Source organism: Vicia villosa, linkage group LG1 (assembly GCF_029867415.1).
Source record: "Vicia villosa cultivar HV-30 ecotype Madison, WI linkage group LG1, Vvil1.0, whole genome shotgun sequence".
Classification (NCBI taxonomy): Eukaryota; Viridiplantae; Streptophyta; class Magnoliopsida; order Fabales; family Fabaceae; genus Vicia; species Vicia villosa.
The window spans coordinates 145,045,590-145,117,678 of NC_081180.1; the positions used below are offsets into that span (position 1 = coordinate 145,045,590).

At 36.7% G+C, this 72,089-nt stretch overlaps 3 protein-coding genes and 2 long non-coding RNA genes across 7 annotated transcripts; 2 read left to right on the forward strand and 3 right to left on the reverse strand.

The window, feature by feature from the left end:
* Positions 1-5,438: 5,438 nt before the first annotated feature.
* On the reverse strand, positions 5,439-6,443 carry LOC131644418 (late embryogenesis abundant protein 3-like). Of its 3 annotated transcripts, none has more exons than XM_058914912.1 (3): positions 5,945-6,443; positions 5,700-5,854; positions 5,439-5,624 (listed from the first exon to the last, which is right to left on the reverse strand). In XM_058914912.1, exons 1-3 carry the CDS (start codon positions 6,299-6,301, stop codon positions 5,540-5,542), a joined length of 597 nt encoding a protein of 198 aa, XP_058770895.1. In that variant the 5' UTR covers positions 6,302-6,443; the 3' UTR covers positions 5,439-5,539. The 3 variants fall into 3 exon arrangements, with proteins under 3 accessions (XP_058770895.1, XP_058770897.1, XP_058770896.1); XM_058914914.1 differs by having other exon boundaries at positions 5,439-5,628; positions 5,945-6,442; XM_058914913.1 differs by having other exon boundaries at positions 5,439-5,611; positions 5,945-6,441.
* Positions 6,444-8,010: 1,567 nt separating this feature from the next.
* Positions 8,011-9,092, reverse strand: LOC131656576 (uncharacterized). The gene is made up of 4 exons (XM_058926269.1): positions 9,019-9,092; positions 8,554-8,924; positions 8,383-8,445; positions 8,011-8,279 (listed from the first exon to the last, which is right to left on the reverse strand). The coding sequence occupies exons 1-4, from the start codon at positions 9,090-9,092 to the stop codon at positions 8,011-8,013; spliced, it is 777 nt and encodes a 258-aa protein (XP_058782252.1).
* LOC131644416 (uncharacterized) lies at positions 8,691-10,487 on the reverse strand. The gene is made up of 2 exons (XM_058914911.1): positions 9,019-10,487; positions 8,691-8,924 (listed from the first exon to the last, which is right to left on the reverse strand). Exon 1 carries the CDS (start codon positions 10,188-10,190, stop codon positions 9,342-9,344), a length of 849 nt encoding a protein of 282 aa, XP_058770894.1. The 5' UTR covers positions 10,191-10,487; the 3' UTR covers positions 8,691-8,924; positions 9,019-9,341.
* A 21,578-nt stretch (positions 10,488-32,065) lies between these two features.
* Positions 32,066-34,581, forward strand: LOC131644420 (uncharacterized). The gene is made up of 2 exons (XR_009296445.1): positions 32,066-32,334; positions 34,282-34,581. It is a non-coding gene; the product is annotated as an uncharacterized LOC131644420 (long non-coding RNA).
* A 2,877-nt stretch (positions 34,582-37,458) lies between these two features.
* Positions 37,459-39,847, forward strand: LOC131644421 (uncharacterized). Its single transcript, XR_009296446.1, has 2 exons — positions 37,459-37,600; positions 39,548-39,847. It is a non-coding gene; the product is annotated as an uncharacterized LOC131644421 (long non-coding RNA).
* The last annotated feature ends 32,242 nt before the right edge of the window (positions 39,848-72,089 follow it).

A 72,089-nucleotide genomic window follows, 5' to 3' on the forward strand; every position in this document is an offset into this window, starting at 1 on the left:
ACTACGGGTACAGAGAGCATGTTTCAAAAAAATTAACAAATGTATATTGATAAACCTCCTCTTCTTATAAAGCCCCTTGAAAATTAGGATCTATTGATAAACCTCCTCTTCTTATAAAGCCCCTTGAAAATTAGGATCTATCAAGAAAGTTTGAAACCGGTCTTAGATTAGTTTAAAATTGGTTATGAATTTCAAACTAATTTTTGTTTATATGGTTTTGGTTTAACTCAACAGTTAAACTTTCAAACTAATTTCTCCATAGACTTTGCAATTAATTCAACAATTACTTACTCTCTCCTCATTAGCTAGCGAATATGGTCACCACAAAAAGTTGACCCAATGAGAAGTTTGTGGTGAACTTTACTATTTATGGTCACCTATTTATGGTCACCACAAACTTCACTACAAACAAAAAGTTCACAACAATTACTTACAAATATGGTCACCACCAAAAATTTCTTTCTACCCAACTCAAAAAAAAAATTTGTTAAAATTAAATAAAATTTTCTAATTGATTGAAGGTACATTATCCAACTTTTGGTAACCCAACTTTTAGTGATGGATAGAGAAATTATCCCCTTTTAAAATAGAGAATATGAGAAGTTCCCTTGTGCATTTAAATTAAGAAATTTGACCCAAGTAAACACAGGCTAAATATGTACATAGAATATAAACTATGTGAATAGGAATTAGTTTAAATGTAATTATTTAGTGTAATTACCGATATAGCCCTGTAACCTTTATATATACGAGAAATAATAATGAGAAAAGTATCAAGCCAAGAATTATTGACATGGTATCAGTAGGTTTTCGATCAAACCTGTGAGTTTTAGGTTAATCTTGGCTTTATTCAGCGACACCCCACTGGGTCGCTCTTGAAATCGTCTCGGTAGATCTCGTTTCTCGGTAATTGAAATCATCTCGGTTCTCGGTAATCTCTTCCAAGATTGCGATTCTAATCTCGGGTGCTTACAAATCGTGTTTGCTTTGATCGTGTTATCGTATCGGTGTCGGCAAGTATTCTGAATTAGGGTTTTGACTCGGTGTCGGCAAGTATTCTGAATTAGAGTTTTGACTCGGTGTCGGCAAGTATTCTGAATTAGGGTTTTGACTTGGTGTCGGCGAGTATCCTGAATTGGGGTGTTGATTTGGTGTCGGCAAGTATTTTCTTCAGTGTTCCGTTGGTGTTTCTTGTTTCACGTTAACAAAATTGTTACGTTAACAGAATTGTTCTTAAGTCATCTCTGATATTATGGCTTCCGAAGAAGAGATAGATCATATTTGTGTTCGTTTTACCGGAAAGAATTATCTTGTTTGGGAATTTCAATTTCGGATGTATGTCAAAGGGAAAGGATTATGGAGTCACTTGGACGATGTCTCTTTGGCACCGTCAGAGACAACTGACTTAGATGCATGGGAAATAGAAGATGCTCAGATTATCACTTGGATTCTCGGTACTATTGATCCTCACATGATTAATAATTTGCGATCTTTTTCCACTGCCCAAGAAATGTGGAACTACTTGAAGCGTATCTATAACCTAGACAACGCGGCCAAACGTTTTCAATTGGAGCTAGACATTGCCAATTACAAACAAGGCAATCTGTCCGTTCAAGAATATTATTCTGGTTTTTTGAATTTGTGGACAGAACACTCTGCGATTATACATGTTGATGTTCCCAAGAGTTCTCTCGCGGATGCCCAAGAGGTCTACAATACTAGTAGGCGAGATCAATTTCTCATGAAGCTTCGTGCAGAATTTGAGGTTGTCAGAGGTGCTCTGCTGAATAGGAATCCTGTTCCTTCTTTAGATACATGTGTTGGTGAACTTCTCAGAGAGGAACAACGTCTTGCTACTCAAGGATCCATGTCTCACGATGTTGTCATTTCTGAGTCTGCTATGTTTGCATATGCTCCTCAGAGTAGAGGTAAAGGTCGTGATATTCGACATGTCCAATGTTTCTCTTGCAAACAATTTGGACATTTTGCTCAGAGTTGCAGTAAGAAGTTTTGTAATTATTGCAAGCAGCGGGGCCATATTATCTCTGATTATCCCACCCGTCCTCCACGATCAACACAACGTTCGGTGCAAGCATTTCCCGCTAGTACAAGCTCTGCAGTTGGTCCTTCCATCACCAATCCATCTAATGGTGGTGCTCTCCAACCTGAAATAATCCAACAGATGGTACTTTCCGCTCTTTCAACCTTGGGAATTCAGGGTAAGTCTTCGAATGTTTCCTGCCCGTGGTTTCTTGATTCTGGTGCATCCAATCACATGACAGCCTCTTCTGAATACTTGCACAATTTACATTCTTACCATGGTAATCAGCAAATTCAAATTGCAGATGGTAATGCTCTCTCTATCACGAATGTTGGTGACCTCAACTCTGATTTTCGGGATGTGTTTGTAGCACCTGGACTTGCTTCCAATTTATTATCTGTTGGTCAATTGGTTGATAATAATTGTAATGTAAATTTTTCTCGTGATGGTTGCCTTGTGCAGGAACAGGTGTCGGGGAAGGTGGTTGCGAAGGGGCCTAAAGTGGGAAGACTGTTTCCACTTCAGTTTATTTCTAGTCATTTATCTCTTGTTTGTAATAATGTCTTGAATTCTTATGAGGATTGGCATAGAAAATTGGGTCATCCTAACTCTGCTGTTTTATCTCATTTATTTAAAAATGGTTTATTGGGAAATAAAAATGTTGTTTCTAATGCCTCTCTTTCATGTTCTGTTTGCAAATTAGCTAAAAGTAAAACACTTCCTTTTCCGTCTGGTGCTTATCGGGCTTCCTCTTGTTTTGAAATGATTCATAGTGATGTATGGGGTATGTCTCCTGTAGTTTCTCATGCTCGCTATAAATATTTTGTCACATTTATTGATGATTATAGTCGTTTTACTTGGATATATTTTCTTCGGTCTAAATCTGAAGTGTTTTCTATGTTTAAGAAATTTCTGACATATGTTGAAACTCAATTTCATGAAAATGTTAAAAAATTTCGCTCTGATTCTGGTGGTGAGTACATGTCTCGTGAGTTTCAAGAAATTCTTCAACAAAAAGGCATTTTGTCTCAACGATCTTGTCCCAATACCCCCCAACAAAATGGGATGGCAGAACGCAAGAATCGTCATTTGCTTGATGTGATCCGCACTTTACTTCTTCAAGCTTCTGTACCACCCCGATTTTGGGTGGAGGCTCTTTCCACAGCTGTCTTCTTGATCAATCGTCTTCCTTCTACGATTATTGATCTCGATTCTCCTTTTTTTCGTCTTTTTAAAATTCAGCCTAATTATAATGATTTACATACTTTTGGATGTGTTTGTTTTGTTCACTTACCTCCATTTGACAGACATAAGCTTGGAGCGCAGTCTGTTCAATGTGCGTTTATGGGGTATAGTCACTCTCATAAGGGATTTGTGTGTTATGATGTCACTAACCATCGTTTTCGCATTTCTAGGAATGTGACATTTTTTGATAATCAGTTTATGTTTCCATGTGTTTCTCCTGTCATGAATGATATTGTTACTCTTCCTAAGTTTTCTATTATGCCTCAATCTATAGAACGCTATAAACCAGGTCATGTATATGTCAGAAAACACAAACAGCAGGTTCCCTCACCCCTTCCCGACGCTGAACCGCCACCTGATCCTGTAACGGTTGAACCACGACGTTCTGGTCGAATATCTCGAGCACCAGATAGATATTCACCAGACAGGTATGATTCCTCACATACTTCTCTGACTGCCACACTCTCTAGCATATCTATTCCTACTTGCTATTCACAGGCTGTTAAAGATGTACGTTGGATAAAAGCAATGAATGAGGAACTTCAAGCTCTTCAAGAGAATTTCACATGGGATATTGTCTCTTGTCCTCCTGATGTTAAACCCATTGGCTGCAAATGGGTGTATTCTGTGAAATTGAATTCTGATGGGTCCCTCAACCGTTTCAAGGCTCGCTTGGTTGCCTTAGGAAACAAGCAGGAATATGGAATTGATTATGATGAGACATTTGCACCGGTTGCCAAAATGACATCTGTTCGTACGGTACTCTCTATAGCTGCTTCTAACGGGTGGGCTCTTCATCAATTAGATGTGAAAAATGCTTTTCTTCATTGTGACCTGGCGGAAGATATTTATATGACTCCTCCTCAAGGTTTATTTCCGTCATCTAAGGGTGTGTGCAAGCTCAAACGCTCCTTATATGGTTTGAAACAAGCGCCTAGAGCATGGTATGAAAAATTTCGCTCCACTCTATTTGGGTTTTCCTTTACTCAGAGTCAATACGATTCTTCTCTATTTATTCATAGAACATCTACTGGAATTGTCCTACTTCTTCTGTATGTTGATGATATGATTATTACTGGTTCTGATCATGCTTCCATTCAAAGCCTTAAACAGCAGTTACAAGCAGCGTTTCATATGAAAGATCTTGGTAATTTTGCATTATTTTCTTGGTCTTGAGGTTCATTCTACATCCAAGGGCATATTCCTCCATCAACACAAGTATGCCACAGATTTAATTTCTATGGCTGGTCTGCAATCGGCTAATCCAGTGGATACTCCTCTTGAGGTTAATGTTAAATATCATCGTGATGATGGTGATTTGTTGCATGATCCCTTATTGTATCGTCAACTCGTGGGTAGCCTTAATTACTTGACTATTACTCGCCCTGACATATCATTTGCTGTTCAACAAGTAAGTCAATTCATGCACTCTCCTCGCCACCTTCACTTGGCAGCAGTTCGTCGTATAATTCGTTACTTGAAGGGAAGCTCTCATCGTGGTTTATTCTTTCCTACTGGAGTTCCTCCTAAATTGAGTGCTTATAGTGATGCCGATTGGACAGGGTGCCCTGATACTCGACGATCTGTCACTGGTTGGTGCATGTTTCTTGGCTCTTCATTGATCTCATGGAAAAGTAAGAAACAAGCGAGAGTCTCTAAATCTTCTACTGAATCTGAGTATCGTGCCATGTCTGCTGCTTGTTCTGAAATAATTTGGCTTCGTGGTCTTTTGGCTGAACTTGGATTTCCTCAAATAGAGCCAACTTCACTTTATGCTGACAATACAAGTGCCATCCAAATTGTTGCGAATCCTGTTTTTCATGAACGCACCAAACATATTGAAGTTGATTGTCACTCAATCCGTGACGCTTATGATGACAGAATAATATCACTTCCTCATGTCAGTACTCAGTTGCAGATTGCAGATATTCTTACCAAGGCTGTTCCGCGTCCACGTCATCAGTTTCTTGTTAGCAAATTGATGCTCATTGACAAGCAGCATCAATTTGAGGGGGGATGTGAATAGGAATTAGTTTAAATGTAATTATTTAGTGTAATTACCGATATAGCCCTGTAACCTTTATATATACAAGAAATAATAATGAGAAAAGTATCAAGCCAAGAATTATTGACAAACTATTCTTAAAAAAAATTTAAAAGGAAAGGTAAACTGTCTTTTCCATAGTTGCAGTAAGTAAAATGTAGTTTTACAAAAAACACTTGGACTCTAAAACTCAGTCTTCATTGATTTATTTAGACACCAAGATTGATCTGCGAGCTCAACAACTTCGAATCTCCAACTGCACAACATATTACCTGCTCTTCCTGCACATATTTGCTATCTTAAGCCAGTACAAAAATTGAACAAATTCAAATATAATATTATGAATAATATTATAGAAACTCTAATAACCTGTATTGATTGAGCGTGGCCGCTGCTGCCATCGACCCAGCCACACCTACCGGTGTAGTTTTCATGTCATCTTTGTTTCTAAGTTCAGCTCCGATCACTCTTTCCGCATCCTCTCGTGTTACCGCCTTGTCTGCTCCCAGCTTCTCCCTTGCCCCCTCCATTCAAATCATTAAACATAACCCTATGTCAGTCATATAGCATAATCTACGGCATTATACTAACTAATAGTTCTAAATTGAAGTTACCGTTACGACATCGGCCAGTGTTGTTTTCTGCAGAGGCATAGTACGAGAATTCCGAGTTGCTGCTGATTGAGCTATGGCTCCCAACCCACCTGGCTCAGTTTCATTTTTTCCGGTGGCTCTCATTTCCGCAGCTTGTATAGCAGCGGCATCGCTCTGATCCAACGGCTTATCACCAGCTGGAGTTAAAGGAGAAGCTTCCAGCGCCTCTCCAATGGTTATAGCATTCTTGTAAAAAACCAAATCAGGATCTAAGGCTTGATTCTCTGTTGCCTGCATGAGAGCTGCGTCTCTTGGTTTGATTGTTTGTTGCTCGGGAAACTGATTTGCTTGTGATCTTTGTGGCTGTTCTTGACTCATGATTCTACACTTTGGTTTAGATTGATTTATTCACAACCTTAGTCTTAATATGTGTTGCTTATAACTGAGTGAGTCTATATAGAAGAAATTAGTGGATACAAAAAGATGAATATTGGAGATTTTACAAATCTGTGTTGCTTATAAGGCCATCTCCAATGGTGCAACCCATTTTTGAGTTCTTTATGGGTCCCACTAGCCATATCATCTCAAAATAATTTATTTAATATTTATTTTATTGGTGTAATTCAAATGGGTCCCACAACTTTACCTCATAAAGTAATTTGATTGGGTACCACAATTTTTTAATAGTTGTATTGCAATGCAACTCTACTATGACATGGCAAATTGATTCAATATTTAATTATTATATTGATGTCTAGTTGGAGAACTCATTGAAAAATACTACCATTGGAAATGCTCTAACTGACTGAGTTTATGTATAGGATATTATATTGAATGGAGATTTTACACGTGTCTGGAAAGATGGTCGTTCCATGTTTAGAGGTACAGGTGGCATTGGAAGCAGCAACATGCATGCAACATGACACGTGTGAAAGGAATTTTATAAAAAAAAGACAAAACATGTTCTCTAGAACTAAATTAAGCAACTACTTTCTTTTCTTTTCTACATCTCCACCGACTGTGGCATGGAGTAAATGAACCTCAAGCATTGTAATTGAATAGAGTCTGATTCGACTTACCTCAACTCAGACAACAATGAGTTCAACTTAAAATTCAGTTTGTGTGTGCAAATTATATATCCTCTATCGCTAACTTTTTTTATCTAGGAGCAGTATCTCGATTCTTAGAACATGTAAGAAGGGGTGTTCAAAAAACTGATTTTCCTTAACTGATCCATATACAAACTGTACCATTTTTAAAAAGCATAGTCTATTTGTAAAATGTTAAATTTAAATTAAATGAAATCCAAAACCAATAAATCGGATACCATTTTTGTGAATTGGTTTATAAACCGGTTTACTTTCTCTTTCATTGAAGCAAAGCCACACTCGTTTCTCATTTTCAATAACTAAAAATAACTAATTATTTGAGTTTCTCAATCTTTTTTATTTTGAGAATATTTTTGCTTTTCTCGCTAATGTTCACAAAACCGACAACACTGACGGCGTTAGCGAAATCGACGACATTCACAGAAAGAATGGTTTGTGGTGTTGGCAGAACTGACGATCTTCACGGAAACCATGGCATGCAGTTTGCGGAATGGCAGAACCAATGTTATTTACAGAAACAATGGCGTGCGGCGTTTGTAGAACATACAACATTCACATAAATGATGGTTATCGTTGAATGGAACTATCACATTGTTCATTATCACTTGAGATCCTTGCTAGAAATGTGTGTTTTAATTAAAACCAATGTTGCCAGAATTGAGATCTTACATAAAATCGAGAGGGGACATTTAGATCGTAAAATATAAAATCGTAATTAAGATCGGAAGATCTTACACAATTAATTTTATAAGATCGATAGATGCTAACAAAATCGTTAAATATAATTGTAACTAAAATCGTAAGATTTTACCAAAAAATAATACTTAAAATGTTTTATATTATATATTTAATAGTGCATAAGTTTGAATATTAAATATAAATCCATAAAGTCTAAATCGAAAACATAAAATTAAAAGTCTCAAATCTTAAACCTAAAATAACAAAGTCTATAAAACAAAATACTCAAAATTATAAAGGCTAGTACAAATCACAAATACGCCGATAATTTGGATTATCTCCCATGATGTCATCTCCTTCATCTTCACTAATCTCATCATCTCCTCCACCATCATCATCATCATCATTATCATCTTCATCACCTTCGTCTGCATTTTCTTCTTCATTGTCACTTTCTATAATTTCAAGGACATCAAATTCATCTACATGTGCAGTTGATTTAACACCAGTACTTTGCATCAAATCTTCATCTAAATCAGCCACATTTACATGATTACCACCTGCATTTTCTTCCACAGCAACACACCATCAATCATCATCATCTTGGAAATCATCGATTGTTATATCTCGCTTTTTCCTTTCAGCCTTATTCTTGGTCAATCATGTATTTACCATCACATACACCAGATCGTTCATAGTCTTTTGTTTCAACCTGTTTCTTTTCTTCGTATGAACCTTAAAAGGGGAAATATTAAATTAAAATGCATAACATATAGTAACTATAAAAAATATATATGATAATTTGAAAACATATCATCTCAAAAGCACTCCAGTTTCTCTCACATCCAGAAGAACTGCAGGTCAAACTTAACACACGAATAGCAAAGTTTTGCAACTCTGGGTGTGTATCACCGTAAGATTCCCACCATTGAGTTGGTGTCTTGTTTTCTAGTCCACGTTGATCTATTTCACTCCCAAAGAACCGTTTTTTACTCTTAAAATTCTCAAGCTGACCATCAATTTTATTCACCATACCCATGTCTCCTCCCATCATCCTTTCTAAACATGCATACATCACTTGTTTAACTTCATTATCTGCTTTGAAATTAGGTTTGTAATGCAACATTGGATTAAGATAGTAACCCGCAACATGCAAAGGCCTATGCAACTGTTTGTCCCATATGTTATCTATAATCTTCCATAAAGGTTGGTAGCTTAAGAAAGAAAAGATTAAATTAGTTCATAAATAAATACTTATGTATTGTTTATATGAAGTAAATCAATCTAAGATATTTTATAAAATTATACCTTTTTTTCTTAATATTGTAGCTAGTTTGAATTTGCTCTTTTGCTTGATCCATTGCTTCATAGATATAGCCCATGGTTGGCTTCTCATCAGAATCCACCATACGTGAGACTTTAAGTAATGGAAAAGCACCCTTAAGTCAAATAACCAAATTCTTCCAAAAATACATATCTGTGACTATATTTTTAACCAATTTCCCATCTTTTGTCTTGGCAAATTTACTATCCTTCCATTCCTTAGAAGTGAACATCCTATACAATTCTCCCTTCTTATCATTCAAGCAACCCAAACACAAATATGATGTTGCAAAGCGAGTGACACCAGGTCATATCAATTCACCTCCTGCAGTATAATGATGCAACAAAGTTATAAGACCCGTCCTAGCATAAATGTAAGTTGTGATCTTTTTACCCGAAGCAATAATCTCCTTATGCATAGGTATATTGCTCTCAAAATCCTCTAACATTATATCAATAAAATGAGCTACATAAGGTGTCCAATAAAGCATATTCCTCTTTTCCATCAACATTTGTCCAGCCAACTTGTAGTTTGCAGCATTGTCTGTTATAATTTGAACAACATTTTCTACCCCCTCTTCCTTAACGATGTCATCCAGCATTTTGAAAACTTTATCAGATGTCTTTGAAATGCCAGATGCATCATTTGATTTTAAAAAGAAAGTTCCCATAGAACTATTGACTAAAAAGTTTATGATAGTTCTCCTCTTTTGATCAGTCCATCCATCATTCATTATTGTACATCCAAATTTTTTCCAAGCAACTTTATGCTCCACCAATATGCTATTTATTGACTCAATTTTTGTCTTTAAATGTTTACCTCGAATGTCATGATAAGATGGTGGCTTATATCCTTTACCATATCGGGCAATCATTTCACACATCTTTATAAATTCTTCATCTTTTACAACGTTAAAGGAGATAGAATTGTTGTAAAAATAAGTTGAAACTTGTAGGTCAGTATCCTCTTTTTCTTTTTTCTTAAAAGCATCATTGATAGTTGACTGAGAAGTTATCCTCCTTTTGAAAATAATTGCAAGACTTGAAGAGTCAGATTTTTTTCTTTTACCATCTTCTACATCAACCTCTACTACATCTTCATTTAGAGTTCTCTTCTTGATGAGTTGAGTTTGCAATTTATGAACAATGGTCCACATTTCATTGCGAACTTCATCAGGAACAGATATGCAGGGTTCAACATTACTATTTGTCCCTACTAAATGATGCTTAAATCGAAAAAAACACCGCCGTTATACTCATTATGACAATAGTTGCACTTGATCTTTCTTGATCCATCGTTTACGGGAGTGCTATATTGCCATCCCACATCTTGTCTTTGACCAGCAACATTTTTTGCAACTTTCTTGTTTCTCACAAGAACCGGCATACTACTACTACTACCACAAGCCATCTGTCCAATTAACAAAAAAAAGTTAAATCAAATAATTTGTATATAAAAAACTTAATAATACAAATATTTTTTTTTTAAATTAAAACATGTAGTAATAAAAAACAAATAAAGAAGTAAAATTAAAAACATTATATTTGAGTGTAAAATAATATCTTATAAATATATATAAATAAATAAGTAAAATTAAAAACATAATTTTTATAAAAAAACAAATAAATCTAATTAAAAAAGATAAATAACTTTTCTTTAAACATATAATCATGTGTTTGTAATATAATTTTAGCTTATTGTATTGAAAAAAGTATTCTTATATATATATATATATATATATATATATATATATATATATATATATATATATATATATATATATATATATATATATATATATATATATATATATATATATATATATATATATATATATATATATATAAAAGAAATAAAAACTATAACATATTTTTATTGTCACCGTTAGTCATGTGAAGAAGAAAAAGTTAAGAATTTGTAATATTTTTGCTACTTTAATTTTTCCATAGTAATGATAGGACACATTCGAAAACATTTTATATTATAAAGTTTTTTAATATTATTTTAAAGGTTTATCATATTATAAACATCTAAACTTTGGAAGTTGGAATTTGGAACAGCTAACAATAAAGTCTGACGGTGACGGTGACTGTGACGTTATATATTTCCAAGGACCATCATTTATTTTGAAAGCTAATACATTTAATAGAATAGAGTCACGTGAAATTTCAAGAGCCAAAATCAAAAGATAGGCAATATTAAAATAAGACACATTTTGTAGAAGATGAAACGCATAAGGAAAAACAAAAAAAAAATGTGGATTTTGTAAAATATTTTAAGGATAGATATTTGGGTTAAATAAGTTTTTGGTCCCTCCAAATATCTCTAACTTCGTTTTTAGCTCCTCAAAAAATTTTCTTCAAAGAATCGTCCTCATAAATTTTTTCGTCCACACTTTTGGTCCCTCATGTCTAACGTCATTTACAGAAGCTGACGTGGCATGCCACATGGCCGAGGTCAACATTACACTTGAACCCATAAAATTCCGTAGCTAATCGGTAGCTAAAAATGTAGCTAATCAGTAGCTAAAATTGTACTACTCCGACCTTATTTATATGCAAAGATTCCTTTTTTAGGTTCATTGAGTAATGAATGTATCTGGTCTACATAATAGACCAGATACATTCATTACTCAATGAACCTAAAAATGGAATATTTGCTTATAAATAAGGCCGGAGGGAGTAGCTAATCTGTAGCAAATTTATTTCAACAATTTTGGTTTTAAAAGAATGGAGTATGTTTATATTGATAACCTTAATATCTTTGTTGACAAAATGACAAATAAATTCCATTTGCATCTCTCTCAAATGCTTAAGGCGACTACTCTAAGTCTCTAACCTTAAAACAAGTCATCATTACAATATTATGCATGTTATACTCCTTTGACATGTCTTCCGGGGAGCATCCAATGCCTTAGCAATCTAATATATTTGCATACTTTTTATTGTCCTGAGTTAGAAAAGCGATGCCAGAAGCAAATAGGGGAGTACTAGCCAAAAGTAGCTCATGTTCATTATACTCTAATTGAAAACCGGAGAGTAATATAATGTGGACATAATGGAGTCATTGGAGTACGAGGAGGATCGGGAGTTGAAGAGGGGGCTTCAATGCAAGTTTCCTCTAGAACGGTAGTATGACCATTTTGAAAGGGTTAAAGATGAAGATTTGAATGACCAGGACCGTGTCTCCTATCAACAGCTAGTGCGATATGTTCAAGGCTTTGCGCCGGCGCGGTGCACGACTCATGATGAGAAAAAAATTCACAATGCTTATGGGCAGCCGGTCTACGCTCTTCGTTATATAAGCACGAAGGCGCTCCTCGAGTGTCTTTAGACGGGGAAGTTTTGTGTTTTCTAGGTATAATATATGCTTGTTATGTGCACGTATGTGACTTTCTTTTTGTCGTGCTAACCACATTCTTTTGTAGGTTAAATGGTTGACCTTCATGAGTGTATGGTCATATTGCAGGCCTCAAAGGGGGCCAACGTGATCCCTAAGAAAAATCTTATCTCTCATATTGGTACTGACACCAAGGTCGTCACTCCTTACGATTCTCCGTTGTCGGCTGAAGTTAGTCCAGTTTTGCAAAGGAAGCCTGCTAAAAAGCAAAGGATCGAGGATACTTCACTGGTCGGCCAACCCGAGGGTAAGGAGGATGCTTCCGCAGAGACCTTTGTGTTGCCCCCTTGTCATCTTTGTAGGGGCTCTTTATCGGGAACAATTCCCTTCTTATACAAGAGGAGGAAGCGAGAAACATCCTGAGTCTTGACAAGGAAGCTAGGGGGAGGGAGCTTTCACAAGATGCCAAGTCCATGATGAGGGTTATGGGGGCTGCCCTTGCCCTAAATGATGCAAAGACTTTTCTTTTGAAAGATTTCCAGCTAATGTAGACTAAGTATTAGGAGCTCGGGGAGCATTTTAATCAAATTGAGCTGAACTTTGAAAATTATAAGAGTAAGTACAAAATCCAGGTCGGGTTGGTCGATGACTTGAGTAAGAACAAGGGGCTATGGTCGTCAAATTTTTGGGGCCTGCGTGCCTTTAACTTGTAATTTTTGGACAACACCAACCTTTGTGGTCCGTATTTATTAATCGCCTTTACTTCGTATGCCTTATTACATGGTTGAGTATTTTGCACGTGTATGTGATGCATGTTAAATTTGGGATTGCTCGACTACTATTTGCCATTTGATAGTGCAGGGATCAGATCAAGGAAACGAAAGCAAGTCTCGATGCGTGACGAGGTCGAGGTTGCGGTTGGGGCCTCGAGCTCGCGGCGAGAACGTTTCCCATCGCAAGCTAGATGTTCTTCCATGCAGGTTGTAACACCCTATTTTTATTAGATTTTATTTAGTTAAGATTATTTGATGTTTGATAATTGTTTGTGTGTTTTATTTAATTATTGTTTGGAGTGATAATTAATTAATTATGTGCTATTATGTTAATTTAGCTATTTGAGTAATTAGTAGAATAATAAGATAATAGCTAATGGGCCTAATTTAGTTAAAAATAATAGTTGGATGGGTTAAGCCCAATTATGTGATAAAGATAGTAAAAGAGAAATTAGGTTAGTTCTCATAACATTCATTTTGGAGAAAGAGTAGAAGAGAGAAGAGAAGAGGATTGTGAGATTCTTGAAGATTGGAGGAGTTTGAATAGAGGTAAGGGTTAGAATCCAAATTCTTATAGGATTGCATGATTGGGTAATGTTATGTATGCTTTGTATGCAATCTCTTCATCTTTCAATTTCATGAAATGTTAAATGTTAGGGTTTATGAGAAATCAATGTGATTTGTGGATTGTTCATGTTTAATGTGTTACATGGATGACCCATAGTTAGAAAAATGAATAGGAACCCATAATACATGATAACTTTCGGTTGGAATGAGTTTTGTTGGGTTAGAATCAGATTTGGTATGGTGTTGGGATGCTGAAAATGCATCAGCATTTTCTGGTTCTGGTGTAGAGTGTCGGGTGAGCGAGTTGCTTCTTCGGGCAAGCCAGCACTCACATGGTTCCTCCGGGCGAGTCGAGCGGGCGAGCGAAGGTTTTTGTGACCAAGTTACTGCCTTGGAGCGCCGGGAGAAGGATTTCTTCTGCCGGGCGAAAATGCCCTGTTTTGTGAAAATTTAAATGATCATAACTTTTGATCCGTAACTCCATTTTATGTGTCGTTTGAAGCGTTAGGAATTTATTATGATGTTCTACATGATAGTATAGGATTTATTTGCACTTGATTAATTAATTTTTATGTAATTATGAGAAATAACATGTAATTATCTTATGTGCATTATGTTTTGATATGTGATAAATAGCAATTGTTGGAATACTTTGTGGAGATATATTCATGATGTTTGTGATTGGATATATGATTATTGTTATGCCTTGTTGAATTTGTTATTTTGGTGTGTGAATCTTGTACAATTGGTGGATAATTCAATGTATGAATTATTGAGGTATACGGTATGTTAAGATTTCTGTGAATAATCTTAATTGCATATGTATTGAGATAATTGTACATGCATTCATGGTTGGCTTTGAAATATAGGCGGTGAAAATTTGGGTTCACATGTTGGCTTGGATTCTAGAGGTAGAATCGGGAGCGGTGAAACTTTGGGTTCATAAGATAGACGTTGATCCTTAATTGGAAATAGGCGTGTTAGCTTTGATATTGTCCGGATTGGAAGCGTGGCTTGGATTCTAGATATTGAATTGGAAAGCGGTGAAACATTGGGTTCACATGGTACCACATGAATTGAGTCACATTTGTTACATTCGAGTCACATTGTGTGCTATGTGATTGCCTTGTATACTTGTGATTTGTTTTGGTGTGATAATTGGTATATGATATATGAATTGCCTAATTGAGAAGTGTGATGAATTGTGAAATGTATGCTTGTTTATGATGCATTTCCCATTATTATGTTTTCTATAATAATTTGAATTCTCACCCTTCTGTTTGAATGTTGCCCTTTGTTGGTAACGTGCAAGTTCAGACGAATAGTAGTTTGTCCGAGGATTTAGCCTAGGAGCTCCTGAGTTTGTTATTTGATTAGGTAGTGAGTCGATGCTCTGGTCATGTAACACTAGGTTAGGATTAATGGTGTTGAATTCATGTTTTATTCGGATTTGTATCTTGATACTACCTTACGATTTCGTATGATGTTTATTGTTATTGTGAGAGGCCTTAGTGCCAAGTATTTTGGATATGATGTTATGATTTCGTCTTGGATATTATTGTGATATGATCATGGTATGGGACATGGATTATTATGAAATTCATGAGTATTCGTTATTTCTGTTGTGTATGCATATTCTTAATGAATCATGTTAAGTAGAATGTGTTATTATAATGACCAGATGAATTGTATAGTTATGGATGTATGATTGTTGGTTTTTAAAAGCTTTTAGTTTTTGAAAACGTCGTTGTGACGCCCCTTGTTTATATACATGTTTACTCTGAATATTGGTAGATTATTATAATTTGGGGTATTAGAAAGAGGTGTTACACAGGTACTTGGATGGTGGAGCTAGGTATAGGTATCCGCGTCTAAATTTTTTGTCATAGTATAGGGATCTTTGATTCTATCATAAAGGAAACTATAGTAAATCCAGTGTAAAAGTTTCCTTTAGAACAAGTTCTAATTTTATCGACAAAGTGGAAGCAAAAGAGATAGTGAGCTCAAGCTATAATGGAAGTTGTTATACCCCAAAATTTGCCCACATCTTTTTCAAAAAAGAAGGCAACAGACTTCTGTCTAAAAATTAGGAGTTTCATATAATCTTGGATTTTATTTCATAAATATCCTGATTTCATGAATACTTGGTTTTTAGAATTTTTTTTCTTATACGGTATTTTGGTTCGCTGTTGAATTTATTTTTACGCAAACGCCAATTACTGTTTATCACTTCACACACGCTATCTATTTGAGATTTATTTACGGATAAATAGTACTGACGCAATTGGTACAGAATTTATTTTGCAGGCGCAGAGTCCGGAGTTTCAGACTGTACTGGTAACAATTAAATTATTATTGTTTCCCACTAATTTTGGTACTATATTCTATTATTTTCAAAATCTCTTTCTTTCTTTTCAAATCTCTTTCTTTCAAATCAAATCCTAAATTTATTCTACACATTTCTCTTTTCAAACACTAACATACACTTTCTTTCAAATTCTACTACCACTCAAATTTTCCTTTTTTGTACGGAATCACGTCATTCCCCAACGTCTCTATCCTTCTTTTCATTCTATAAATACCTCTCTTTTTTTTCCATAAAATCTCACATCAAATTTCATTCAATCTCTCAAATTTCTACCTCATATCTATTTTCTCTTCTTCCCCGGCAAAAAATGGCAAAGTGGATGGAGACACTTTTTCTTATAGTCATCACCATTGCTACGGTGATCATGTCCTTCTTCTATCTGCATAGTCCTGAAAAATGCGGACCTGCGATGGTTACACTTCCGATCATCTATTTTCTGTTGGTCATAGCATGGATTATTAATCGTCATATGTAAACTTTGTCGTATCTTCTGTTTTTAGAATGTACTGTTCTTTATATTTACCGTGCTGTTTACTACGTTTTGTTTAGGTAATATTTGTAATGTCAGTATTAAGTATTACACTATCTATTATATCGTCATTTAACTAGTAAGATAATATTATATGTGTTTATTGCTAGTTAAAATATTTATTTTTTCTGTGCATTAAATCCTTTCAGTCTTATTATTGACGGTAATTTTGTTCTCGTACAGTGTACTTTAATTATTTATTATGTTTGTGTTTTTCTAACAAATCATGTAAATAATTTCTCACCATTAACACAACAAAAACAAAAAGAAAAATTAACTTTAACTGTTGAATTTTCACTTTAACTGTTACGTTAATACCCGAACAGCCAGTTAACTGTCAAACCCGGTGACAGCACGTTTCTCCGTGTTTTGTACCATCAATCAAATCCATCTTTCACACTTCAAAATTCCAAGATTTTTGTCCTAGAAGTCTTCTGACAATCACAAGATCAGCAAAGACTCAGCACTGCACAAAAATCAGGTACGCTCGACTGTCTCCTACACAAACAGTCCCTAACTAGGGTTTTTGTTTTTTTTAGGAGAACAAGTTTTTTGAGACTTCAAATGGATTTCATGTACCTCCATATGTCTCAAAGTACCACCAGAAAAATTTTCAAACTTCGATTCGCTCGGACGCGCAATCGACAGCTCAAACAGTCAACAGACGACTCGTACGATCAAAAAGTCAACAGACAGTCAAAAATAAATTTTTTTGTCAACATCCATATTTTGTCAAAGGATTTATCATTTGACTAGTGGTTGATCAAAATTCATCAAGACATTCTTCCTAAGCGTTATTCAAAGTCTAAGCTTCTTCGCATCATCCTTCGATACACCCTATCCAAAGACCTCTTCAGGTAGTCTTATGTAAGACATTACTTCCTCTCTCCTCAGATACAATCAAATGATCTAGGTCTGAAAAGCATATGCTTTAGACAAGTATCCTGTCAAACAACTGGATGGCATCTATGAGCCCATCTCCCACAGAACTCTTTCCCTACGCAAGCAAATTTCAGGGCATTTCAGTGTCCAATCATCTTCTACCTCTTCAGGTTTAAGAAGATTGAACAGGGGCAGCTGTCATACCCCAAAATTTGACCGCCTTAACCCTAACTTTTAAATAATTTTTAACTTTGGTTTTATAAGTTTTTATTAAATTTTACTAACCTTTTAACAGTGACTTATTTTGCTTATTTAAAAATATATAATAATTTATTTTAAATTAGTTGTTTTTTTTAAATAATTAATATCTGTTTGACAGTCCTATGCTTTCAAGTTTCCTTTCATTTCAAACAAATGAGTCATCACAATTGGTAAAGAGATAAAAATTTGCAAGTACAAGGTCTTGTGTTCGAATCCTACCTTTCTCCTCTTTAATATATATTTTTATTTTTGATTTTTGTCTTATTTCTAAATTTTCTCTATTTTAATTTTTTTTTTTAACTTGTGTTACTTTTATTATTATTTCTAACTTTTCTCTATTTTAATTCATTTTTCACTTGTGTTACTTTAATTAATATTAGGCTTAGATTTTTAATATTATCTTTGATTTATATCATTATACTTTTTGCTGTGAAAATGTTATTCCTTAATATTAGTTGAAATAGAACTTTTAGTTTTAGTATAAGTTTTATTATTAGGTTCTAACATTAATTTCTTGGTTATAACTAATATTTAGAATTAGTATTTTTTATTTTTAGGATAGAATCACGTTGTACCTTTTGCTGTACTATTTTTTTTAGTTATACTTTTTATTGTGAATAGTATCAAAAACATATCCTCCATTAATCACAAATGTGGATAGAATCAAATTTTCCCAAATACATGGTGAATTAGGAGATACACCGCAAAAATGTTGTTCCAATTCAAAAGCTATTACAATTCTAAAAAAAAAATAATATAATCCTTCCAAAACTGTTTCAATCAAGCATAATACCGAATCAATCTGAGTTTAATACAGTTTTTCAGTATAAAAAGGGGATAAATTTCACATAAGGGGGGATTTTTGGACAAGGTTTTGCAGCCAAAAGGACGATGAACGAAACTCCAATTTTTCTATGAAAGTTGAGATTTTCGGTTTTGGATTCGTGGCCATTCTCAAAGGGTTTCGAAGGTCCCTTCACACTCCCCAAAGGCTCCTGAAGCAATCCAGGCCATTACCAAGGCTTGCAGCCCCAAGTATCACGGTTTTCACCGTTTTCGGTTTGTCCATATTTTTTATTTTTTAATTGTGAACATTTACGTATCATGAGTTTGTTTTGATGATGTACTCGTGTTTATATTGATGCCACAAAGCTTTCTGTTTTGTTTAATTCTCGTTTCGTTGCAAATATAATGTTTCACCATTGTTAGGGTTGTGAAGCTTGGATTTGGGAACATTGGGTTAGAGACAAAATTGGACGAAATTATAGGTTTCATTGAATTCGTGAGTTGATGTATATTTAATCCGGGCTATTGGTTTGTGTTTAGTGTTGATGATTTGCAGGTTTAATTAATGGAGGTTTATGGCAACACACATAAACCGTTGCCAAAGGTTCTCAAGTTGCAGAAAAATACGTGGGGAAGATGAAGAATGGCTGGGCGCGGGACCTGCTGGTTCAAATTTTCTAAAATTATTATTTTATATTACTTAATGGAAGTATTATATGAACAGCTAGCGAACACAGCTTGAGTGGCCATAAGCGTTTGAAGTCTTGTGGTAAGACGTGGGTTCGATTCCCACTGGAGGTAAATTTTTATTCAATTTTCTTGAGAAGTGAACAAGATGATCCACCGCGCGCATCCTCATCACGCGCGCGTTGTACCCTCACTCATGCACCGTTAGATCTCCCCAAGATCAGATCCTACGCGCCTGGATGTAGCAGTCCACCATGGATATCCTAGCCTATGCCACACATAATCAAAAACCAGGTTTTTTTATATATATTTATTTATTTTTATTATTTAAGTATTTAGATTAATTAATAATTAATTCTATTTGATTTAGTTAATTTATTTAAATTAGGGTTAGAATATATGATTAGGATTAGGTTAATGACTAGGATTAGAATATTTTTCCGATTATTTCGATTATATCGATTTAATTTATTTAATTAATTTAACTATAAAAATCACAAAAAACCCTAGAAAGGCTATCAAATATTAGGGTTTGTCCCAATCCCATTGGCCGGTGGCCAAAGTATTAGCATTAGGGTTTTTCTAACCGACTTAGGTTTTAGCCAAACAATTTTAGAATTTTATTCGCTTCGATTAAATTAATTGATCGCGGTGGGTAATAATCAATCCTTTAAATAATTAAATATAAATTAAAATAATATTTATTTTGCTAAATGGTTTTAACCAAATCTATTGGTTACGATGATTAGCATTTTCCCTTTATCAAATTCGTTATTATTTGTAATCGAATCTATCGATTATGAGGAGTAACGATAATTTAAAATACACACATTTGCTATTCGTGGTAATCGAATCTATCGATTATAGTGGTTAGCAATCCTCTCTTTAACCTGTTAGCCTTGGTAATCAAACCTATTGATTATCGCAACTAATGGTAACAAATAAAAATCAGGGTTGTACGCCCAAACACTAAAACATCTAAAATACACTAAACCACGACACTACAGATTTTCATCTCTTCAATACTGCGATGTTCAAACTACGATAAGGTAATTCAAAATACCTTCGAACTTCGCATTTCAAAAAAACTACGATAAGCCATTCAAAAAGCCTTCAAACACCTCCATAACAAATTCAAGGGCGTACAACCCTTCCCCGAACTACGTTGACTCTGATTCTCCATAAGGAGATACGTAGGCACTTGGCAACAAGGCGAGTCCCCCTCTTCCAAAATTTAATCATGTTCAAATAATTAGCCTTTAACTCTATTTATTGTCTGTCATCTTTCTTTATGTTTTGCCATAACCCTTATCTTTGCAATGTTAACCTTTAGGAAAGGGTTGAGGGTGCCTAACACCTTCCCTCGACCTGAATATAGTATCTTACCCCGATCTCTATACTGCGTAGGGTTTCCTATTCGCCCTTCAGAATAGGTGGCGACTCTCTAAACTATAAATTTTTAGGCAGGTTGCTACATTAGGGTAATCCCTCTTTTACTCTTTACAAAATCAAAAATCAAATTCTACTGTTTCAAATACGAATTCAAACTTTTGTTTACATCTGATAAAAGGAGAATTTTCTAAAAGAATTAGGAAAAGACCTTATAAATGTAGGATAGACCTCATAATTTCTTGCTCAAATCAAAACAACAAATGTCTCACATATTCACCGTTTTTCAAAACAAAACTTTCAAAAAAGACAATACTTGGTATATATCCAAACAAGGATCATTACGAAGTTAAAGATCTTTTTTGAAAACATCTTTCGAAAAACAAAACACTTTGTATACATCCGCACAAGGATCATTACAAAGTTAATTTGCAAAGGTATTTTAAAACCACATACAAGCATTTAAAGGCAAGACAAACGATTCAAAGAAGTGAGCCAAGCAACTAAGAGCCCATGGATAACCATGGATACAAAGGGTGCTAACACCTTCCCTTTGTATAACCTATCCCCTTACCCAAAATCTCTTAAAGGTCTTTTTCTGTTTCTTTTATAAACCTTTCCTTAATTGGATAAAATAAAAGTCGGTGGCGACTCTCTGATTTTCACAACTCAAAAAGCAAAAGAAGAGTCAGTTTGCGTCTCACAAAACCGAGGGCGACAGAACTGGCGACTCTGCTGGGGACTTCAAAAACAAAATGTTTTCAGAAAGGGATTACCTTAGAGATTAGGCCATTTCGATGTTTTCAATTGCTTGTCTTGTTTGCTTTATCTTTCAAAGGTTTGTTTGGGTATTTACTTGTGTAAAAGATTCTAACCCGAATCTCGAGATACCTTAAGTATGTGACAATAGACCAAGGAAACTGTACGGCATGTACCGATACGGTTGATCTTGTAGTCACCGTTAGTGCGACACTTTGGTTTATACTGATGTCCCTTGAAAACGATCAAGGAGTATGTTAGGCTTCCGAAATGTCATTAAACACTAATTTGTCTTAGAACCTTTTAGTTGAACTTGACTTGTGGCCTATTAAGTGGCTAGCATTGAAATTGATCGAAGTTAGTTATCCTCGAGAAATATTTTGATCGGCCGCCCGAGTGCCGTATTAAGATATTGTCTCCAAGGATCATAGAACCCGAATACTATTCTAAGACAGGTTTTAACCAACTCAACTTCAGTGGGGAGGGTATCACCTATCAAACTCATGCAAGCCTTTGAACCTAAGGCTATTGTTTGATTTGTTTGTGTGCCACATGTTTGACATCATGACATCATAAGCATCATAAGCATATCATTTTTCACTAATCATTTCAAGGATCAAAGAGTTTACCTTTGTTGTTTCAGGCAATGGCTCCCGCTACCAGAGATTATGTCCGAATCAACATCTCAACAGTACCATCTGAGCTCAAGGACTTAATATCAGAATTTCCCGGAAATGCTCAATTCACTGAAAAGCATGGTCACCTACTCCATTTGGTTACCTCAAAATTTGAAGAAGACATGATACGGGTTTTGTTCCAATTCTTTGATCCCGAACATCATTGTTTTACATTTCCTGATTACCAGTTAGTACCCACTTTGGAAGAGTTCTCTGAACTGATTGGGTTACCTGTTCGAGATCGATTACCTTTCACTGGTTTAGAAAAGATTCCAAAGCCAGAAATCATTGCTGCTGCCTTACATTTGCGAAAGTCAGAAATCGAGTCCAATTGGGAAACAAAGAGTGGAGTCGAGGGTTTGCTTGCTAAGTTCTTAATGGAAAAGGCTCGATTACTACTAAAAAACAGAAGTTACCTAGCTTTTGAAGAAGTTGTGGCTCTTTTGATTTATGGGTTGGTTTTATTCCCTAATCCCGACCATTTCATAAGTGTGCATGCTATCAACATTTTCTTAACCCGCAATCCGGTGCCTACTTTGCTGGGAGACATCCTACATTCTCTACACACTCGTACCATGAAAAAACGAGGAACTCTTATGTGTTGTGTACCAATACTGGCTAGATGGTTTACCTTACACCTTCCCTGATCAGTGTTGAGAAACGAACAAAGGATGCAATGGTCTCGTAGAATCATGTCTTTATCTCATTCAGATATCCGGTGGAACAACTTCTTTCAAAGATACATCACTCTTATTGACCATTATGGGGAGTACCCTAATGTGCCACTCCTTGGCATTAAGGGAGGCATCACCTACAATCCCTCTTTAGCTTTACGCCAATTCGGATATGCACGAAGTAACGGTCCTCATGACATGATTATCCGTGGCATTGTGTTCGACTACGAAGATGATTCCCAAAGGTATCGACGAAGGTTTATACATGCTTGGGGCAGTGTCTACAAAGTAGAAAGCAAGACTTTAGGACAGTGGAATTCAATTCCCATGGAACCTTACCTCAAATGGGTGCGTGCCCGTGCACAAAAGTTAATCATGCCATATCCCACTATCCTACCTATGACTATTGAACCAGGAGTCGAAGGGGAGGAACCTCGAGTTATTCTACATCCGGACATGCCAACTGACCTGGAAGAGTTGCAGAAATCTTGGGTTCAGCTAAAAGAGGAAAGAGACACCTTCAAAGCATACTGTCAAGACTATGAGGGAAAAGTGTTGGAGCTCACCAAACAACTCCAAGAAGAACAGCAGATCAACACATTCCTGGGTGCAAAGAGAAAGCGTCCATGGGAGACCTGAGGGATCCTTCACTTTCTTTATTTTCTGTTTTGTAAGCCCGAATGAGGCAAAGAAAAAAGAGAAAAAGAAAAAAAAAAAAGAAGAAATAAAATGTTTGACTAATAAATGTTTGTTTTTTTCTTTCTTTTTAACAAATCTAAACTCTAAGATCCTTGAAAACATTGCATATGCATCTCATTCATAAACATTGCATAACAGGTTCGCATAACGGATTTCTCATCTTCTCACTGTTTATTACAGTTAGAAAGGATGGAATCTGAAGCAAGCATCAAAAATCTTGAAGTACAAAATGCCCAAGTTCAAGTAGCAATTCTGGAGCTAGCAAAAGGGCAACAGGAACTGAAAGCCCCGATGATCAAGAAAAAGAAAAAGCCCAAGGGATCTGTAGGTTTGAGCCACCTCGTGTGAAAAGTCAAAATCCCAGCCAGGAGGCCTAAAAATGCGCCAATCCCTGAAGAGGTCGGTGAAGATGACCAAGGGGACAATCACAGTAATCAGGGTTCTGCCAAACCTGACGAAGAAGATTATCATTCCGAAGACGAAGAGGGTGATGATAAATACCAGCAGTTGGAAGAACGCATGAAAGCCATGGAGATACAGAAAATACCTGGTTTAGACTTCGACGACCTTGGACTTGTCTCAGATATTGTTATCCCTCCAAAGTTCAAAGTTCCTGTCTTTGCAAAGTATGATGGAGTCTCTTGCCCAAAGTTGCATCTAAGGTCCTATGTGAGGAAGATATTACCTCATACGGCAGATAACAAATTATGGATTCATTTTTTCCAGGAAAGTCTGTCAGGTACTCAACTCGAATGGTACTACCAACTGGAAAGTACAAAAGTTCACACCTGGGGAGACCTGGCTGCTGCTTTCTATAAACAGTATCAATACAATGCTGACCTTGCACCAACTCATACTCAATTACGAGGCATGACCATGGCACCAAAAGAAAGTTTCAAAGAATATGCGCAAAAGTGGAGAGATCTAGCTGGAAGGGTTCAACCACCCTTATCTGATCGCGAGCTAGTTGACATGTTCATGGGCACTTTAACTGGCCCGTTCTATAGTCATTTGCTGGGAAGCTCATCATCAGGTTTCACTGACCTGATACTGACTGGAGAGCGTGTCGAAAGTGGCATTCGAAATGGAAAAATTCAAGTAGGTTCTTCCTCTGGTACTGCAAAGAGACCCATTGGTGGGAAAAATGAGGTCAATACAATGCAAAATCAGAAAAGTCGCAAAAGTGAACATCACCAATCTATAGGGGCTGTCTTGATCTCTGCATCTGCACCTCAAAAAGATCAATCGCCGAAGTATACGCGTCGACCCGACGCACCGAGAAGGAATTTCACTAAAATCAATATGCCAATCTCTCAAGCATTGCAACACTTGTTAAAGGTGTGAATACAAGATTACACTCTAAGATGTTTTTGATTTATGGCAAACTCAAATGAGCATCCAAACAACAAGGAGGAATCGGAAAAGCAAAGCATTTAATCACTCATGAAAGCACAGGATGATCTACTATGCATAAAGGTCGACTCAACACAAGCTGAACAAGAAAAATGCAGAAAATCAGCAATTAGGTCGACCTACTGTCAACCCAGGTCGACCTAAAATGAAGAAAAAGCCATATACTGCTGCTAGGTCGACTCACAGACCATTTAGGTCGACGTAAAATGATGAAATCTTCATATCAGTCTGCTAGGTCGACCTACATAACAACTAGGTCGACCTAATCTGAGAAAATGTTCCCAGAACGCATCAGAAGAGGATTCTGGTCGACCTACTCCTTCAACAGGTCGACCTAACTGGGAGCAAACTTCAGCAAGCACTGCTAGGTCGACCTAACCCCTACAAGAGGTCGACCTAACTGATCAAGAAAGTCCAAAATACAGTTATTCTTGGTTCCAACTGTTATGCAATCATATATATTATCAAAGGTTCATTATTCAAAACAACACCAACGACTGAAAGATACACAAACGCTTCTCATCTTCGTTCTTCATCATCTCCAACACAATTACACATAATCATTCTTGCGTTGCGGGTTAGTGATGAGTTCGATAACGTCCATGGAACGGAATTGAAGATTCCTAGTGGGTGAAGGTTTGTGGGGTTTGTTGGTGAATAAAATCTGCGGGTTTTGTCCTCCACGACGGGTGGTTCTTGGGGGTTTTTATCAAGAGGCGTTCATTGAGGATTCGGCTGAGTGTAACGATTGAGGAACGGGGAGTTCAAGGAATCAAGACACTGCAGAAGGGAATCAAAGTGAAGCTCTTGGATAACCTTGATCTGACTCAAGATTAAGGGGGAAGAAGATTCAAAGGATCGACATAATTGGTTTATCGTTTATCGCTTTGTTATCTTCTTTGTATATACTACTTTCAACATTAATGAAAGATTACCCAATTTCAATTTGGAATTGGGGGCAGACGTAGTCGTAGCGAGGACGATCGACGAACTGCCTAAACAAATATCGTGTTCTTGTCGCTTTTACCTTTTCATTTACATTCTGTTCATATTTGGTTATAATAGCAAATTGATCAACGATTCGAGTGTTAAGATTGTGAATTAAGTACTTACATAAACATCACAATCCACCACACATTGAATTACCTTCAATTTGATCATTATCACCAAGTGTTTGTATATTTGTTTCTATCACTCTTACTGCATTGCAAACATTGTCCATCATACAAAAAGTTAATCTGATTTTCAATAAGAGAAACGCTTTGATTCTGCAACATATACTCTTATCATTCAACTCAAGTCTTTGACTGGTTTTTTAAACACATATATAATCATTTCGATAGTGGTTCGGAATAGACGCGAGTCGATTCAGAATCACTTCCGCTGAAAAGTCGTTTAAATCCGTAAAACTGTGAACGATCTATTCACCCCCCCTCTAGATCCTAAGGCCAGCGTCTAACAAGTGGCATCAAGAGCTCTGGTTTATTCCGTGCTACGTGAAACACTTATTGGAAAGATGGCTTCCGGACCTAAAGGGGCTCACAATAGAGCTCCAGTTTTCAACGGTGAAAACTATGGCTATTGGAAGGATTGTATGTGTGTCCACATCAATGCAATTGATAGGAACATCTGGACAGCTATTGTCAATGGTCCCTTTCAAATCACCATGACAAATGCAGCTGGTGCAGTTGTTCCAAAACCAGAAAACACTTGGGATGCTGAAGATGAAAAGAGATACGGATACGATTGGAAAGCGAGAAACATTCTAATCTCAGCTCTAGGAGTTGATGAATACTATCGCGTTTCCCATTGTAGATCCGCTAAGGCTATGTGGGACACATTGCAAGTTGCCCACGAGGGAACTGATGATGTCAAGCTAGCTAGAATCAATACGTTAACTCAAGAATTTGAACTCTTCCACATGGAAGATGGTGAATCCATCGAAAACATGCAGAAGACATTCGTTCACTTGAAAAATCGTTTAAATTCTCTTGATAGACCTGTTTCCAATGCAGTTGCTACTAACAAAATCTTAAGATGTTTGAACAGGGAATGGGAACCCAAAGTTACAGCAATTAAGGAAGCAAATGATCTAAACACTTTAGACATTACTACTCTCTTTGGCAAACTAGAGGAACATGAACAACACCTTAAATGCCTTGACATGCATGAGAAAAGGGCAAAGAAAGAGAAGAACATGGAGAAAGAGGTAGAGAAGAAGTCAATAGCTCTAAAGGCTTCAAGATCCAAGACCTCAAGACAAGAGCTAGAGGTTAGTGATACAAGTGATGACGAAGACTCCGATGATGAGGAAATGAGACTGTTCGTGCGAAGATACAACAAGTACATAAAGAAAAATGGAGCAAAACACTCCGGTAAAAACTTGATTAATCATAGGAAGCAATTCGACAAGTCTAAACCAGACGATGATAATAAAAGAAAATCCAAAGGTCCTTGTTTCAATTGCGGCAAAGATGGTCATTATAAACCGGATTGTCCATATCTCAATAAGGAGAAAGACAAGAATCAAAGCAAAAGTCACAACAAGTCTAGAAGAGCTTATATAGCATGGGAAAGTGATTCCTCAAGTGAAAACTCATCAAGCGATGAAGAAGAATCAGCAAACTTATGTCTTACGGCTCATCAACACAAGAAAAAGAAACGTGTAAGTCATCTTAAACCTGAACTTGTAGATAAGATATCTCATGCTCAATTAAAATTAGCTTTTGAAGAACTACATAGAGATGCAATTGAAGCTTTCAAACTTTTGGCCTCAAATAAGAAATTTTTTTCATATCTTGAATCAAAAGTTGAGAAGACCGAAAAGGACATGGAAGCTTTAAAACAATCTATGCTAGATATTCAAAAGGACAAAGTTGAGATAGATCCTACATCATGGTTTGGTTGTGAGACATGTCATATTTGACAAAAAGAAGTAAGAGATCTAAAGGCCAAGTTAGATAAGGCTCTACAACCAAAAGTAACTTTTGCGGTTGATCCTAATAAGTTCAAAAGATCGTATACTCCTTTATATAGTAAATACACTTTTGTACCAAAAGTATCAACTAGCAAAACACCATATTCTCATCATATTACCTGTCATTATTGTTGCAAAAAGGGTCATACCATTGAAAAATGCAAATTTAGGAGGATTTTAGTTCCTAAAGGAGTATTTCAATGGTTGGCTAAGTGCAACAATTTATGTACTCACCACCTAGGACCCAATGAAGATTGGGGACCTTCCACTCTAAATTAATTTTGCAGGAAAAGTGTCTTGACATTGCCGAAAGGTTGTGGTTCCTTGATAGCAGATGTTCAAGACACATGACGGGAGACATATCACTCTTTGTTGAGTTCCACACAAAGAAAAAGGGGTATGTCACCTATGGAGACAACAATCGGGGAGCTATACTTGGTAAAGGAAGTGTAGGTAACCCATCTACCACAACTATAACTGATGTGTTACTAGTAGAAGGTCTTAAACATAATCTCCTAAGTATTAATCAATTGTGCGACAAAGACTTCAAAGCAACTTTTACAAATTCTGGCTGCACAATAGAACATATTAAGAAAAGAGAGATCATGTTTAATGGCACATGAGTAAACCACATTTATATGCTAAAACTTGGACGAAGGCATATTTTTTTTTGGGTTACTCTCAATCTAGTAAGGCATATAGGCATATAGGTTCTCTCAATTCAGTTACTACTTATTGTTGAAGAGTCAGTTCATGTGTTCTTTTGATGAATCTTATGCAAAATATGTCGAGAAAGGTCTTTCATTTAATGGTGCAGGTCCATCCACTGAAGATATTGTCAAGGATAAGGAAGATGAGGATGAAAGTGTTGTAAAGAAAGATGCTGAGAAAGAGAAAGATGAGTCTCACAATGAAAATGAAAAAGAAAGCATCTCAAACAATGAAGAACTTCCCAAGGCCTGGACAAACGTGAAAGACCATCCAATTGACAATATAATAGGAGACATCTCAAGGGGCGTTACAACACACTCAAAGGCTTATGCAGAGGGAATTTGAGATGAGTCTCATGGGTGAGCTAAATTTCTTCCTTGGCCTACAAATCAAGCAACTCAGTCATGGAACGTTTGTGAATCAAACTAAATACTGTACGGAGCTGCTCAAAAGATTTGGAATGAGTGAAGCAGAAGAAATTGACACACCTATGGCAACAAATACCAATCTAGACAAAGATGAGAAAGGTAAAGAGGTTGACGTAAAATTATACCGAGGTATGATAGGTTCACTATTGTATCTTACTGCCTCAAGACCAGACATCATGTTTAGTGTGTGTATGTGTGCAAGATATCAATCTTGTCCAAAAGAATCTCACTTGAAAGCCGTCAAAAGAATTCTGCGATACTTACGTGGAACTACTACATATGGCCTATGGTATCCAAAGGGAAATGAGTGTCATTTGGTAGGATTCTCAGATTCAGATTTTGCTGGCTGCAAATCCGATAGAAAAAGCACAAGTGGAACGTGTCATCTATTCTCAAATTCATTGATAAGTTGGCATAGCAAGAAACAAGTATCGGTTGCATTATCTACTGCTGAAGCAGAATATGTAGCTGCTGGAAGCTGCTGTGCACAAATATTATCGCTCAAGCAACAACTTCTTGACTTTGGTATTAAGCTTGATCGCATACCTATCATGTGCGATAACACAAGTGCCATAAACTTGAGTAAAAATCCTGTCTTACACTCACGTACCAAGCATATTGAAATAAGACATCACTTTCTACGAGATCATGTAGAAAAAGGAGACGTTACATTTGAACATGTAGAAAGCAAGAAGCAACTAGCTGACATATTCACCAAACCTCTAGCAACGGAGCAACACTTCAACATTCGTAGGGAATTAGGGATACTCGATATCTCTAATTTGGGCCAATTACGTTTGTTCTATCTTAATATTATTCCTTTACTTTATATATATATATATATATATATATATATATATATATATATATATATGTTCTCTCTTGCTAACATTTTTCTTAGCGTAAAGTTAGTTCATCATCTAGCCAGGCGTCATTCCACATTGATTAAAGGCTGCCATTAAAGTTGAGAAAGCGGTAACGTTATTGTTGTTCACTTCCAAAAATATTATTGATACTATAATATGCTATCAATTAACATGCTTATAGTGACTTCATACATATATCGCTCTTGCTCATTTGACTCTCATGCTATAACTGACTACCTTTTATGAATGCTAGCATTTTATCTATGGTTCTCTCGTTACTCTTCTATTTTCGTTGTATCTCTTTTTGATGTTGACAAAGGGGGAGATAGATGCTGAGTGTATGTTGAAAGTATTTTTGGGTAAATATTTTCGGTAATATATCGTATCCACATGGATTGGTTAATATCACTGCCGTTCTATAGTTGTTTATTTTGAGTTAGGAAAATTGAGTTTGGTTTGTTTTATACTTCTAATATCAAAAGCAAATAATAAAATAACAGCAAGTAAAGGACTTTGTGTTAACAATTAAAGAAAGATGTTGAGCCTTTAGGGTTCATCAACCTAATCCTATACAATTATTAATTAATTCACAATAGAACAATCCTTTGAATCATTATCTTCACTTATCCACAAATAAGATTCCATGTCTGCAAATCAAATTAGATAACTTTTACCGGTATGAGATTCGATCTCTCCAAATATCAATAACGATAATAGTAATTAAGAACGATAATTATGAAAACCCAATTACAATTCCATCTCTGCAAATTGCAATTGAATCAATATAGTAACCTAGGGCAAAAGTTAAATCCTTTCTTTCGATCAAAGATTCAACGATAATTTAAGAATAAAAACAAGGTTTCTTATTGATAATGAATTCAAATAATTGTTCACAGGAATTAATCAATGGTATTGTATATTCATAGGTTAACTACTACCTTAGACTCAACAAGAGGGATTTAGCTCTCCATGGACATGAAGAACACACAAAGATTAATGGAAGAATTCATCTTCATCAAAGGAATGTCTTCGCTTGATAGAGAATTGGTCTTCAATTGATAATTGTGGCTGCACCTTCAGATTCCTCTCCTAATTTCGCTCTTGCCCAAGTTATTTTTTCTCTTGGAAGCTAGGGCTTTTAAATAGAAGTTTTGGGCTTTTAACGCCGAGGCCGCGGCGCGGCATCGGACTGGCGTGGCGCGCTCACAAACAGAAACTTTGGCGCGGCGCTGACTAGAACTCCCGCGGCGCGCTCACAAACAGAGATATTTTCGCGCCGCCTCACAGGACTTCCGCGGCGCGCCCTTTGCAATTTCCATCTTTTTCTTCTGCCTTTGAGACTTCCAGCTTCCTTTCCTCTTCATGTTTTCCTAAATCTTCAGTTCAACTCTAAACCTGCATCAATAATACCCACAAGTGATTCGATTTTCTTTACGCACGAACTAAACTTGTTCAGTTCAATTCTTAATAAAAACCTATGGATTTATCACAATTTGCATTAGTTTAGAGAAGAAATCACTTATATTAACACATGAATTTACCATTAATTTACTCCTAACAAACTCTCCCCAACTTAGAGTTTTGTTTGTCCCTAAACAAAATTACTTACCTCCAGCAAAGTTTACCGACAATCATGCAACAGGTTTTTCAAAAAGTTTTTCTCAAGTGGTTCAATACAGTAACTAAGTCAAATACTCCTCTTCTACCTGCAAACTCAGAATATACACATGAAACAAGCTTTGAAAGCAAATTACCTCCAGAAGTTCAAAACACTACACAATTGTAATTGAATCAGTGTAACGCCCCGAATTTAATTAATTGGTTAATTAAATTATTAAAGTATTTAAATATTGGATTTAGTCGAAATTGGATGGTCGGTATTATTTTAAGAGGCGTATTTGGATTTATTAAGTTAAAGTTGGATTTAGTCAGATAGTCGGAAGAATAATATTAAGAATAATATTATTTATTTATTGAGATGTTTATTGAAATTTTCGCATTTTGGGACGATTTAGTCGGTATTAGTTCGAGATGGCTGATCGATATTTAATTGAAGATTTTAATATTTTTTAGTATTAAAAATATTAATGAGTTGATGTTTAGCATTTTGGGAATTTTCCGAGTAATTAGGATTAGACCGGAAATATGAGACATTGAGTAATAAATCAGTATATTAAGATAATCGGATTTTATTTTAATGATATTTAAGTGGAAGTATTATTTTTACATTAAGTGTATTAATTATATTGGGCTTATATTATGGTATTTTTAAGTGTTAAGGATGTATTTTATTAGGCCCATTATTAAGTAGTAGTAATTAAGTGGTGGTGTTACTTGTCTTTTTGGAAAAAGTGATAGCATAGCAAAGAAAGAGAAACCGTGAAAGAAGAAGAAGAAATAGAGAAAGGGGGTTAGGGTTGTGAAGAGGAGAAGAAGGAGACCCAAAATGTTGCTCTAAAGTGTCATTTTTCTCCAATTTTCTATTGAATCTTCTTAGAGCTACACTCAATCTAAGGTAAGGGGGGATTCTTTCTACCTAAATGGGAATATGATGGATTGTATGTGGGTTAGGGTATAGATTGGTCATTTTGTTGGATTGAATTTCTTTGCTGTCATGGTTGAAATTGCAATTCATTCTCATAATTTAATGTTGATGTACATTGAAAATGAAATTATGTGAAATATTGGGCATTTGTGCGTGATTGGAAAGCTATGAAAACCGGCGCTTAGAGGCCGTGACGTCTGTCATCACTAGCCTGCTTGATGACCAGCATCGGGTTAAGTCGTATTCTTTTATATTTCATTAGGTGCATATGTTCTGTTCTTAACTCCATGATACTACATCAAGTAATATATATATAAGTGCATATAATGGAAATGAAAACACACCATGAAGCTACCATTATTTTAGTTTCCAGCTTTTCCCGTGGCATTCTGCTACTTTGTTGCTTGCTGCTACAATATTTATGTTCTATTAATTATTTCCATGTCTCCTACTGTTACTTAATATACATATATATAATGATAGAAATGAATCATAATGATATGGAATATAATTAGAAAGAGTAGGATATGAAGTGTGCAATATAGAATTAATAAAATGCAAAATAGTCATGTTTGATCGAAATAGCCGAACTAAGCGGTATAATTAGTTGTCCGGAATTTAATGCAAATTTACGTGGTAGCTAAGTTTAATTAGTAGATTAACGTCGTGGTGTTATTTTGTTGAAATTTTGATATTTTACGAGTCGACCGAAATTGTGTTGATTTAAATCTTCTTTATACCCAAATGTTGGTTTTGTGATGGAAATTGACACAAATTTTAGGAATAGAATATAATGGAATTGGAATTAATATAGTGTGACATTAATCGGTTGATTAAATTAAATAGTAGAATTAATTGGAATATACTTAGACTTGGATAAATTATTCGGTTTATCGGTAAATTACGGTATCTTGAGAATTTGACCGTAATCGTGATTTGGTTGAATATTTATGTTGAGAATAATATATTACTATGCTAATGATGTTGTCTTGATAAATAATATTATGTCTAATTGAATTAGTTGATAATTGGAAGTTGATTCAGTTTACTTGATAAATTAGCATGTTGAGATTATCTTACGAATTGATTGAAAATTGTGGTTTGGATTTGGATGACTTTGTTAATATGTGAAATTGAGTAATTGTGCCGATGTGACGAAACGTGATGATAATTGTAATAATCTTGATGATTTGTAATATATTTGTGATGATGATTTTGTGATGATGATTTTGTGACTAAGTGACGATGAAATATTATGATGACGTGAATTACCTCGTATAGATGGTAATTGATTATGATATAGGCTTATGCCTCGTGACGATATGTGATTGTGATGAGTATGCCGTATTGTCTTGTTTGTCGAGTCACATTTCATATGCATACTCTGTGACGGCCTGAAAACTATGGCAAACATGACGGCCTGAAAACTATGGCAAACATGACGGCCTAAATGGCAATTGGTGACGGGGGCTGAAGCTCCGATTGGTACCACATGCATATGCACAGTTGAGTCACATTTGAGTCGTTGTCCGTTGTTGTTGGTTGGAGTTGTTGATTATGCATTGCGTTGCTTAGATGATGATATAGATGCTTATATGTTGACTTGTTGAAAATGCTTATATATTAATAATGACTCTTATATGCTGACTTGTTGAAGATGCTTATATGTTTACTTGTAGAAGATGCTTATGTGTTGACTTGTTGATGATGCTTATATGATGACTTGTCGAATATGTTTATATGTTGATATCATGACTATTCATTGATGATGTTCTTTGTGCTGTTTAAGTTGATGTTGTGTGAGGCGGTGATTCATTTATATTCTTTACCTAATATATGATTTATCATGATCCTATTTATATAGTTTGATATCTCACCCTTGCTGCTGATGTTTCCCCTACCATGGGAAATGGGCAGGTACTCAAGTATAGCTTTGGAAATTGTCGCTTCATCGAGTCCTGTTGGTGTGTCGCTCTGATACGTAGCACTCGGGGGGGTTGTTTACATTGTTGTTCTATGTTGTTAATGTTTTATTTGTTGTTATTATAACCATTGAATATAAGTTGAATAATATGAAGTACTTGTTATACTTCTAAGTTGTTTGAGTTGAATAAAGCTGATAGTTGACTGTTATTCGAATGCTATGTATCATTGTTAAATGACATACAAGTTGAAGTTTTAAGTTGATATGTGATACTCCAATGTGTTGTTTGAAAATTTTAAATACTCTGATATTTTATGCATTATAATTTTCGGGTAGAATTTGGGGTGTTACATTAGTGGTATCAGAGCAGGTCGGTCCGTCCGGCCAAGTCGTCGAGTCAGTTGAGTTATGTGACAGTTGAATTCTGTTAGTGTTTTATTCTTTAGTACGCGACACGTGTGAAACACTGTTGGTACTTATTTGTTTTGTTGCAGGAAGTAGTTTGAGCAAAGTGGGGGAGAAGCTGTGCTTCTCGGTTATGATTCGGTTGTAAGTTATTGGCAGAATGTATTGCTTAAGGAGACAGTGCATGTATTGTTGGAGCTTGTTGACATGGATTCAAGGTTTTGGTTGTTTAACAAGCTTGGAGCGTCTGTAGAAGGAGAATGATCAATAATTATTGACGTTTACTCTTCGAAGGATGAGGAACAGTGTAGCAGTTGTTGATCTGCAAGTATGGTGCAAACTCATGATGTTTCGGGAGGTAACAGTTAAGTACCAAGAATAAATCCTGGAAGATGGAATTTAGAAAGTTGTTGTGTTCAGCATTGTGGATGAACTATGAAGTTGTCAGTGCGATTAGCCATGTGAAAGGTACCAGTGTTGGAAAAATGATAGAGTGATGAAGTTGCGGTGGACTTTATGTGGGACTCGCATAAGTGATTGTCAGATATCCGATTTGAAGCGTCGGAAAGATAACATGGTGAATTTTAATACAAGAATGGATGCCACAACTGTAAGTAGATTTATTTGTGACAAGATGGTGTTGGAAAGATGTGAAGTTAGCGGTTACGCTTGTCTTTGGAAAACAAACTTGTGCGTTGGTATCGCGAGGACGTTAGCGTCAGAGATGAGTGAATTGAAGAAGCAATTCGAAGGTTTGATGAGGAGCAATTTTAAGATCAAGTGTGTCAATTAAAGAGTTTTAGAGATATCGCAAGGATTATCGCAGCATAACGTTGATGTTTGTATTTCGGATAACGTCGGAGAATTGTATCTTGAGCTTCGAGTGTCGGATTGACGTACCGTTTGAGCCTAAGAAGAGGTGAGACTATACTCTACCTTATAGGAGTGTTATGGATATAGTAGAAGTGAAGCATGTTGAATATAAACGGTTATTTCCGCAATTGTACGAAACAAAGTTAAGCCGAGCATGTTGTTGTGTAAGTAGTCCTGTGTAAGCTGTTGACGAAGGAACAACAATTAAGTGAAGTATTGTTGTAGGCCTTGCTGTAGGATTATTGATAAGTGATTGGAATTGTGGTAGAAGCTGTCAAAGTTGTTGAAACGTTATGGATCACGAGTAAGAGTCAAAAATGCGCAGAGATGAGTATGATTTCAATTATAAGAAGTGTTGATATTGGTGGGAAGAAATTTTATTCTAATGTATCGTCAGAGGTGTTTCAGTAAGTAGCTGAAGACGTCATTGTTAACAGGTTCGGATAGTTTTTGCAAGTTGTTGAAGCATGGTATTTTGGTGGCGTCAGTTCAATTTCTAAAGGAACGTTGTTATAGTTGGTAATGATGGTTATACTCCATTATGATTGTCGACTGTCTATTGACAAATTAAGGACTTGATCACCCTTAATCTCTTGTTGATAGTAGACGAATTTGTATTGGATGTTACAGACTTATCTTACTGTCTTAATGGTGCATGAAGTGATGGATTCTAAAAAGAGACTAAAACTTGGTTGGAGCTTGTGAATCGTATAAGTTGATAGAAACTCTAATAAAGGACAGTGAATGAAGGCGAATTATCAGAGTCGCGCAGCTGAAGCGTGATGTGTCAGAGTGTTGTGTTTTCTTGTGAACAGTATTGAGTGAAATAGGATGTTCTTATAAGTTAATGTTTCAGGATGTTGTTGAATGGTTAGTGAGTTACTAACGGTTATGCCGCGAAGGTGTTGCACGACTAGCAAGCATGTATTGGATTTGAGTGTGGTAGTTGGTGCTTCGTATGGAAATAAAGATTGTATATGTGTATCGGTGTTGAGTATGTTGTTGCGATAAGGAAGCAATGTTGTATCGTCAAGTATACCGAGTGAAGGTTGTTGCTATGTCGTAAGATGTTGTTCCAAGATATTGCTGAAATGGTTAGCAAGTTAGAAACGATTATGTTGCAAGGATAATTTTGAGATTGACGTATGAGTTTTGGATTCAAGTCGTGTTGAGATATAGATATATCAGAATAGTGATAGTCGGAGTGTTGTCAAGCGCAACTTGAGAATAAGAAAGTCGGACGAGGACGCGATGTTAGGGATGGTTGTGTTGGGTGAATTTTCGAGGACGAAAATATTCTAAGTGGGGGAGAGTTGTAACGCCCCGAATTTAATTAATTGGTTAATTAAATTATTAAAGTATTTAAATATTGGATTTAGTCGAAATTGGATGGTCGGTATTATTTTAAGAGGCGTATTTGGATTTATTAAGTTAAAGTTGGATTTAGTCAGATAGTCGGAAGAATAATATTAAGAATAATATTATTTATTTATTGAGATGTTTATTGAAATTTTCGCATTTTGGGACGATTTAGTCGGTATTAGTTCGAGATGGCTGATCGATATTTAATTGAAGATTTTAATATTTTTTAGTATTAAAAATATTAATGAGTTGATGTTTAGCATTTTGGGAATTTTCCGAGTAATTAGGATTAGACCGGAAATATGAGACATTGAGTAATAAATCAGTATATTAAAATAATCGGATTTTATTTTAATGATATTTAAGTGGAAGTATTATTTTTACATTAAGTGTATTAATTATATTGGGCTTATATTATGGTATTTTTAAGTGTTAAGGATGTATTTTATTAGGCCCATTATTAAGTAGTAGTAATTAAGTGGTGGTGTTACTTGTCTTTTTGGAAAAAGTGATAGCATAGCAAAGAAAGAGAAACCGTGAAACAAGAAGAAGAAATAGAGAAAGGGGGTTAGGGTTGTGAAGAGGAGAAGAAGGAGACCCAAAATGTTGCTCTAAAGTGTCATTTTTCTCCAATTTTCTATTGAATCTTCTTAGAGCTACACTCAATCTAAGGTAAGGGGGGATTCTTTCTACCTAAATGGGAATATGATGGATTGTATGTGGGTTAGGGTATAGATTGGTCATTTTGTTGGATTGAATTTCTTTGCTGTCATGGTTGAAATTGCAATTCATTCTCATAATTTAATGTTGATGTACATTGAAAATGAAATTATGTGAAATATTGGGCATTTGTGCGTGATTGGAAAGCTATGAAAACCGGCGCTTAGAGGCCGTGACGTCTGTCATCACTAGCCTGCTTGATGACCGGCATCGGGTTAAGTCGTATTCTTTTATATTTCATTAGGTGCATATGTTCTGTTCTTAACTCCATGATACTACATCAAGTAATATATATATAAGTGCATATAATGGAAATGAAAACACACCATGAAGCTACCATTATTTTAGTTTCCAGCTTTTCCCGTGGCATTCTGCTACTTTGTTGCTTGCTGCTACAATATTTATGTTCTATTAATTATTTCCATGTCTCCTACTGTTACTTAATATACATATATATAATGATAGAAATGAATCATAATGATATGGAATATAATTAGAAAGAGTAGGATATGAAGTGTGCAATATAGAATTAATAAAATGCAAAATAGTCATGTTTGATCGAAATAGCCGAACTAAGCGGTATAATTAGTTGTCCGGAATTTAATGAAAATTTACGTGGTAGCTAAGTTTAATTAGTAGATTAACGTCGTGGTGTTATTTTGTTGAAATTTTGATATTTTACGAGTCGACCGAAATTGTGTTGATTTAAATCTTCTTTATACCCAAATGTTGGTTTTGTGATGGAAATTGACACAAATTTTAGGAATAGAATATAATGGAATTGGAATTAATATAGTGTGACATTAATCGGTTGATTAAATTAAATAGTAGAATTAATTGGAATATACTTAGACTTGGATAAATTATTCGGTTTATCGGTAAATTACGGTATCTTGAGAATTTGACCGTAATCGTGTTTTGGTTGAATATTTATGTTGAGAATAATATATTGCTATGCTAATGATGTTGTCTTGATAAATAATATTATGTCTAATTGAATTAGTTGATAATTGGAAGTTGATTCAGTTTACTTGATAAATTAGCATGTTGAGATTATCTTACGAATTGATTGAAAATTGTGGTTTGGATTTGGATGACTTTGTTAATATGTGAAATTGAGTAATTGTGCCGATGTGACGAAACGTGATGATAATTGTAATAATCTTGATGATTTGTAATATATTTGTGATGATGATTTTGTGATGATGATTTTGTGACTAAGTGACGATGAAATATTATGATGACGTGAATTACCTCGTATAGATGGTAATTGATTATGATATAGGCTTATGCCTCGTGACGATATGTGATTGTGATGAGTATGCCGTATTGTCTTGTTTGTCGAGTCACATTTCATATGCATACTCTGTGACGGCCTGAAAACTATGGCAAACATGACGGCCTGAAAACTATGGCAAACATGACGGCCTAAATGGCAATTGGTGACGGGGGCTGAAGCTCCGATTGGTACCACATGCATATGCACAGTTGAGTCACATTTGAGTCGTTGTCCGTTGTTGTTGGTTGGAGTTGTTGATTATGCATTGCGTTGCTTAGATGATGATATAGATGCTTATATGTTGACTTGTTGAAAATGCTTATATATTAATAATGACTCTTATATGCTGACTTGTTGAAGATGCTTATATGTTTACTTGTAGAAGATGCTTATGTGTTGACTTGTTGATGATGCTTATATGATGACTTGTCGAATATGTTTATATGTTGATATCATGACTATTCATTGATGATGTTCTTTGTGCTGTTTAAGTTGATGTTGTGTGAGGCGGTGATTCATTTATATTCTTTACCTAATATATGATTTATCATGATCCTATTTATATAGTTTGATATCTCACCCTTGCTGCTGATGTTTCCCCTACCATGGGAAATGGGCAGGTACTCAAGTATAGCTTTGGAAATTGTCGCTTCATCGAGTCCTGTTGGTGTGTCGCTCTGATACGTAGCACTCGGGGGGGTTGTTTACATTGTTGTTCTATGTTGTTAATGTTTTATTTGTTGTTATTATAACCATTGAATATAAGTTGAATAATATGAAGTACTTGTTATACTTCTAAGTTGTTTGAGTTGAATAAAGCTGATAGTTGACTGTTATTCGAATGCTATGTATCATTGTTAAATGACATACAAGTTGAAGTTTTAAGTTGATATGTGATACTCCAATGTGTTGTTTGAAAATTTTAAATACTCTGATATTTTATGCATTATAATTTTCGGGTAGAATTTGGGGTGTTACAATCAGCACTAATCACTCTCATCAACAAGTATGATGAATAAAAGAGGGGTTAAACACTCATCCAAACAATTAAATCAACAAAGATCCATATCATACGTTCACCAAATTGCTAGCATCAAGTACTGTGGAATCTGAGAATCAAAAGGTCTTTCTATGGTTGTAATGTGGTTTAGATTCAAAGAAAAGAAGATAATCAAGGGTTGTTCCTAATATAGGGAAGCATCCAATTCATAACTTATTTCTTTTTCTCTAACACTCTAATTCCTTTACCTGTCCATCTTTTTTCATTCATTCGTAGCTTGATTCTTCTTTTTCTCTCTTTTTTTTTCAACAACCGTTATATTCAAACGTTGTTACTTCTTTTTTTTTTTTCAAGCTACGACCTTTTTTTCTTTCACCGATTACCATAAGTACTTACTCTTCTTTTGAATGTGACTCTCCCCAACTTGGAGATCAACCTGTATTCAGATTATATGAATGCTCCCCTACTTTCTAAAAAGGGTCAAAGAGAAAACACATCACCAAATTTTATGGTTGATGATTCAGAACAAAACTTTTTATTGAGATCAAAACTCACCAGGTATTTTCCTTGGTGCATGTTATGATGCTTATCTTGACCTCAGGCTCAAAGAATGGTTAGCAAAAAGATCACACTCTCACAGAAGAAAATAAGTTTTACGTTAGAATAGGCTAAAAGGACTCTCAGATTCAAACAAGTGCCTAAATCACTTTCACAGATTTCCACAAACGATGCAACAACCGGTTTAGCATGATACGAACAAGTCAAAATAATTGATGGTCTCCTGCATATAGTAAACAATGGAAAGCTTTCCTCACAATGGTTAAGGCTAAGCTGATCCAATAAACAATGTACCATAAAGAACTTCTGTTAGGTATTTACTAACAACCTAAATTTCATGCACACATTAGGAGTTTGAGTTCAAAAATTCATACCTGCTTTGTCACTTTTATTGAAAAAGAAAGTGAAAACTTAATTTTTGAAAAAAAAAATTTCACTCACTACCACTTTCATGCATGTTGCTCCTTTGTCGGTACTTTGCTTGAGATTTTCATTATGCTGTAGAAACTACTCATTCTAAACTGGGGATAAAAGAAACAATAAACAAAAAATTAAAAAATGCAAAAGAGTAAATCCACCCCCAAACTTGAACTAAACATTGACCTCAATGTTTCAGAACAAGCCCGAGAGGGTTGACTCACAGAGGGTATTGCAATATCAATTGCCTCTTCCTAGCTTTCACCAGAAAGGTTCCCTTATTATTTCCTGAAATAAAAATAAACAAAACAAAATAAAACATTAGAAGCGTGGTTTGCCTCCCACGAAGCGCTTCGTTTAACGTCGCATGGCTCGACGGTTCATGGTTGAATCATCAACCATTGTCTCGTTTTCTTGGCACCTTTCTTACCAATGTGAAGCCCCAAAAGTATTTCATGTTTGCTTGTTTGGTTTCTTCATCCTTAATTCGTACCACTTCAACTCGCGATCTCTCTTCCTTCATTCGTTTTGTCCTCTCCTCAAGATAGATAACCTCCTTATCTGTTAATTTCTTCTTCTGTGAGAACCTATCCTTGATGAATTTGACACATTTTGGCTTTAAATCTAAACCTTCTAAAAATGGGATGGTGATTTGCAAACGGCTAAACATTTCCATTGGTCGAAAGCAATGAATCTCCTTCCCTTCTTTATTAGGAACTTGTAGAGGAAGTAATTCCAATGAGAGTTTATGCTCCTTTGCATTACTACTCTTCTTTAACTCTAAGTCCACCATAGTCTCTTTTGAAAAAGTTTCAACTTTTGAAGTTTCTAACTCATTCACGACTTCTTTGATTATATCCTCCTTTTTTGTTCCTTCGACAAACACATCATCTCCTTTTTTTGGAGGTCTTGGATAAGGTAGCTTTATTGAGAGCTCATACTCACTTTCTATATTTTTCTTGATGTTTACATGCTCTATATTATCCTTTTCAACAACATCTTCCTTGTCATCATCATTGTTTTCAACTTCCTCATCAATCACTTTTACACTCCGTATAGAAGTAGCATTGCAGGTTTCTACACAAGTCATATGGTTTTGAAAAGTTGAGACTTGACTTACGTTTTGCTCGGTGAAGAATTTGGTAAGTTGAATATCTTGCGTTTCCCGGTTTTGTTGAATGGTTAAAGAGAATTGCATGAATTGATTCATGGTTTCCTCTAACTCAGTAGGTCCTCTTTGATAACCTTGATTATAGTGTGAAAGCCCTTGTTGTTGGTATTCATGGTTAGCCATATGATACTCCATCGCATCTTCCGGTGTGCACCATCCGATATCATGAAATTCATTAACTTGAGGTGTGAACTGTGACACACTTTGAAGGAGATACTCCATTTGTTGAATTAGGATCTCGTTTTGAGCATGAATCGCAACATTTATATTTGGGTCCCACATTCCGAAAAACAAAAATCTACAAAACTAGCACACAAGTGAAATAACAAGATAAAAAAAATAATAATAAAAAATCAAAATTAAAAAACTATTGCAATAACAAAATCTAAAATAAAGTAACTAACTAAAAATCTAAAATAAAGGCACTAAACTAAAAAATCTAAAATAGAGTAACTAACAAAAAAAAACTAAAATAAAGGAACTAAACTAAAAATCTAAAATTAAGTAACTAAACAAAAAAATCTAAAAATAAGTAACTAAACAAAAAATCTAAAAATAAGTAAATAACTAAAAATAATATAACTAAAAATAAGGAAATAACTCAAAATAAAAACTATTGCAATGCGTGCAATATTGACACCAATCCCCGGCAACGGCGCCAATTTATTGAAAGTATTTTTGGGTAAATATTTTCTGTAATATATCGTATCCACAGGGATTGGTTAATATCACTGCCGTTCTATAGTTGTTTATTTTGAGTTAGGAAAATTTAGTTTGGTTTGTTTTATACTTCTAATATCAAAAGCAAATAATAAAATAACAGCAAGTAAAGGACTTTGTGTTAACAATTAAAGAAAGATGTTGAGCCTTTAGGGTTCATCAACCTAATCCTATACAATTATTAATTAATTCACAATAGAACAATCCTTTGAATCATTATCTTCACTTATCCTCAAATAAGATTCCATGTCTGCAAATCAAATTAGATAACTTTTACCGGTATGAGATTCGATCTCTCCAAATATCAATAACGATAATAGTAATTAAGAACGATAATTATGAAAACCCAATTACAATTCCATCTCTGCAAATTGCAATTGAATCAATATAGTAACCTAGGGCAAAAGTTAAATCCTTTCTTTCGATCAAAGATTCAACGATAATTTAAGAATAAAAACAAGGTTTCTTATTGATAATGAATTCAAATAATTGTTCACAGGAATTAATCAATGGTATTGTATATTCATAGGTTAACTACTACCTTAGACTCAACAAGAGGGATTTAGCTCTCCATGGTGTGGACCGTCCTTTCGGGCCATACCCCTCCGTGGGTGGGATACGTGAACTGACTCTTTTTTGTCGATCGGACGCTTTCGCGTCACTTTTGAAAAAAGTTTACAGAGTCGCCACCGACCTTTTATTTTATCCAATGAAGGAAAGGTTTATAAAAGAAACAGAAAAAAGACCTTTGAGAGATTCTGGGTAAGGGGGTAGGTTATACAAAGGGAAGGTGTTAGCACCCTTTGTATCCATGGTTATCCATGGGCTCTTTAGTTTGCTTAGCTCATTTGCTTTACTTTTCAATTGATTCGGAATGCTTTACCTGTGTTTTTGAAATACCTTTGCAAATAGAATTTGTAATGATCCTTGTGCGGATATATACAAATGCTTGTTTATCTTTCGAAAGATGTTTTGAAAAGATCGTTAATTTTGTAATGATCCGTGTTTGGATGTATACAAAATATTGTCTTTTGGAAAATTCGTTTTAAAAAAACAACAGTGTATGAGAATTTTGTTTGTTTTGATTTTGAGCAAGCAAACTAGGAGGTCTACCCTGAGTTAGGAGGTCTTTATCCTTGTTCCCTTTAAAAATCTATCCATTCGTCGGATATAAACAAAAGGTTCGATTTTGTACTCGAAACAGTAGAAATGTAACTTTGATTTTGAAAAGAGTGAAAAGGGGTTACCCTAGGAGGTGCAAATGTGATTGTGATTGAATTCAGATATTTATCTTTGAAGTTAGTGATCTGACGGTTCAGTTTTATCTTTGACATACACGCAGTTTATATGGGTGCTGGAAATTAAAATGCGGAAATGTAAAGTGCAGAAAGTAAATCTACGCTATTACATCGATTGTGCGGGAAATGTAAACTAGCCTATTTACATGAATTTGACATCCTATACATTTATCTAGGAATTTTAAATTGCAAGAAATAAAAGGCATATTTTTGTATTTTTGTGATTTATTTTAAATATAATTAATGCATTATTAATTAATTTAAAATAAAGAAAAGATGGAAATATGATTAAACCTAGCAAATAAGTTTAAAAATATGTACAAAATGTTTGTTAATTGATTTTAGAACAAAACTAATTTTTTGGAATTTTTGAAATTTGTTTTTGGATATTTTAAGTTAATCAAAACATAATTATGCAAATAATTACACAAATAATTAAAACTTAAAGAGAAAATTATCCTAAATATGTACAAAATTAGTTTATGATATATAAACAATATTTAACACAAAGAACAATTTTTTTTTTATGATTTTTTGACTAATTAAAATAATTAATAAGCAAATATACAAATACATACTAATTAATTATGAAAAATATTGAAATTTTGAAGAAAAATAAAATATTTTTGTTTCATAAAATAATATGTTATTTTAGAAGTTTAAAATATTTTTTGTGGAATTTTTTGAATTTTTAAGCTATTTTAAATTAATTTTGCAAAGAAAATAAAATAAAATAGAAAATAAAATAAAAATAAAAAGGGATACTGATCTGGTGTAGTGATTGAGTGAGAGTCCATGGTGTGGCTGTGTGTTATGGTGCGTTGGATGGTAAGATTGATGAGATCAAGAGTCCAGATTTGTAGGTGCATGATATGATGGTAGGGAACATGTACTGAATTCAAGGAGAATTCAAACTTTCTGACTGGGGCCCACATGTGCACGCGTGGATGGGAGACTGGTTGACCTTCCAATGATGAAGAGCCACGTGAGCGGAGGGAAAAGTCAGCCTTGACTGACGAACCACGCTTGGACGCGTGGTCGTCTTCAACCTCCGTCTCATTCATTTTTTCAAACAGATAGCGGGGGTTTTAAACCCCCTCTATTTTTACGATAAATCATGCAGTTTTTTATAGCTTCTGAACCTGCAAAAAATACACGTTAGCAACACATGAAAGCAACCCAGATCCACTAAACATGAGGCCCTGAGTTCATTGGTGGTATTAGTTTCTTTGTTTGATGCTTGTAGCTATAGATTCGAAGGTATTAAAGTTTAAGCATGCATGAACATCCATTAATGGTGTTGAGTGATTCTCACGTGGGAACTATTATGTCAAGGCCCAGATCACCCATATATGTCCCCATAAACATGTTAGGATGGTTAGTTTGTATGGAAATTAATTGCAAATATGAAAACGAAAGTTAATGCATATATACATGAAGAACACTTGTATGCACTATACGACTCTCATGGGCCTATATTTAGAGTTCAATCTTACTCTATGATGTTTGATAAGATGATTAGAAAGCTTGGTATGTATTAATATTGATTGGAGAATTGAATTTGAAATTTTACAAAGTTATGGAAATTTGAGAGAATTTTTTGATATTTCTTGGCTATACTCTTGCTATATTTCGTGTCTCTTTGTTGTGGAGGTATGCTGCTCCTTTTATAGCCCATAGGCTGCTTGGAAGTGAAGCAAGAAGCCTTGTTGCCTTTGTTGAAAGTTTGGTTTTTAAAATATTAAAAACCTTGAATTTTTGACCAATCCTTGACTCCATTCAATGCTCTTGCCTTGGGCATCAATTTTCTGCAGAAAAATGAAGACTTTGGAGGTGTGTCATACTTGGAGATCAAGCCATCAATTATCCATGCAATTTCCTTTAATTTTAATCTTAAAATAAGATAAAATTATGTCAAAAATGGATAATATAGATGTGGGCTTTGTCTTGGTCGTGGGAGGCCCATAGTAACATGGCAAAGGTGTTTGGACCACAAAAACTTGGCATCTTTTGGAAAAAAAACATTTTTGAGCAATGTTGATTTCATGCATTTTCCCAAAATTTAGCCAACTTCAACAAGGTGTAAATCCTTCAATTTTTGTCATATGAAGGAGATCTTGCACTTTTTGGAAACCTTAAAGAGTCCTCTAACCAATGTCTTTGGTCTCATATCAAAATGATTTTTGGTTCTCCTTGTGTGTCCATTTGAAAAAAGTGTCTTTTTGTTGACTTTGAAAATGACCTGTAATGTCTTTGGCCATATTTTTCAAATGGTGAATGCTATGACCATGGGATCAATTGCATTTGAAAGATAATTGAATTTCCTTCAAAATGAGCTTTGGTTGACATTTTTTGGATGAAGGATGAGAGAGTTATGATCAGTCAAAGTTGAGTTGACTTTTCAGGCAAAAACCCTAATTTTGAATCTTAGGGTTTTGTTGATTTTTGATCTTTCCTTGATGAATTGTGATCATCCAATGATCAAATGTTGAATCCTTTGACAAAATATGGACTTTGACAAAAAATTTCATTTTTGACTGTCAGTTGACTTTTTTGGTCAAACGGGTCGTCTGTTGACTGTTTGAGCTGCTGACGGTGCGTCTGAGTGAATTGAAGTTTGAAAATTTGTATGATGGTACTTTGAGATGTATGGATGTATATGAAATCCATTTGAGCTCTCAAAACTTGTTGCTCCTGTTAAAACAAGAAAAACCCTGATTAGGGACTGTCTGTATAGGAGGCAGTTAAGCGTACCTGATTTTTGTGCAGTGCTGAGTTTCTGCTAATCGTGTGATATTCAGAAGACTTCTAACACAAAAATCTTTGAAAATTTGAATTGTGAATGATTGATTTGATTGATTGTACAAAACACTGAGAGTTGTACTGTCTGCAGTTTGTCTGTCAACTGACTGTTCGTGTACTGAAGCAGCAGTTAAAGTGAAAAAGTCAACTGTCAAAGTTAATTTTCTTTTCTTTTTTGTTGTTATTTTTGTCTTTGTTTTGTGTGAAGCATGAAAATTTATTTACATGACTTGTTAGAAACAGAAACATAATAAATAACTGATATTTACGGTATGCGGGCAAAATTACCGATAATAACCTGAAAATTGTTTACTGCACAGAAATAGAAATATTTGACTGGCAGAAAACACACAAGTTAAGATTTGATTTTTGAAAAAGAGATTTGAAAAGATTTTGAAAATAATGGAATATAGTACAAAAGTTAGTGGGAAACCAAAAACAATTGTTACCAGTATAGTGTGAGTTTCCTGCTTCTGCGCCTGCAAAAAGAGTTAACTCTGCATGATTGTGTTAGTACTATTTATCTGTAAATAAATAAATAGTATTTGTGATGTAATGAACAGTATTTGACGTTTGCGTAAGAATAAATTCCTCTGTAAGCCAAGCTACTGTATAAGAAAAGTTTCTGAAATTTAAGTACTTCATATGCTAGGATATTTGAAATAAAAATCCATGATTATATGAAACTCTTAATTTTCATATTGAAACTTTCCTGAAAAAAGAAGTGGGCAAATTTTGGGGTATAACAGTTGCCCCTATTCAATCTTCTTAAACCTGAAGAGATTGTCTGAAATCTGAGGGTAGAAGATGATTGAATAAATAGATGCCCTGAAAATTTGCACTTACCTTGATCAGCAGAGATGTTGGAAGTTGCATTTGAATGTTGTCTGTGAAATGTTGTTGGCAGATTGAAACATTACCTGAGATGGGCTTTCGGATGCCACCTGGACAATGTGTTGATGGTTTGTTCATCAGAATGAATCTGTTGATTATATCTTGATGAAGGATTTGAAAGTTGATCATTGTGGAACCGTTTGAGGTATCACTTTAGATCTGCAATGTTAGATCGTTCTGGAACCGTCTGAGGTTTCGCCTTAGATCTGAAATGCTAGATCGTTCTGGAACCGTCGGAGGTATCGCCTTAGATCTGAAATGCTAGATCGTTCTGGAACCGTCTGAGGTATCGCCTTAGACTAGCAATGTTAGATGATAAATGAGTTGAGAATGAGAGTTCTTCAGAGTGAATCTTTGGTTTGATTGTATCTGAAAGGACTGCTTGTCTGAATAAGATTCAGGATGAACACTGCATGTGAGTGAGAACATCTTTGCTGAAGACATCTGTCTACCTGAAAAATCAAGTTAATAATATGCGATGTCTATGATGCATGTATGATATGAGATCCTCGAGCTAGAGGAGAAATATGCAAGTTATGTTGTGTATGAATATGCGTATGATGCATGATTGTGAATATGAATGCGAATATGAGCGTGAATATGAATGTGAATGTGAATATGAGTGTGGATGTGAATGTGAATGTGGCGCATGATTTATGCAGCTTAGAGCGTGTCAAGCTCCTGATTGGGAAAATAAATCCCAGCTTAGTCGTCAAGAAATGAAGGCATTGTGATTGGGAAAATAAATCCCTGCTAGCCATTTGGAAGTGAAGGCATCGTGGTTGTTGATGATCTTCTGTCTCGCTTGAGTACCCTGGGTTGGGGAAATTCTTTGAGAACCAGGATGTTCTATTGAAGGATCTTTGATTACTGCTCGGGGATGAACAGTAGTTTTGAGAGTTCGGACTGTGACGCCCTTTGGAGTGGGAATGAGGAAGATGCATAATCCTCCGATGCACTATCTGACCAAGTTTGGGTGCGGAGATCATACCTTCTGAAGACAGTAATCTGGAACAACCCTGCTGGGGAATAAGACTTCTTTCGAAAGAAAAATCTTTTTGAGGGATTTGTTGAGGAATGTGTCTCCATTGGGGAAACTTCCTTCTGATGCTGGTTTAGGATAATGTCCAAATAATTGGGACATGTCCGGAATGCTATTCCTGTTTTTCCTGGTAAACATCAATCATATTCAAATGCATATGTTCATTCAAAATATCATTGGGATGCTCGCGTATTCAAAACAGAAAAAATGAAAATGTTAGTTATAAGCTGCATTGATTTTTGAAAAGGTGCCGTGATAGGCGGATTAGTATAGGGAGACAACAATCCTAGAAGTAGGAAATTGTCAGAAAGTTTTGAAAAGTATTTATGAAAAGAAATAGCTATGTGAGAACGATCCAGTCAAGTTTCAATTCTGCTATTGCCAATCTGTCTTCGAGCATCTCATCCCTCACTTGTTGGAAGAAAGTGATTGGACTGATCGGTGTCTTTGAGGTGTTGAACCTTGTCGGTGAGTAGGCAGCTGAGCGGGACATAGTTGTATGCTTTATTCCCTAATTTTTGCCTAGGCTGCCCTTTCAGGTTTTCAGCCTACCGGGATTGTATTTGTTTTGTCTCTAATTTTTGCCTGGATCGCCCTTTCGGGTTTTCAATCCACCGAGACGCTCATTTTTGCCTAAGTTGCCCTTTCAGGTTTTCAACTTAGCGAGCTGTATTTTTTTTTTAAGCAAAGTACTTTTTGACTATGTCCGCATTCACAGGGTGTGGGAAATCCTCGCCATCCATGGTGGTAAGCAACATGGCACCGCCGGAGAATATTTTCTTGATTATGAATGGTCCCTCGTAGGTGGGGGTCCATTTGCCTCTGGGATCACCTTGTGGTAAGATGATGCGTTTGATAACCAAGCCACCAGTTTGGTATGCTTGACTTTTGACTTTCTTGTTGAATGCTTTGATCATGCGCTTTTGGTATAGCTGGCCATGACAGATAGCTGCAAGTCTTTTCTCATCGATCAAGTGTATTTGGTCGAATCGAGTTTGAATCCAATCGTCTTCGTCTAGATCGGCTTCTTTCATGATCCTTAAGGAAGGAATCTGGATTTCGATTGGGAGAACTGCTTCCATACCGTAGACTAACGAGAATGGAGTTGCCCCTGTTGAAGTACGCGCAGATGTGCGATAACCATGAAGAGCAAAAGGTAACATCTCATGCCAGTCTTTGTAGGTTACTGTCATCTTTTGTATGATTTTCTTGATGTTTTTGTTGGCGGCTTCGACAGCGCCGTTCATCTTTGGTCGATATGGAGAAGAATTATGATGTTTGATCTGGAACTGCGTGCAGAGTTCAGTAATCATTTTGTTGTTTAGATTCGTGCCATTGTCAGTGATGATCCTTTCGGGGATGCCGTACCGACAAATGAGATTGTGCTTGATAAACCTGGCTACCACATTCTTGGTAACAGAAGCATATGAAGCTGCCTCTACCCACTTTGTGAAGTAGTCAATAGCGACCAGGATAAAGCGATGTCCGTTGGAAGCAGTAGGTTTGATTTCTCCAATCATATCAATACCCCACATTGCGAAAGGCCAAGGAGCCGTCAGAACGTTTAATGGAACTGGAGGTACATGCACTTTGTCGGCATATATCTGGCATTTGTGACAAGTTTTGGAATGATGATGGCAATCTGTCTCCATGGTAGACCAGTAGTAACCTGCTCTCAAGATCTTTTTAGCCATTGTATGTCCGTTGGAATGAGTACCGAAGGTACCATTGTGTATGTCTTCCATGATTTGTTCTGCTTCCTTCTTGTTTACGCAACGAAGTAAAGTCGAGTCATGGTTGCGCTTGTACAAAGTTCCATTGCTTAGGAAGAATTTGGAGGCAAATCTCCTTAGAAACTTTCTGTCGTTAATAGATGCCCCTTCAGGGTACTCCTGGGTTTCGAGATACCTTTGTATTTCATGGAACCATGATTTGTCTTCCATTTGTTTGGTATCGATCTCATTGCAATAGGCTGGTTCGTCTTGCCTGTAAATGGTGATCATAGGAGCTTCGTCGTCCCAATTGACTTTGAACATGGATGACATGGTAGCTAAGGCATCAGCTAGTTGATTTTCTTCGCGTGGGATGTGTTCGAAAGTGATCTCCTCGAAGTAAGGAATCAAACTCAACACATGTTCTTTGTATGGAATTAGATTTGGGTGCTTTGTGTCCCATTCCCCTTTGACTTGGTAGATTACCAAGGCCGAGTCTCCGTAGACTTCAAGGAATTTGATTTTTAGATCAATTGCAGCTTTGAGACCCAGAATGCATGCTTCGTATTCGGCTATATTGTTGGTGCAATTGAAACACAATCTGGCGGTGAAGGGTGTATGACCTCCTGTGGGGGAAATGATCACAGCTCCGATGCCATTGCCGAGCGCATTAGAAGCTCCGTCAAAAACCATAGTCCATCGGGATCCTGGTTGTTTGTAGTCATTGACTAGCATAATGTCTTCGTCTGGGAAGTCAAAGTTCAATGCCTGATAATCATCTACTGCTTGATGAGCTAAATGATCAGCTACCACACTTCCTTTGATTGCTTTTTGCGAAGTGTATTGAATGTCATATTCTGTTAGGATCATTTGCCATCTTGCAATCCTTCCAGAGAGAGCAGGTTTTTCGAACACGTATTTGATTGGATCCATCTTGGAGATCAGGAAAGTGGTGTGATTTAGCATATACTGTCTTAGTCGGCGAGCCGCCCATGCTAAGGCACAGCAAGTTTTTTCGAGTAGTGAGTATCTTGTTTCACAATCGGTAAACTTTTTGCTAAGATAGTAGATTGCGTGCTCCTTTCGACCGGAATCGTCATGTTGTCCGAGTACACACCCCATTGAATCTTCTAACACAGTTAGGTACATTATCAGAGGTCTGCTTTCCACAGGAGGTAACAAGATTGGCGGTTTTTGAAGGTATTCTTTGATTTTATCAAAGGCTAACTGGCATTTGTCATTCCATCTTTCCACTTGATCTTTCTTCAGTAATTTGAAGATTGGCACACAAGTAGGAGTCATATGGGCAATGAATCTGGCTATGTAGTTTAGACGTCCCAAGAATCCTCTGACTTGTTTCTCGGTACGGGGTATAGGCATTTCTTGAATGGCTTTGACCTTGGCAGGATCAACCTCAATACCTTTACTGCTGACGATGAAACCTAAGAGTTTACCGGATCTTACTCCAAAGGTACACTTGTTCGGGTTCAGTCGCAATCTGTATTTCTTGAGTCTGTCAAACAGCTTGTGTAAATGACTCAAATGTTCTTCTTCGGTGTTGGATTTTGCGATCATGTCATCGACATACACCTCTATTTCCTGATGAATCATATCATGAAATAGTGTTACCATTGCTCGTTGGTAGGTAGCTCCAGCATTTTTTAGACCAAAGGGCATTACTTTGTAACAAAAGGTTCCCCAGGGAGTTGTGAAGGTTGTTTTTTCCATGTCTTCGGGTGCCATCTTGATTTGATTGTACCCTGAGAATCCGTCCATAAAGGAGAATACCTTGCATTGTGCGGTATTGTCAACTAGTACATCGATGTGCGGTAAAGGGAAATCATCTTTAGGGCTTGCCCGGTTCAGATCTCTGTAGTCTACACACATTCTGACTTTCCCGTCTTTTTTGGGTACAGGCACGATGTTAGCTATCCAAGGAGGATAACTTACAACTTTTAGGAATCCGGCATTGAATTGTTTTTCAACCTCGTCTTTGATCTTTTTTGACATATCAGGCTTACTCCTTCGCAGTCTCTGTTTGACCGGAGTGCTTCCTTCTTTGATTGGCAGGCGATGAACTACAATGTCCGTGTCAAGGCCAGGCATATCTTGATAAGACCAGGCGAATATCTCGGCGTAGTCTTGCAACAATTGAATCAGTCTTTGCTTGACACTGTTTTCTAAGTCAGCCCCAATTCTGACCTCTTTCTTTTCTTCGTCACTGCCCAAGTGGATGACCTCAATCGGCTCCTCATGAGGCTGTATGGCTTTTTCTTCTTGTTCTAGAAGTCTTGCAATTTCTCTTGGCACTTCACAATCTTCCTCACTTTCGTCCTCAGTTTGGTAGATCGGATTTTCAAAGTCATGACGGGCAATAGCAGAGTCGTTATTGACTGGATCCAGCGTGTATGTGAATCTGCATGGTAGATATGTGAGTGTGTATGAAGAGAAAAACATAGCTATTTGAAAGCGAATAAAGAAAGAAAAAGGATCACAAAATTTTGAACATGCAAGCATCCCATGATTTTATTGAATGCACATAATCATGATATGACAAACCCTTTTTATAGAAGGACCGTTGTGCTAAGGCACACGGCTTTCAAGCTCATGGTTCGATTGTTCAGGAACCACTTTTATCTTTGCACATTATACACAAAGAAAACAGGAAATGGCATTTACTCCTGGTCAAAGGAGATCACATCCTCAGCTTTCCAGTTGTTCAATCCACTGTTGTGAGCAGGGGGTACCCAGCTGTTCCAATTGCAGTTGTTCTTTTCGTCTTCCGTAGCATTGATTCCGCTAGTGGGAAAATGCGTAGGTAATTCCTCAGGATAAGTTGGATGATTTGTTGGATATGAGAATCCAGGTGGAGGTCCCTCTATTGGCTGAGCGAGATGCTCGATAAGGCCGTCCCATGCAGTAGGAATGATGTTTTGAATAGAGACTTGTGCATCCTGATAAGGAGTGTACTGTGACAGAAAATAACCTTCGTTGTTTGGCATCTTCCTGGCTTCTTCAAGAGCGAAGTTGTCGTCGTACTGTTCGTCCCATCCAGTCGGGACAATGTCTTTGATGGGAGTTGAAAAGCTCGGAGGAGCGGAATATTTCACCATATAGTCGTATTTGCCGCTGGGTTCTCCTAGCGTGTCCCATACTTCTTTGGGTGGATTTTGATATTGCTGAGTGACGGGACTTGTGATACTTCCGTCATTTTGATTACCCTCTTCTGTTGGAGTAAGATCTTCCAGAGCAATGTAAGAATTCTGAGGTGTGATATACTGGTAGTTGTAACCGTCATTTGGTCCTCCCACAGCATCCCACATTCCCATGGTAATGGGTGGAATTTCGTCTGGATATGGCTGAATGATGTGGTTCAAGTATGTCCCTTCATCATCAATGGCGTTTACTTCTTGGCTGGCGAAGTGTGATATTAACCCTTCAGAGCGAGGATTTTGATCATTCTTTTGATTTTCACCATTATAGCCCAGACCTAGCTTGTCGGACTTGTAGGGTATATCAGGGAGTTGTCCCCATACTGTGCGATCACCCTGTTCAATCATGGCTTTGGCATCTTTGAGAGAAGCCATAGTTGTAGCTGGAGTAGCAGGAATATGCTTGGTGGTAGAGATATCTGGAGATACAACCTCAAAAGCTTGATACGGAGTTTCGATGGATTCGCCCTCCATCTCAACATACTTGTCGTTGCTCAAGTGACTGACCATATATTCTTCTTCGCCATAGACTGTGACAACCTTTCCTTTTACTGGGTATTTTAACTTCTGATGCAGGGTAGAAGTTACAGCGTTTGCCCCATGTATCCAAGGGCGTCCTAGTAAACAGGAGTATGTTGGAAGAACGTCTATTACGGAAAAGATAACATCGAAAGTTTGAGAGCCCACTCTGATTGGGAGCTTAACTTCTCCGTACACCGTTCTTGTTGACCCATCGAAGGCTCTTACAACCACATCACTTGGTTGTAGCACAACTCCTTTGAAGTCAAGTTTTTCCAGTATTACCTTTGGTAACACGTTTAGAGAGGAACCATTGTCTATTAGCACATGAGACAGAGTGGTGCCGTTGCATTCGATAGAGATGTGCAGGGCCTTGTTGTGATTTCTTCCAGCAGGAGTTAGATCCACATCAGAGAAACCAAGACCATTGGGCACTGTAAGACTGGCGACACAATTCTCAAATTGGTCGATTGGGATTTCTTGAGGCACATGCGCAGCTTGAAGGAACTTCATTAGAGCTTTAGCATGAGCTTCTGAATATTTTAGCAGAGATAACATTGAGATTTTTGAAGCAGTATGCCCCAGTTGTTCGACAATATTGTAATCACTTTTGCAGATGATTTTCAATATTTCGTCCATCTCTTGCTTTGATGGATCCTCAGCAGTGATCTCTACCGGATTTTGAACTGGTTCGATCAGTGGCTCTTTGCCTCGAGTGTTGATATCTGGAATAGGAATTGGAACCTGGATTGGACTAGCAGCAATATTTGGAGAAATTTCTGGTGAAAAGATTCTTCCACTTCTCGTGATCTTGCTAGTGCCTGCAATGTTACTTACAGCTGAAGTAGTTAGTGTTGCGTCCTCTTTAGTCGAGGGATCCTGCTTAACTCCATGAATGTAAACATTAGTGTCATATCCCCATGGGACAGCTTTGTCTGAGGAGTATGGAAATGGAGTTGGTCTAGCAATGACTACTGATGCCACTTTGAGTGTAGCAGAAAGTTTGAATGGAGCCTTGGTAGAGATTTTGAATGGTAAGCTGGAGATCACTGAGACGTCTTCCATTCTTATCCCGTTGGCAAAGACTTTGCCCAACATGTCCATAGAAGGGAGCCTCTCAAACATAATGATACGGCGATCCATGTGTTTTTGAATTCCCATCTTTAGATTTTCACAACCATTGGGTTGGCGTGAGCAATAAAAGCAGTCGGGATCACAACCTGGAAAGTAACCAGCTTGGATGAACTTTCTTTTGACTTCGAGGAGTGGAATTGATACTTCGTTCACATCATAAATGTAAACTGTGTCTATGATAGCATTAACAGTTTTGTCATGCTTTGGCATAGGTGCTGTGATGACATTTGGAGTTTCTGGAGGATCGAACTCAATTTCTCCAGCATCTATCATGTCTTGGATTTTATTTTTCAGGGCCCAGCAGTGATCTGCGTCATGTCCTGGACAGTTTGAATGATAGGCACATGTTGCATCAGGGCGATAATTCAGAGAAGAAGTATTGACATTCTTCGGAGGACCCCTTAATGTGATCAGATCCGCTTTAAGCAAGTGCTGCAATGCCTGAGAGATTGGCATGTTGATTTTGGTGAAAGTTCTTCTTGGTGCATCTGGTCGATGCGTATATTTTGGCTGTTGATCTTTTTGAGGTGCAGATGCGGAGATCATAACTGCCCCTACAGATTGATGCTGATCACTTTTGTGACTTGTCTGAATTTGCGCTGTATTGACCTCATTTCTGATGGGCCTTTTTGTAGTACCAGAGGAGGATCCTACTTGAATTTTTCCATTTCGAATGCCACTTTCGACACGTTCTCCGGTCAGTATTAGGTCAGTGAAACCTGATGATGAACTTCCCAGCAAATGGCTATAGAATGGGCCAGTTAAAGTGCCCATGAACATGTCGACTAGTTCGCGATCAGATAAGGGTGGTTGAACCCTTCCAGCCATATCTCTCCACTTTTGTGCATACTCTTTGAAACTTTCTTTTGGTCCCATAGACATGCCTCGCAATTGAGTACGAGTGGGTGTAAGATCAGCATTGTATTGGTACTGTTTGTAAAAAGCAGCAGCTAATTCTTCCCAAGTATGAACCTTGGTATTTTCTAGCTGGTAGTACCATTCGAGTTGTGTACCTGACAGACTTTCTTGGAAAAAGTGAATCCACAATTTGTTATCTGTTGTATGAGGTTGTATCTTCCTCACATAAGATCTCAAATGTAGTTTTGGACAAGAAACTCCATCATACTTTGCAAAGGTTGGAACTTTGAATTTTGGAGGGATGACAACATCCGACACGAGTCCCAGATCATTGAAATCTAAGCCAGGTATTTTTTGTATTTCCATAGCTTTCATACGATCCTCCAACTGTTGGTATTTGTCATCATCCTGTTCGTCTCCAGAATGATCTTCTTCTTCATTTGAAGAGAGAGAGGGTTTAGCAGAACCCTGGTTGCTTTGATTATCTTCTTGTTCACCATCACCGACTATTTCAGGGATTGGTGGCTTTTTGATCTTTTTGACAGGGATCTTGATCTTCCTTCTCAGGTAACTCAAGCCTGCAGATTCTTTGGGCTTCTTCTTCTTCTTGATTATCAGGGCTTTCAGTTCTTGCTGCCCCTTTGCTAGTTCCAGAATTGCCACTTGCACTTGGGCATTCTGTACTTCGAGATTCTTGATGCTTGCCTCAGATTCCATCTCTTCTGACTGAAATAAACAGCGAAGAGATGAGAAACCCGTCATGAGAACCTGTTATGAAATGTGTATGACTGGATGCCATGTGTATGCAATGTATGAAATGCAAATGCAATGTATATGAATGCAATGTATGAAATGTATATGCAATGCATGAAGTGAAATGTGTGTGCAATTTTTCAAGGATCTTAGAGTTTAGATTTGTTAAAGAAGAAACAAACGTTAGTTAATCAATTTATTTCTTTTTCTTTGCCTCATTTGGGCTTACAAGACAGAAAATAAAATAAATGATCTTTCAGGTCTCCCGTGGGCGCTTTTTCTTTGTCCCTAGGAATGCGTTGATTCTTTGTTCTTCTTGAAGCTGTCTGGTGAGCTCGAATAGCCTTCTCTCATAGTCCTGACAGTGTTCTTTGAAGGTGTCTCTTTCCTCTTTGAGTTGAACCCAGGATTTTTGCAACTCTTCGAAGTCAGTTGGCATATCCGGGTGTAGAATAACTTGAGGTTCGTAACCTTCGACTTCTGATTCGATAGTCACAGGTAGAACAGCGGGATAGGGCATCATGAGTTTTTGAGCATGAGTACGCACCCATCTGAGGTAAAGTTCCATAGGAATAGAATTCCATTGCCCCAGAGTTTTGCTTTCTATTCTATAGACACTGTCCCAAGCCTGTATGAATCTTCGTCGGTGTCTGTGAGAATCATTCTCGTAATCAAACACAATGCCACGGATAATCATGTCATGAGGACCGTTGCTTCTTGCATATCCGAATTGGCGTAGAGCTAGAGAGGGATTGTAAGTGATACCTCCTTTAATGCCAAGGAGTGGCACATTAGGGTATTCTCCACAATGATCAATGATAATAATGTCTCTTTGAAAGAAGTTGTTCCATCGGATATCTGAATGAGATAAAGACATGATTCTGTAAGACCATTGTGCTCTTTGTTCATTTCTCAGTACTGATCGGGGAAGATGACATGTAAACCACCTAGCCAGCAGTGGTATACAGCACATGAGAGTTCCTCGCTTCTTCGTGGTACGAGTGTGTAGAGAGTGTAGGATGTCTCCCAGCAATGTTGGTACCGGGTTGCGAATTAGGATAAGGTTGATGATGTGTACACTTATGAACTGGTCGGAATTAGGGAACAAAACCAACCCATAGATCAAAAGAGCCATAACTTCTTCAAAAGCTGGATAACTTTTGTTTTCTAGCAGTAGTCGAGCCTTTTCCAGTAAGAATTTGGCAAGCAAACCCTCAACTCCACTCTTTGTTTCCCAATTGGATTTGATTTCTGACTTTTGCAGATGTAAAGCAGCAGCAATGACTTCAGGTTTTGGTTTTCTTTCTAAACCAGTGAAAGGTAATTGATCTCGGATTGGTAATCCAATTAATTCAGAGAATTCTTCCAAAGTGGGTACCAACTGGTAATCAGGAAATGTGAAGCAATGATGTTCAGGGTCGAAGAACTGGAACAGGACCCGTATCATGTCTTCTTCAAACTTTGAGGTAACCAAATGGAGTAGGTGACCATGCTTTTCAGTGAATTGAGCATTCCTGGGGAATTCTGCTACCAAGACTTTGAGTTCAGATGGCACCGTTGAGATATTGATTCGGATGTAATCTCTGGTGGCGGGAGCCATTACCTGCAAAAACAAAAGTAAACTCTTTGATCCTTGAAATGTGTAGTGAAAAATGATGTGTTTATGATGCAAACATGTGGCACACAAAAACAAATCAAACAATAGCCTTAGGTTTAAAGGCTTGCATGAGGTTGATAGGTGATACCCTCCCCTCTGAAGTTGAGTTGGTTGAAAACCTGTCCTAGAATAGTATTCGGGTTCTATGATCCTTGGAGACAACATCTCAATACGGCGCTCGGACGGCCGATCAAGAATATTCCTCGAGGATAACTAGCTTCGATCAATTTCAAAGCTAGCCACTTAATAGGCCACAAGTCAAGTTCAACTAAAAGGTTCTAAGACAAATTAGTGTTAATGACACTTCGGAAGCCTAATATACTCCTTGATCGCTTTCAAGGGACATCAGTATAAACCAAAGTATCACACTAACGATGACTACCAGATCAACCGTATCGGTACATGCCGTACAGTTTCCTTGGTCTATTGTCATATACTTAAGGTATCTCGAGATTCGGGTTAGAATCTTTCACACAAGCAAAGTACCCAAGCAAACCTGTGAAAAGTAAAGCAATCAGATCAAACAATTGAAAACATCGAAATGATCTATACTCTAAAGGTAACCCCTTTTGAAAACATTTTGAATTTGTATTCCCCAGCAGAGTCGCCAGTTCTGTGGACCGTCCTTTCGGGCCATACCCCTCCGTGGGTGGGATACGTGAACTGACTCTTTTTTGTCGATCGGACGCTTTCGCGTCACTTTTGAAAAAAGTTTACAGAGTCGCCACCGACCTTTTATTTTATCCAATGAAGGAAAGGTTTATAAAAGAAACAGAAAAAAGACCTTTGAGAGATTCTGGGTAAGGGGGTAGGTTATACAAAGGGAAGGTGTTAGCACCCTTTGTATCCATGGTTATCCATGGGCTCTTTAGTTTGCTTAGCTCATTTGCTTTACTTTTCAATTGATTCGGAATGCTTTACCTGTGTTTTTGAAATACCTTTGCAAATAGAATTTGTAATGATCCTTGTGCGGATATATACAAATGCTTGTTTATCTTTCGAAAGATGTTTTGAAAAGATCGTTAATTTTGTAATGATCCGTGTTTGGATGTATACAAAATATTGTCTTTTGGAAAATTCGTTTTAAAAAAACAACAGTGTATGAGAATTTTGTTTGTTTTGATTTTGAGCAAGCAAACTAGGAGGTCTACCCTGAGTTAGGAGGTCTTTATCCTTGTTCCCTTTAAAAATCTATCCATTCGTCGGATATAAACAAAAGGTTCGATTTTGTACTCGAAACAGTAGAAATGTAACTTTGATTTTGAAAAGAGTGAAAAGGGGTTACCCTAGGAGGTGCAAATGTGATTGTGATTGAATTCAGATATTTATCTTTGAAGTTAGTGATCTGACGGTTCAGTTTTATCTTTGACATACACGCAGTTTATATGGGTGCTGGAAATTAAAATGCGGAAATGTAAAGTGCAGAAAGTAAATCTACGCTATTACATCGATTGTGCGGGAAATGTAAACTAGCCTATTTACATGAATTTGACATCCTATACATTTATCTAGGAATTTTAAATTGCAAGAAATAAAAGGCATATTTTTGTATTTTTGTGATTTATTTTAAATATAATTAATGCATTATTAATTAATTTAAAATAAAGAAAAGATGGAAATATGATTAAACCTAGCAAATAAGTTTAAAAATATGTACAAAATGTTTGTTAATTGATTTTAGAACAAAACTAATTTTTTGGAATTTTTGAAATTTGTTTTTGGATATTTTAAGTTAATCAAAACATAATTATGCAAATAATTACACAAATAATTAAAACTTAAAGAGAAAATTATCCTAAATATGTACAAAATTAGTTTATGATATATAAACAATATTTAACACAAAGAACAATTTTTTTTTTATGATTTTTTGACTAATTAAAATAATTAATAAGCAAATATACAAATACATACTAATTAATTATGAAAAATATTGAAATTTTGAAGAAAAATAAAATATTTTTGTTTCATAAAATAATATGTTATTTTAGAAGTTTAAAATATTTTTTGTGGAATTTTTTGAATTTTTAAGCTATTTTAAATTAATTTTGCAAAGAAAATAAAATAAAATAGAAAATAAAATAAAAATAAAAAGGGATACTGATCTGGTGTAGTGATTGAGTGAGAGTCCATGGTGTGGCTGTGTGTTATGGTGCGTTGGATGGTAAGATTGATGAGATCAAGAGTCCAGATTTGTAGGTGCATGATATGATGGTAGGGAACATGTACTGAATTCAAGGAGAATTCAAACTTTCTGACTGGGGCCCACATGTGCACGCGTGGATGGGAGACTGGTTGACCTTCCAATGATGAAGAGCCACGTGAGCGGAGGGAAAAGTCAGCCTTGACTGACGAACCACGCTTGGACGCGTGGTCGTCTTCAACCTCCGTCTCATTCATTTTTTCAAACAGATAGCGGGGGTTTTAAACCCCCTCTATTTTTACGATAAATCATGCAGTTTTTTATAGCTTCTGAACCTGCAAAAAATACACGTTAGCAACACATGAAAGCAACCCAGATCCACTAAACATGAGGCCCTGAGTTCATTGGTGGTATTAGTTTCTTTGTTTGATGCTTGTAGCTATAGATTCGAAGGTATTAAAGTTTAAGCATGCATGAACATCCATTAATGGTGTTGAGTGATTCTCACGTGGGAACTATTATGTCAAGGCCCAGATCACCCATATATGTCCCCATAAACATGTTAGGATGGTTAGTTTGTATGGAAATTAATTGCAAATATGAAAACGAAAGTTAATGCATATATACATGAAGAACACTTGTATGCACTATACGACTCTCATGGGCCTATATTTAGAGTTCAATCTTACTCTATGATGTTTGATAAGATGATTAGAAAGCTTGGTATGTATTAATATTGATTGGAGAATTGAATTTGAAATTTTACAAAGTTATGGAAATTTGAGAGAATTTTTTGATATTTCTTGGCTATACTCTTGCTATATTTCGTGTCTCTTTGTTGTGGAGGTATGCTGCTCCTTTTATAGCCCATAGGCTGCTTGGAAGTGAAGCAAGAAGCCTTGTTGCCTTTGTTGAAAGTTTGGTTTTTAAAATATTAAAAACCTTGAATTTTTGACCAATCCTTGACTCCATTCAATGCTCTTGCCTTGGGCATCAATTTTCTGCAGAAAAATGAAGACTTTGGAGGTGTGTCATACTTGGAGATCAAGCCATCAATTATCCATGCAATTTCCTTTAATTTTAATCTTAAAATAAGATAAAATTATGTCAAAAATGGATAATATAGATGTGGGCTTTGTCTTGGTCGTGGGAGGCCCATAGTAACATGGCAAAGGTGTTTGGACCACAAAAACTTGGCATCTTTTGGAAAAAAAACATTTTTGAGCAATGTTGATTTCATGCATTTTCCCAAAATTTAGCCAACTTCAACAAGGTGTAAATCCTTCAATTTTTGTCATATGAAGGAGATCTTGCACTTTTTGGAAACCTTAAAGAGTCCTCTAACCAATGTCTTTGGTCTCATATCAAAATGATTTTTGGTTCTCCTTGTGTGTCCATTTGAAAAAAGTGTCTTTTTGTTGACTTTGAAAATGACCTGTAATGTCTTTGGCCATATTTTTCAAATGGTGAATGCTATGACCATGGGATCAATTGCATTTGAAAGATAATTGAATTTCCTTCAAAATGAGCTTTGGTTGACATTTTTTGGATGAAGGATGAGAGAGTTATGATCAGTCAAAGTTGAGTTGACTTTTCAGGCAAAAACCCTAATTTTGAATCTTAGGGTTTTGTTGATTTTTGATCTTTCCTTGATGAATTGTGATCATCCAATGATCAAATGTTGAATCCTTTGACAAAATATGGACTTTGACAAAAAATTTCATTTTTGACTGTCAGTTGACTTTTTTGGTCAAACGGGTCGTCTGTTGACTGTTTGAGCTGCTGACGGTGCGTCTGAGTGAATTGAAGTTTGAAAATTTGTATGATGGTACTTTGAGATGTATGGATGTATATGAAATCCATTTGAGCTCTCAAAACTTGTTGCTCCTGTTAAAACAAGAAAAACCCTGATTAGGGACTGTCTGTATAGGAGGCAGTTAAGCGTACCTGATTTTTGTGCAGTGCTGAGTTTCTGCTAATCGTGTGATATTCAGAAGACTTCTAACACAAAAATCTTTGAAAATTTGAATTGTGAATGATTGATTTGATTGATTGTACAAAACACTGAGAGTTGTACTGTCTGCAGTTTGTCTGTCAACTGACTGTTCGTGTACTGAAGCAGCAGTTAAAGTGAAAAAGTCAACTGTCAAAGTTAATTTTCTTTTCTTTTTTGTTGTTATTTTTGTCTTTGTTTTGTGTGAAGCATGAAAATTTATTTACATGACTTGTTAGAAACAGAAACATAATAAATAACTGATATTTACGGTATGCGGGCAAAATTACCGATAATAACCTGAAAATTGTTTACTGCACAGAAATAGAAATATTTGACTGGCAGAAAACACACAAGTTAAGATTTGATTTTTGAAAAAGAGATTTGAAAAGATTTTGAAAATAATGGAATATAGTACAAAAGTTAGTGGGAAACCAAAAACAATTGTTACCAGTATAGTGTGAGTTTCCTGCTTCTGCGCCTGCAAAAAGAGTTAACTCTGCATGATTGTGTTAGTACTATTTATCTGTAAATAAATAAATAGTATTTGTGATGTAATGAACAGTATTTGACGTTTGCGTAAGAATAAATTCCTCTGTAAGCCAAGCTACTGTATAAGAAAAGTTTCTGAAATTTAAGTACTTCATATGCTAGGATATTTGAAATAAAAATCCATGATTATATGAAACTCTTAATTTTCATATTGAAACTTTCCTGAAAAAAGAAGTGGGCAAATTTTGGGGTATAACACATGGACATGAAGAACACACAAAGATTAATGGAAGAATTCATCTTCATCAAAGGAATGTCTTCGCTTGATAGAGAATTGGTCTTCAATTGATAATTGTGGCTGCACCTTCAGATTCCTCTCCTAATTTCGCTCTTGCCCAAGTTGTTTTTTCTCTTGGAAGCTAGGGCTTTTAAATAGAAGTTTTGGGCTTTTAACGCCGAGGCCGCGGCGCGGCATCGGACTGGCGCGGCGCGCTCACAAACAGAAACTTTGGCGCGGCGCTGACTAGAACTCCCGCGGCGCGCTCACAAACAGAGATATTTTCGCGCCGCCTCACAGGACTTCCGCGGCGCGCCCTTTGCAATTTCCATCTTTTTCTTCTGCCTTTGAGACTTCCAGCTTCCTTTCCTCTTCATGTTTTCCTAAATCTTCAGTTCAACTCTAAACCTGCATCAATAATACCCACAAGTGATTCGATTTGCTTTACGCACGAACTAAACTTGTTCAGTTCAATTCTTAATAAAAACCTATGGATTTATCACAATTTGCATTAGTTTAGAGAAGAAATCACTTATATTAACACATGAATTTACCATTAATTTACTCCTAACAGTGTACGGGGGAGCTGCGTTAAGAGATTGACTTGTTGAGAGATAGATGGTGAGTGTACGGGGGAGCTTTGTTGAGTCTTTATCACTTACTACCAAAGCTTTTGACTATTGGTTTGCCATCATCAAAAAGGGGGAGTATGTGAATACAAGATTACACTCTAAGATGTTTTTGATTTATGGCAAACTCAAATGAGCATCCAAACAACAAGGAGGAATCGGAAAAGCAAAGCATTTAATCACTCATGAAAGCACAGGATGATCTACTATGCATAAAGGTCGACTCAACACAAGCTGAACAAGAAAAATGCAGAAAATCAGCAATTAGGTCGACCTACTGTCAACCCAGGTCGACCTAAAATGAAGAAAAAGCCATATACTGCTGCTAGGTCGACTCACAGACCATTTAGGTCGACGTAAAATGATGAAATCTTCATATCAGTCTGCTAGGTCGACCTACATAACAACTAGGTCGACCTAATCTGAGAAAATGTTCCCAGAACGCATCAGAAGAGGATTCTGGTCGACCTACTCCTTCAACAGGTCGACCTAACTGGGAGCAAACTTCAGCAAGCACTGCTAGGTCGACCTAACCCCTACAAGAGGTCGACCTAACTGATCAAGAAAGTCCAAAATACAGTTATTCTTGGTTCCAACTGTTATGCAATCATATATATTATCAAAGGTTCATTATTCAAAACAACACCAACGACTGAAAGATACACAAACGCTTCTCATCTTCGTTCTTCATCATCTCCAACATAATTACACATAATCATTCTTGCGTTGCGGGTTAGTGATGAGTTCGATAACGTCCATGGAACGGAATTGAAGATTCCTAGTGGGTGAAGGTTTGTGGGGTTTGTTGGTGAATAAAATCTGCGGGTTTTGTCCTCCACGACGGGTGGTTCTTGGGGGTTTTTATCAAGAGGCGTTCATTGAGGATTCGGCTGAGTGTAACGATTGAGGAACGGGGAGTTCAAGGAATCAAGACACTGCAGAAGGGAATCAAAGTGAAGCTCTTGGATAACCTTGATCTGACTCAAGATTAAGGGGGAAGAAGATTCAAAGGATCGACATAATTGGTTTATCGTTTATCGCTTTGTTATCTTCTTTGTATATACTACTTTCAACATTAATGAAAGATTACCCAATTTCAATTTGGAATTGGGGGCAGACGTAGTCGTAGCGAGGACGATCGACGAACTGCCTAAACAAATATCGTGTTCTTGTCGCTTTTACCTTTTCATTTACATTCTGTTCATATTTGGTTATAATAGCAAATTGATCAACGATTCGAGTGTTAAGATTGTGAATTAAGTACTTACATAAACATCACAATCCACCACACATTGAATTACCTTCAATTTGATCATTATCACCAAGTGTTTGTATATTTGTTTCTATCACTCTTACTGCATTGCAAACATTGTCCATCATACAAAAAGTTAATCTGATTTTCAATAAGAGAAACGCTTTGATTCTGCAACATATACTCTTATCATTCAACTCAAGTCTTTGACTGGTTTTTTAAACACATATATAATCGTTTCGATAGTGGTTCGGAATAGACGCGAGTCGATTCAGAATCACTTCCGCTGAAAAGTCGTTTAAATCCGTAAAACTGTGAACGATCTATTCACCCCCCTTTAGATCCTAAGGCCAGCGTCTAACAAAAGGAAAATTTTATTATATTGAAAGATCCTCCGAAGAATGTCAACACTTCATCTCCTAGTTACCGCCCTGACGCAACATGTGCATACCATTCCGATTGTCCAGGACATGACGCAGATCACTGTTGGGCTCTGAAGAACAAAATCCAAGACATGATAGATGCTGGGGAAATTGAGTTCGATCCTCCAGAAACTCCAAATGTCATCACTGCACCTATGCCAAAGCACGACAAGACAGTTAATGCTATCATAGACACTATTTATATCTATGATGTGAGAGAATTGTCAACTCCCCTCCTTGAAGTTAAAAGAAAGCTAATACGAGCTGGTTTCTTTCTAGGTTGTGACCCTGATTGCTTTTATTGTGCACACCTACCCAATGGTTGTGAGAATTTGAAAATGGGAATTCAAAAATGGATGGATCGCCGTGTCATTATGTTTGAAAGGCTCCCTTCTATGGACGATTTATGCGAAGTTTTTGCAAACGGGATGAGAATAGAGGACGTTTCAGTGGTTTCTAACATACCATTGAAAATCCCTACCAAAGCTCCCTTTAAAATTTCTGCTGCACCCAGAGTAGCATCTGTAATCATTACCAATCCAGCTCCATTTCCATATGCCACCGACAATGCTGTCCCGTGGAAATATGACACTGAAGTTTATGTCCATGGAGTTAAACAAAAGGAGGCCGTAAATCCAACTGTTGACAATATTGTGGGGACTAGTAAGATTACGAGAAGTGGAAGGATCTTTTCGCCAGAAATTTCTCCAAATGTTGCTACTACTCCAGTCCAGGTCCCAGTTTCTAATCAAGATGTCAATGCTCGAGGCAAAGAGCCACTGACCGAACCAGCTTGAGTACCCGTTGAAGTCCTTGTTGAAGATCCTTCGAGGCAAGAAATGTAGGAAATATTGAAAATCATCTGCAAAAGTGATTACAATATTGTTGAACAACTGGGGCACACTGCTTCAAAGATCTCAATGCTATCTTTGCTAAAGTATTCAGAAGCTCATGCTAAAGCTTTAATGAAATTCTTGAAAGCTGCCCATGTACCACAGGAGATTTCAATCAACCAATTTGAAAATTGCGTTGCTAGTCTTACAGTGCACAACGGTATCGGTTTCTCCGACGCTGATTTAACCCCTGCTGGGAAAAATCACAATAAAGCCCTGCACATCTCTATTGAATGTAACGGTGCCACTTTGTCTCATGTGCTGGTAGACAATGGTTCCTCGTTAAACGTATTACCAAAAGTAGTACTGGAAAAACTTGAATTCGAAGGAGTTGTGTTACAACCAAGTGATGTGATGGTAAGAGCCTTCGATGGGTCGACAAGAACGGTATATGGAGAAATTAGGCTCCCAATCAGAGTGGGCTCTCAGGTCTTTGATTCTACCTTTTCTGTGATGGATATTCATCCAACATACTCCTGTTTACTAGGACGCCCTTGGATACATGGGGCAGACGCTGTAACTTCTACCCTGCATCAGAAGTTAAAGTGTCCAGTAAAAGGCAAGATCGTCACAGTCCATGGTGAAGAAGAATATGTGGTTAGCCACCTGAGTAACTCCAAGTATGTTGATATGGATGGAGAATTCATTGAAACCCCCTGCCAAGCTTTTGAGGTGGTCTCTCCTGATGTCTCTACTGCCAAGCACATTTCTGTTAATCCTGCTATAAAAATAAATCCAACAATGGCTTCTCTCAAAGATGCAAAAGCTGCAATCAAAGAAGGTGGTGGCACAGCATGGGGATAACTCATTGATGTGCCTTACAAATTCGACAAGCTGGGTTTGGGCTATGCTAATGGAACTCAGAAGAACAATCAAAGTCTTCATTCTGGAGGGTTAATGACACATTTCATCAGCCAAGAAGTAAATGCTATTGAAGATGATGGAATGATTCAACAATATCCCAATGGAGTTCCACCTGTATCCATGGAAGTTTGGGACACTTTGGGAGAACCAAGTGGCAAGTATGACTTTATGGTAAAGTATACTGCTCCTCCGAGTTTTTCGATTGCCATCGAAAACATTGTCCCGACTGGATGGGATAATCAGTTCGAGGATTACAAAAGTCTCACAAGTTCCATTACTGAGCAATATCAAAGTCCACCTAAAGAAGTTTGGGATACGCTAGAAGAGCCAAGTGGCAAATATGACTTTATGGTGAAATATTCCGCTCCTCCGAGATCACAAGTCGCCATTGAAGACATTGTCCCGACTAGATGGGATGAACATTGCGAAAACAATTTCACTCCTGGAGAAGCCTGGGAGATACCAAATAACGAGGGTTATTTTCTGTCACAGTACACTACTCAGCAAAATGCACAAGTCTCTATCCAAGACGTCATCCCGACTGGATGGGACGGCCTTATCGAGTATCTCTCTCAACCAACAGAGATACCTCAACCTGGATCCTCATATCCAACAGAGCATCTTGCTCATCCTGAAGGATCAACAGCTCATCTCGTCACCAAAGAAGTCAATGTTGTGGGAGACACAGAAGACAACTGCAACTGGGGCAACTGGATATTCCCCGCTCACAACAATGGGTTGAACAAATGGGAAGCTGAAGATGTCATCTCCTTTGATCAGGAGTAAATGCATTTTCCTGTTTTCACTGTCTATATGTTCAAAAATTAAAATGGTTCCTGTACTATCGAACCGTGAGCTTGAAAGCCGTGTGCCTTGCCCGAAGCACACTGGTCCTTTTTATAAGGGTTTGTCATATCATGATCATATGTTCATATAATAAAATCATGGGACGTTTGCATGTTCAAATTATTGCGATCCTTTTTATTCATTTCTTCACTTTGTTTTCAAATAGCTATGTGTTCTTACACACACCCACATAATAAATGCAGATTCACATTCACTCTGGATCCTGTCGATAACGATTCTGCTATTGCCAATCATGACTTTGAAAATACGATCTACCAAACTAAGGACGAAAGTGAGGAAGATTGTGAAGTACCTAGGGAACTTGCAAGGCTGTTAGAACAAGAAGAAAAACTATACAGCCGCATGAAGAGCCAACTGAGGTTATCAACCTGGGCAGTGACGAAGAAAAGAAAGAAGTCAGGATAGGGGCTGATTTAGAAAACAGTGTCAAACAAAGACTGATTCAAATGTTACAAGACTACGTCGAGATATTCGCTTAGTCTTATGAATACATGCCTGGTCTCGACACGGATATTGTGGTCCATCGCCTGCCAATCAAAGAAGGTAGCACTCCAGTTAAGCAGAAACTACGGAGAAGAAGGCCTGACATGTCCAAGAAAATCAAAGACGAGGTTGAGAAGCAATTCAATGCTGGCTTTCTGAAAGTTGTAAGTTATCCTCCTTGGATAGCTAACATCGTGCCCGTGCCTAAAAAAGACGGGAAAGTCAGGATGTGTGTAGACTACAGAGATCTGAACCGGGCAAGCCCCAAAGATGATTTCCCTTTACCTCACATCGATGTACTAGTTGACAATACCGCACAATGCAAGGTATTCTCCTTCATGGATGGATTCTCAGGGTACAATCAAATCAAGATGGCACCCGAAGACATGGAAAAAACAACCTTCACAACACCTTGGGGAACCTTTTGTTACAAAGTAATGCCCTTTGGTTTAAAGAATGCAGGAGCAACCTATCAACACGCAATGGTAGCTCTGTTCCATGATATGATTCATCAAGAGATAGAGGTTTATGTGGATGATATGATTGCAAAGTCCAACACCAAAGAAGAACATCTGGGTCATCTGCACAAACTGTTTGACAGACTCAAGAAGTACAGGTTGCGACTAAATCCGAACAAGTGTACCTTTGGAGTAAGATCCGGTAAACTCTTAGGTTTCATCGTCAGTAGCAAAGGTATTGAAGTTGATCCTGCCAAGGTCAAATCCATTCGAGAAATGCCCATACCCCGTACCGAGAAACAAGTCAGAGGATTCTTGGGACGTTTGAACTACATAGCCAGATTTATTGCCCATATGACTACTACTTGTGTGCCAATCTTCAAATTGTTGAAGAAAGATCAAGTGGAAAGATGGAACGACAAATGCCAATTAGCCTTTGATAAGATCAAAGAATACCTTCAAAAACCACCAATCTTGTTACCATTAGTGGAAGGAAGACCTCTGATAATGTACCTAACGGTGTTAGAAGACTCAATGGGGTGTGTACTGGGGCAACATGACGAGTCTGGCCGAAAAGAACATGCAATCTACTATCTTAGCAAAAAGTTCACCGATTGTGAAACAAGATACTCACTGCTCAAGAAAACTTGTTGTGCCTTCGCTGATTAAGACAGTATATGCTAAACCATACCACTTTCCTGATCTCCAAGATAGATCCTATCAAATATGTGTTCGAAAAACCTGCTCTCTCTGGAAGGATAGCAAGATGGCAAATGATTCTAACAGAGTATGGCATCCAGTACACTTCGCAAAAGGCAATAAAAGGAAGTGTGGTAGCTGATCATCTGGCTCATCAGGCAGTGGATGATTACCAAGCATTAAACTTTGACTTCCCAGATGAAGAAATTATGTTAGTTACTGACTACAAACAACCAGGACCGGAGGAAGGACCCGAGCCAGGATCCCGATGGACTATGGTTTTTGATGGAGCCTCTAATGCGCTTGGCAATGGCATCGGAGCTGTGATCATTTCTCCTACAGGAGGTCATACGCCATTCACTGCCAGATTATGTTTCAACTGCACTAACAATATAGCTGAGTATGAAGCATGTATTCTGGGTCTCAAAGCTGCAATCAATTTAAGAATCAAGATCCTGGAGGTCTACGGAGACTCGACCCTTGTAATTTATCAAGTCAAAGAGGAATGGGACACAAAGCACCCGAATCTAATTCCATACAAAGAATATGTGCTGAGTTTGATTCCTTACTTTGAAGAAATCACTTTTGAACACATCCCGCGCGAAGAAAATTAACTGGCTGATGCTTTAGCTACCATGTCATCTATGTTCAAAGTCAGGTGGGACAATGAGGCGCCAATGATCACCATTTATAGACACAATGAACCAGCCTATTGCAATGAGATTGATACCGAAGGAGTGGAAGAAAAACCATGGTTCCATGAAGTAAAAAGATATCTCGAAGCCCATGAGTATCCCGAAGGGGCGTCCATTAACGATAGAAAGTTTCTAAGAAGATTTGCGGCCAAATTCTTTCTAAGTAATGGAACCCTATACAAACGCAACCATGACTCGACTTTACTTTGTTGTGTAAACAAGAAGGAAGCAGAACAGATTATGGAAGACATACACGATGGTGCTTTTGGTACTCATTCAAGTGGACATACTGTAACACCCTTCTAAACCCCGCGACAATTTTTAATAATTAATCTGAGTAAAAACATATGCACAAGGGTACCACAATTATTCAAAATAATTAAATCAACTAAGGTCAAAGTCATGCTTCATTAGGAAACGGTTCACCAAAACATAATCATGTTTATCACAGCGGAATACTAAACATCATCAAATACAACCAAATGGAATCATAATTCAACACCAAATAAAATGGATAATTTCATAAAAAATCTATAACCATCGTTCCCCAGTGTTACAAATCAGAGCATGACCGACACAACCCAACATAAACGGATAAACTCTACGAGTCATCCTCACCAAGCACTAATGCCGCTACTCCTCAATCTGAAAATGACAACATGTAAGGGTGAGTCTCATTCTCAATTAGTAAATATTATGAAATTCATAAGCAACAAGCATCATAATATACCGTTCACCCAATTATACATATTCAGATTCACATCCATTATTAATTCACACAATAATAGATTACAACACACACTGCAGAAATCCATACAATCATATTATGACAGAATGCATATGACACAACTGACACTATGCATGTGGTACCAATAAACCGTGGAATCAATTCACCTAACCGATCTACGCCTCATCGAGATACGGCCCACCGACACAATTTCCACACAATGGGAAATATGTCCACCAACGATCCAAACATCACCGGGATCCAACATCAATGCATATGAATGAATGAAACACATATAACATACTTAAAACACACCGAATCACGATGAACAACTCATATCATCACCACATCACCGAATAAGTATGTACATGTTTTCAACATTATTCAAATAGTCATACATTCATCACAATCATAATAATAATCACAACCAATTCATCATCACATCAATTACATTGTTACACCTATCTCATATGCACACAATGTCAATTTTCATCAAGTAATTAAATCAAGCTTTATAGAAA

Excerpts from the sequence above, each read along its gene's own strand:
- LOC131644418 (XM_058914912.1), bottom strand. The coding sequence starts at position 6,301 with ATGAGTCAAGAACAGCCACAAAGATCACAAGCAAATCAGTTTCCCGAG. Across the intron at positions 5,855-5,944 it reads CACTGGCCGATGTCGTAACG|GGGGCAAGGGAGAAGCTGGG; the intron begins GTAACTTCAATT and ends ATTTGAATGGAG. Across the intron at positions 5,625-5,699 it reads GCCACGCTCAATCAATACAG|CAAATATGTGCAGGAAGAGC; the intron begins GTTATTAGAGTT and ends GGCTTAAGATAG.
- LOC131656576 (XM_058926269.1), bottom strand. The coding sequence starts at position 9,092 with ATGGGCTATATCTATGAAGCAATGGATCAAGCAAAAGAGCAAATTCAA. Across the intron at positions 8,925-9,018 it reads TACAATATTAAGAAAAAAAG|CTACCAACCTTTATGGAAGA; the intron begins GTATAATTTTAT and ends TTCTTTCTTAAG. Across the intron at positions 8,446-8,553 it reads GACCTGCAGTTCTTCTGGAT|GTTCATACGAAGAAAAGAAA; the intron begins GTGAGAGAAACT and ends TCCCCTTTTAAG.
- LOC131644416 (XM_058914911.1), bottom strand. The coding sequence starts at position 10,190 with ATGTGGACCATTGTTCATAAATTGCAAACTCAACTCATCAAGAAGAGA.